At 43.2% G+C, this 72,089-nt stretch overlaps 2 protein-coding genes across 2 annotated transcripts; both read right to left on the bottom strand.

Annotated features, from left to right (window-relative positions):
* Window positions 1-1,185: 1,185 nt before the first annotated feature.
* On the bottom strand, window positions 1,186-12,697 carry LOC110536563 (gamma-aminobutyric acid receptor subunit rho-3-like). The gene is made up of 10 exons (XM_036936612.1): window positions 12,485-12,697; window positions 11,735-11,847; window positions 9,530-9,597; window positions 9,208-9,431; window positions 9,032-9,114; window positions 8,713-8,850; window positions 3,116-3,268; window positions 2,640-2,701; window positions 2,323-2,454; window positions 1,186-2,004 (listed from the first exon to the last, which is right to left on the bottom strand). Exons 1-10 carry the CDS (start codon window positions 12,631-12,633, stop codon window positions 1,699-1,701), a joined length of 1,428 nt encoding a protein of 475 aa, XP_036792507.1. The 5' UTR covers window positions 12,634-12,697; the 3' UTR covers window positions 1,186-1,698.
* Window positions 12,698-52,098: 39,401 nt separating this feature from the next.
* Window positions 52,099-63,573, bottom strand: chrnd (cholinergic receptor, nicotinic, delta (muscle)). The gene is made up of 12 exons (XM_021620366.2): window positions 63,420-63,573; window positions 62,559-62,704; window positions 55,471-55,515; window positions 55,235-55,344; window positions 54,792-54,947; window positions 54,562-54,671; window positions 54,240-54,440; window positions 54,022-54,133; window positions 53,742-53,856; window positions 53,355-53,565; window positions 53,117-53,235; window positions 52,099-52,860 (listed from the first exon to the last, which is right to left on the bottom strand). The coding sequence occupies exons 1-12, from the start codon at window positions 63,475-63,477 to the stop codon at window positions 52,678-52,680; spliced, it is 1,566 nt and encodes a 521-aa protein (XP_021476041.1). The 5' UTR covers window positions 63,478-63,573; the 3' UTR covers window positions 52,099-52,677.
* Between the last annotated feature and the right edge of the window lie 8,516 nt (window positions 63,574-72,089).

Here is a 72,089-nt window from a genome sequence, read left to right as displayed (position 1 = left end):
AAGGTCACAGTTATGAAAACTTAGGTCACTAAAGAGGCCTTTCTACTGACTCTGAAAAACATCAAAAGAAAGATGGCCAGGGTCCCTGCTCATCTGCGTGAATGTCCCTTAGGCATGCTGAAAGTATGCATGAGGACTGCAGATGTGGCCAGGGCAATAAATTGCAATGTCCGTACTGTGAGACACCTAAGACAACAGTGCAAAAGGGAGACAGGACGGACAGCTGATCGTCCTCGCAGCGGCAGATCACGTGTAACAATACCTGCACAGGATCGGTACATCCGAACATCACACCTGCGGGACAGGTACAGGATGGCAACAACAACTGCCCGAGTTACACCAGGAACGCACAATCCCTCTATCAGTGCTCAGACTGTCTGCAATAGGCTGAGAGAGGCTGGACTGAGGGCTTGCAGGCCTGTTGTAGGCAGGTCCTCACCAGACATCACCGGCAACAACTTTGCCTATAGGCACAAACCCACTGTTGCTGGAACAGACAGGACTGGCAAATAGTGCTCTTCACTGACGAGTCGCAGTTTTGTCTCACCAGGAGTGATGGTCGGATTCACGTTTATCTTCGAAGGAATAAGCATTACACCGAGGCCTGTACTCTGGAGCGGGATCGATTTGGAGATGAAGGGTCCGTCATGGTCTGGGGCGGTGTGTCACAGCATCATCGGACTGAGCTTGTTGTCATTGCAGGCAATCTCAACGCTGTGAGTTACAGGGAAGATATCCTCCTCCCTCATGTGGTACCCTTTCTGCAGGCTCATTCTGACATGACCCTCCAGCATGACAACGCCACCAGCCATACTGATTGTTCTGTGCGTGATTTCCTGCAAGACAGGAATGTCAGTGTTCTGCCATGGCCAGCGAAGAGCCCGGATCTCAATCGCATTGAGCACGTCTGGGGCCAGTTGGATCGGAGGGTGAGGTCTAGGGCTATTCCCCCCAGAAATGTCTGGGAACTTGCAGGTGCCTTGGTGGAAGAGTGGGGTAACATCTCACAGCAAGAACTGGCAAATCTGGTGCAGTCCATGAGGAGGAGATGCACTGCAGTACTTAATGCAGCTGGTGGTCACACCAGATACTGACTGTTACTTTTTATTTTGACCCCTCCCCCCCCTTTGTTCAGGGACACATTATTAAATGTATGTTAGTCACATGTCTGTGGAACTTGTTCAGTTTATGTCTCAGTTGTTGAATCTTGTTATGTTCATACAAATGTTTACACATGTTAAGTTTATATGACTGGATATGTGGATAAAGGACATAAGAAGAAAATCATAAATCACTCAACAATTAGCTATAGTAAAGGTTCCCCTCTGTTAATATTCCTTAATTGGCAGTGACCACCATTTATTGTTTTAGTCTGGGCAGATTAAGGGCTACATACATTATTATTGGATTACACACAGAAAAGTGCCCTTTAGAATTTGGTAGGGTTCCAGTATTATACACTTCCCCAGAGTAGGAGTCCATACTCCATAGGGTGCCAATAGTACCCTCAGTAGATTCCGACAGGAGAAGTCCATGTAAGGTCCCTCCCTCAGGTGGTCAATACTCTGTAAGGTCCCTATACTTAGCAGGGTCCCTCAGGAGGAGTACATACTCAGTAGGGTCCCAGTACTCAGTAGGACCGTCCCTCGGAAGGAGTTATAGTCAGTAGGGTCCCAGCACTATACTCAGTAGGGTCCCTCAGGAGGAGTACATACTCCAGTAGATGGTATTGAATAGGAGGTAGGACAGAGGGAAGGCCATGCGGGAGTACGAGTCGATCAAGTAGCTGTTGCTAAGTAGCAGATCCACGTTCTCCTGCACCGACCGTTGCCGGCGGAGACGTGTCCCCTCGATGGGTGGGTCCTCAGGGTTCTGGAGTGGAGTTCTGTGATGGCTGGAGGTCATGGAGGTTGGCAGACGGGGGAACGGGGTCAGCTCAATGTCACTGTCATGGAAACAGCCGTCAAAGGCCATGGCTTTGCTGGTGTTGTACGAGGTTGGGAGCTGAATGGGGGGACAGACAGACACACATACAGATATACATCTCCATATACACATACAGATACATCTCCATATAGATATACTGTGTATCTATAGATGTATACACATAGACTATGGAGACTAGGAGATAAACTAATATCGTCTCCAACCTGGGGACAAAGTTAGAGAGAAACTTGTGATGATTTCTGGGAGTGATGATTTCTTGGCGTCCTTTCTCTATCTAACCAGTAGAGAGCAGTGTTGTGCAGAGAGAATACTCCACAAATATCCTGTCAGGGACAGGCTCTCTCTGCTCCAGGTATAATATGGATGACCTCTGACCTTTCCTCTCTTCAGTCGTCTCATCTCCTCCAGCGTAGAGCAGTAGTTGACAGCAGCATATTCTATCACTGACAGGAACACAAACAGGAAGCTGGTCCACAGGTAGATGTCCACTGCCTTCACATAGGACACCTGGAAAACACACACACACACACACACACACACACACACACACACACACACACACACACACACACACACACACACACACACACACACACACACACACACACACACACACACAGAGTAAGAATTAAAACTCGCTAGTTCCTCACCCACCCACCCACCCACACACACACACACACTCGGTCACTTACCTGTGGCATGGAGGAGGACACACCAGTGATGATGGTTGACATGGTCAGTACTGTAGTGATACCTGAAGGGAGAGGACGGCAGGAGTGTTAGGTCTGTAGAGCTCTAAACGGAGAGGACGGCAGGCGTGTTAGGTCTGTAGAGCTCTAAACGGAGAGGACGGCAGGCATGTTAGGGCTGTAGAGCTCTAAACGGAGAGGACGGCAGGCATGTTAGGGCTGTAGAGCTCTAAACGGAGAGAACGGCAGGCGTGTTAGGGCTGTAGAGCTCTAAACGGAGAGGACGGCAGGCGAGTTAGGGCTGTAGAGCTCTAAACGGAGAGGACGGCAGGCGTGTTAGGGCTGTAGAGCTCTGAAGGGAGAGGAGTGTGCGTATAACCTATGGTAGGTATTTTATGTAGAAGTATAATCATGTGAACTTGGGTGTGTAGCCAGGTGTTTTCAGTGGTGTGTTTCCTGGTGTGTGTGTTTGTGCTTACCTAGGGAGACACGTGCAGGCACAGCCCTCCTGTCAATCCAGAAGGAGACCCAGGACAGCAGAACCATCAGCATGGTGGGGAAATATGTCTGTAGCATGAAGAAGAAGATATGTCTCCTCAGGATGAAGTTTATATACAACCTGTTATACCAACCTAGATAGAGAGAGAGAGTGAGAGAGAGAGAGAGAGAGAGAGAAGATAGGTGATGGGGTGAGAGAGGGGGAGAGAAAAAGAGAGAAAGAAAGGGACAGAGTGAGAGATTGAGACAAAGAGACTAAACCCCTTACATACATACCCTTATTCCACATTTTGATGTGTTACAGCCTGAACTCAAAATTGAATAAATATATTGTTTTCTCACCGATCTACACACAATACCCCATAATGACAAAGCAAAAGCCTGTTTTTAGAAATGTTTGCAAATTGATTGAAAATGAAATACAGACATATCTAATTTAGATAAGTATTCACACTCCTGAGTCAATACATGTTAGAATCACCTTTGGCAGCGATTACAGCTTTAAGTCTTTCTGGGTAAGTCTCTAAGAGCTTTACACACCGGGATTGTACAATATTTGCTCATTATACTTTTAAAAATTCTTCAAGCTACGTCGAATTGATTGTTATCATTGTTAGACAGCCATTTTTTAGTCTTGCCATTTTCAAGCCAATTTAAGTCAAAACTCTAACTAGGACACTCAGAAACATTCAATGTCATCTTGGTAAGCAACTCCAGTGTATATTTGCACTACTGTTTTAGGTTGTTGTCCTACTGAAAGGTGAATTCATCTCCCAGTGTCTGTTGGAAAGCAGATTGAACCATGTTTTCCTCTAGGATTCTGCCTGTGCTCAGCTCTATTCCATTTATTTTTATCCACCAAAAAATCCCTAGTCCTTGCCGATGACAAGCATACCCATAACATGATGAAGCCACCACCATGCTTGAAAATATGAAGAGTGGTACTCAGTGATGTGTTCTGTTAAATTTGCCCCAAACATAACGCTTTGTATTCATGACATGAAGTTAAATTCTTTCCACATTTTTGCAATTTTACTTTACTGCCTTATTTCTAAACAGGATGCAGGTTTTGGAATATTATTTATTCTGCACAGGCTTCCTTCTTTTCACTCGGTCATTTAGGTTAGTATTGTGTAGTAACTACAATGTTGTTGATCCATCCTCAGTTTTCTCCTATCACAGCCATTAAACTCTGTAACTGTTTTAAAGTCACCATTGGCCTCATGGTGAAATAAATCCCTGAGCAGTTTCCTTTATCTCCGACAACTAAGTCAAGAAGGACGCCTGTATCTTTGTAGGCTTGATACACCATCCAAAGTGAAATGAATAACTTCACCATACTCAAAGGGATATTCAGTGTATGCTTTTTTTTTATCCATCTACCAATAGGTGCCCGTCTTCACAAGGCATTGGAAAACTTGGTCTTTGTGGTTGAATCTGTGTTTGAAATTGCCTGCTCGACTGAGCGACCTTACAGATAATTTTATGTGTGGGGTACAGATATATTTTTTATTTTTTTATTTTATTTAACCTTTATTTAAACTAGGAAACCAGTTAAGAACAAATTATTATTTACAATGACAGCCTACCAAAAGGCAAAAGACCTCCTGCGGGGACGGGGGCAGGGATACACTTTTTTTTTTAAGAACATTTAAATATAGGACAAAACATCACAATGAGAGACAACACAACATTACATAAAGAGAGACCTAGACAAGAACACAGCAAGGCAGCAATACATGACAGCACAGCATGGTAGCAACACAACATGGTAGCAGCACAAACATTATTGGGCACAACAGCACAAAGGGCAAGTATGTAGAGACAACAATACATCACGCAAAGCAGCCACAACAATACATCACGCAAAGTAGCCACAACAATACATCACGCAAAGCAGCCACAACAATACATCACGCAAAGCAGCCACAACAATACATCACGCAAAGTAGCCACAACAATACATCACGCAAAGCAGCCACAACAATACATCACGCAAAGTAGCCACAACAATACATCACGCAAAGTAGCCACAACAATACATCACGCAAAGCAGCCACAACAATACATCACGCAAAGCAGCCACAACAATACATCACACAAAGTAGCCACAACAATACATCACGCAAAGTAGCCACAACAATACATCACGCAAAGTAGCCACAACAATACATCACGCAAAGTAGCCACAACAATACATCACGCAAAGTAGCCACAACAATACATCACGCAAAGCAGCCACAACAATACATCACGCAAAGCAGCCACAACAATACATCACGCAAAGCAGCCACAACAATACATCACGCAAAGCAGCCACAACAATACATCACGCAAAGCAGCCACAACAATACATCCCGCAAAGCAGCCACAACAATACATCACGCAAAGCAGCCACAACAATACATCACGCAAAGCAGCCACAACAATACATCACGCAAAGTAGCCACAACTGTCAGTACGAGGGTCCATGATTGAGTCTTTGAATGAAGAGATTGAGATAAATACTGTCCAGTTTGAGGGCAGATTTACAAGGCAGTCGTTCAAAAATCAAGTTAAACTACTATTACAATATGTCCATGCAACTTATTATGTGACTTGTTAAGCACATTTTACTCCTAAACTTATTTAGTCTTACCTAAACAAAGGGGTTGAATACTTATTGACTCAATATATTTCAGCTTTTCGTTTTTTATTAATTTGTAAACATCATTCCATTATACATTATGGTGTATTGTGTGTAGGCCAGTGACATAAAATCTCAATGTAATCAATTTTAAACTCAGGCTGTAACACAACAAAATTTGGAAAAAGCCAAGGGGTGTGAACACTTTCTGAGGGCACTGTAATGCCCAAGGTGCAATTTCGAAATTTGGTTGTGCATCAGCAGTTTCCTCTTGTTATGTAATTCACTGGTAGACGTCAGAGAGCTATTTATAACCTGTCAGAAATGTCCAGTTGATCAACTAACCCATGTTAGCTAGATAGCTGGTTAGCCTAATGTACCAATCTAAATCTTGTATTTTTCATGGCCAGATTACGTGCCCAGGGGCCCTGACCCCCAGGTGGCCCCTATTGATTTTGTTGAGTCACTCAGGTATCATATGGCTTTCATCGACTCAGTGGGTTTTGTCCGACATGTCTCTGGACCTACTCACTGTCACAGTCATACTCTGGACCTAGTTTTGTCCCATGGAATAAATGTTGTGGATCTTAATGTTTTTCCTCATAATCCTGGACTATCGGACCACCATTTTATTACGTTTGCAATTGCAACAAATAATCTGCTCAGACCCCAACCAAGGAGCATCAAAGGTCGTGCTATAAATTCACAGACAACACAAAGATTCCTTGATGCCCTTCCAGACTCCCTCTGCCTACCCAAGGACGTCAGAGGACAAAAATCAGTTAACCACCTAACTGAGGAACTCAATTTAACCTTGCGCAATACCCTAGATGCAGTTGCACCCCTAAAAACTAAAAATATTTCTCATAAGAAACTAGCTCCTTGGTATACAGAAAATACCCAAGCTCTGAAGCAAGCTTACAGAAAATTGGAACGGAAATGGCCAAGACCAAAGAGCTGTCAAAGGACACCAGAAACAAAATTGTAGACCTGCACAAGGCTGGGAGGACTGAATCTGCAATAGGTAAGCAGCTTGGTTTGAAGAAATCAACTGTGGGAGCAATCATTAGGAAATGGAAGACATACAAGACCAATGATAATCTCCCTCGATCTGGGGCTGCACGCAAGATCTCACCCCGTGGGGTCAAAATGATCACAAGAACGGTGAGCAAAAATCCCAGAACCACACGGGGGGACCTAGTGAATGACCTGCAGAGAGCTAGGACCAAAGTAACTAAGCCTACCATCAGTAGCACACTACGCTGCCAGGGACTCAAATCCTGCAGTGCCAGATGTGTCCCCCTGCTTAAGCCAGTACATGTCCAGGCCCGTCTGAAGTTTGCTAGAGAGCATTTGGATGATCCAGAAGAAGGTTGGGAGAATGTCGTATGGTCAGATGAAACCAAAATATAACTTTTTGGTAAAAACTCAACTCATCGTGTTTGGAGGACAAAGAATGCTGAGTTGCATCCAAAGAACACCATACCTACTGTGAAGCATAGGGGTGGACACATCATGTTTTGGGGCTGTTTTTCTGCAAAAGGGCCAGGACGACTGATCAATGTAAAGGAAAGAATGAATGGGGCCATGTATCGTGAGATTTTGAGTGAAAACCTCCTTCCATCAGCAAGGGCATTGAAGATGAAACGTGGCTGGGTCTTTCAGCATGACAATGATCCCAAACACACGGCCGGGCAACGAAGGGGTGGCTTCGTAAGAAGCATTTCAAGGTCCTGGAGTGGCCTAGCCAGTCTCCAGATCTCAACCCCATAGAAAATCTTTGGAGGGAGTTGAAAGTCCGTGTTGCCCAGCAACAGTCCCAAAACATCACTGCTCTAGAGGAGATCTGCATGGAGGAATGGGCCAAAATACCAGCAACAGTGTGTGAAAACCTTGTGAAGACTTACAGAAAACGTTTCACCTCTGTCATTGCCAACAAAGGGTATATAACAAAGTACTGAGATAAACTTTTGTTATTGACCAAATACTTATTTTCCACCATAATTTGCAAATAAATTCATTAAAAATCCTACAATGTGATTTTCTGGATTTCTGTTTCTCATTTTGTCTGTCATAGTTGAAGTGTACCTATGATAAAAATTACAGGCCTCTCTCATCTTTTTAAGTGGGAGAACTTGCACAATTGGTGGCTGACTAAATACTTTTTTGCCCCACTGTACCTACACGTACGCTACGGTCACAAGACGCAGGCCTCCTAATTGTCCCTAGAATTTCTAAGCAAACAGCTGGAGGCAGGGCTTTCTCCTATAGAGCTCCATTTTTATGGAATGGTCTGCCTACCCATGTGAGAGACGCAGACTCGGTCTCAACCTTTAACTCTTTACTGAAGACTCATCTATTCAGTGGGTCATATGATTGAGTGTAGTCTGGCCCAGGAGTGTGAAGGTGAACGGAAAGGCTCTGGAGCAACGAACCGCCCTTGATGTCTCTGCCTGGCCGGTTCCCCTCTTTCCACTGGGATTCCCTGCCTCTAACCGTATTACAGGGGCTGAGTCACTGGCTTACTGGTGCTCTTTCATGCCGTCCCTAGGAGGGGTGCGTCACTTGAGTGGGTTGAGTCACTGATGTGATCTTCCTGTCTGGGTTTCTTCCTAGGTTTTGGCCTTTCTAGGGAGTTTTTCCTAGGGGTTTTAGGCTGGGTTTCTGTACAGCACTTTGATATCAGCTGATGTACGAAGGGCTGTATAAATAAATTTGATTTGGTATGAAAACACATAAGACATGGCAAAATGTGTAGTATTGCAAGAAATTTGCTTTAAAACTGGGTGGGGGTTTGTTACTATGCCGATAAATATCTATCCGGACCCTTTGCCACCTAAGAAATTTGTGTGACCGGACCTTCTCAAATAGTAGTTGAGTACCCCTGGTCTAAATGGTTTGAGAGATGAGACACATGGAACACAGCACACATACACAAATATCCAGACAGACCTGTGCTGCTGTAGAAGGCGAGCCCACTGGAAGGGTGGAACTTCTTGATGAAGAACTGAGAGAGAACCATCTCATCTGTCCTCAGAGATTCGTTGCCATTCTTCCAATACAACATCAGATCATTCTCATTATACGCATCTAGAAAGGGGGATGGAGAGAGGGAGAGAGGGAGGCGGGGGAGAGAGAGAGTTTGGTGTGTATTTGTCTAACCAATCAATCAGCAATCAGATTGTTAGTGTGGGTGCAGGTTTATTTTTAGGGAAATATGTGTGTGTGCATGTGTGCTGCTGTGTGATGTGTGTAAGTCAGTGTGACTCACAGCTCTCTAGTTCCAGTGAACAGTTCTGTGTGTCCAGAGGGAAGCTGCTGAAGTCCATGGAGCAGAGAGCAGTCACTGTGATCCTATAACACCCACATAATAATCATATGCCAATAGATAAGATACAGTAAACCTACATATAGTAACACACACACACACACATACTGATGCTCTACCTGACGCTGTAGAGTATGCTTCCGTCAGGATAGACCCTGATCATGATGTTCTCCATGGTGGTGTCATGGATGAAGGACCTCTTGGAGTGGACGAAGAACACGTCAGGAACCCACATCTTCTTCACCAGACGCCCATCAAATGTCCTGCTCACGTTGCTACGAGATGGAAATGCCAGCCGCTCATCCTTCCAGTAGTGGCGCAGGTACAGAGTCATGGTGAAGTCCTGAGCAGAACAAACACTCATAATTAAACACACTCACACGTGTGTGGATTATACACACACGTGTATAGATTATACACAAAGGGTACACAGGCTCATACCATGTTGACCTCTGAAATGCTGTCGATGCTCTCCACCTGAACATCAATGCCTACAGGGATGGCTGCACCTGAGAACAGACACACACACACATCTCGTCAGGACTGGCAGAGCTCCTCACCCAAAACACCAAAAACAGAGAAACAAACACCAACACCCTCATGCATGCTTCAGTGTTTCTTGCCTCGTAGCGAGCATAAAATGCATTTAGCTCGCCTGGGGAGGTCACGGCTGGGTTTCCCTTTGTAGTCCGTAATATTTTTCAAGCCCTGTCACATCTGACAAGCATCAAAGCGTATTGACGCTTTGCCTGTTTGATGGTTTGCCTGAGGGCATAGTGGGATTTCTTATAAGCGTCCGGATTAGTGTCCCGCTCTTTGAAAGCGGCAGCTCTAGCCTTTAGCTCGACTTTTGGTTGGGAAATGTACATAGGGTCAATGTGGTGACGACGTCATTGATGCACTTATTGATGAAGCCGGTGACAGGTGGTAAACCCCTCAAATCCATTGGATGGATCCCGGAACATATTCCAGTCTGTTCTAGCAAAACAGTCCTGTAGTGTAGCATTCGCGTCATCTGAACACTTCCTTATTGCGCGAGTCACTGGTACTTACTGCATTAGTTTTTGCTTGTATGCAGGAATCAGAAGGATAGAGTTATAGTCAGATTTGCCAAATGGAGGGCGAGGGAGAGCATTGTATGCGTATCTGTGTGTGGTGTAAAGGGGATCTTGTATTTTTTTCCTCTGGTTGCACGTGACATGCTGGTCCCCGGCCACTAGGAGTGCCACTTCTGGATGAGCATTTCCTTGTTTGCTTATTGTCTTATACAGCTGGTTGAGTGCAGTCTTAGTGCCAGCATCGGTTTGTGGTGGTAAATAGACGGCTATGAAAAATGTAGATGAGAACTCTCTTGATGTGTGTGGTCTACAGCTTATCATGAGGTATTCTATCTCAGGTGAACAATACCTCTTAAATATTAGACATTGCGCACCAGCAGTTATTGACAAATAGACACACCCTCGTCCTTCTTCTTACCAGACGCAGCAGCTCTGTCCTGCCGATGCACGGAGAAGCCAGCCAGCTCTATATTATCCGTGTCATCGTTCGGCCACGTCTTGTGAAACATAAAATATTACAGATGTTAATGTCCTGTTGGTATGATAGTCTTAATCGTAGATCGTCCAGTTTGTTTTCCAATGATTGCACTTCAGGCCAATAATACGGAGGGTAGTGGTGGTTTACCTACTCATCGGCGAATTCTTACAAGGCACTCCACCCCCTTTTTCTCCGTCTTTTCTTCACGCTGATGACGGGAATTTGGGCCTTGTCTTGATAAACCAGTATATCCTTCACATTAAATAAAAAATCTTAGTCCAGTTTGAGGTCAGTAATCGCTGTTGTGGTGACCAGAAACTATTTTCAGTCATAAGAGACGGTAGCTGCAACATTATGTTTAAAATTAGTTACAAACAATGCAAAAAAATAAACATAATCGCACAGTTGGTTAGGAGCCCGTAAAACAGCAGCCATCAACGGTGGTGCGATTATTTTATGTGTGTGTTTTAATTGATAATTTTTTTATGGTTGTGAAGTATGTTGATGTTCTCTGAATGTTAGCAGCCTTTCAGCCCAATAAACATAGTTTTAAATTAACCTCCCTCACAATTAAACAAACCACACACACACACCACATCTTGTAATTAAGCCTCTGCTTCCTCCAGTTGCACAGAGTGACTCATAAACCAACAGAATAAACATCTCTATGTTACATTTAAAGCCTTATTAACCAGTCAAACCAGTCTCTCTCTCACTGTCAATGACCTGTTTGGGTAGTATGAAGGCCTGTTGTCCACCCTTGGTTGAACTGGGCTGTTTCCAACCCTATTTCCCACCCCTCTATCTGTTTCAACAGTCCTGGATTATAATCCAGATTACTGTTTATGAATCCCCCCCAACACACACACACACACACACACACACACACACACACACACACACACACACACACACACACACACACACACACACACACACAGTGTAATGTGGGTCAGTGTTGGTTTGGGAGCGATATGTCCAGGGAAACCCAGTGGCCTGCAGGTCCTCTCATAGCACGGCCATCGTATGCATCATTAAAGGGGGACAGAGAGTGACTGATTGGATTAGTTTTAGTGTTTCCTGTGTATGGTGGACATGCGTGTTTCTCACCTCCAAAGCCAGGTCTCATAGCGAAGTCGTGTTCCTCGATCCTCAGCAGCTGTTCAGTCTTAATGAGTAGAGACTTGGTGCTGTCCTGCCGCATAAGTTTATGGTCTATACGCCTGGAAAGACAACACACATTATAAACCCACACACCCCAACACCCTGCAATAGTTGAGCAATATGTTTCTTTAATAAGACTAATTGTAAGGTTTGATTGAAGAAACACAGCCTGCTGTTTTCACAACAGCCCTCCCACATACACACACTGCCAAATTTGGTAATTAGCTACTCCCTGGAATCACTCCAGACTTCTTCCGGGCCGGCACTCCGTAACTTGATGAAGACTGATATAGCTGGAAGCCAAGGTGGACCCCAGGTCGGGGAGTAAGAGCAAGGAAAAAATAACAGCAATGGTTCTCAAACCTCTCCTTGGGACTGCCAGACATTTCACAATTTTGTTGTAGCACTGAATAGATCAAATACATGGAACTGTTGTGTGTCCCCAGGAGAGGTTTGAGAACCACTGAATTACAGGATGTATAGGGTTATGGAGGTATGTGGTTTACAGGCTTACGGAGTTATGTGTGTGCATGCCAGGGTTGGGGTCAATTCCAGTCAATTCAGAAAGTAAACCAAATTACAATTCCAAACATTGGAGAGAATTTGAATTTCAGTGTACTTTCTGAATCGACTGGAATTCAAAAGGAATTGACCCCAACCCTGATGCATGTGTGCCTATAGTATGTGTCCTCCTACCCTCTGTGTTTGTTTTTGCTGTGCTCCCCCACGTAAACGTCTTTGTGCCTCCGTCGTCCTGGGTTACGGATCCCTGTCACCATGGTTACAGGCCACGTCACGGCCCAGATCAAGCACAGCCACTTCACGGCCAGAAGGACAGCGTTCATGATGTGGTCAGGGTTGGAGTTAAAGGTCAGGAGTTCAGTTCATCTTTATGTAGCCAGTATAGTCCACAGAGCAATAACATGTGTCACTGTTTTTCCAGGGAAACATTGACCAATAAAAGCATATTATAAAAATAAATGACAGTCACTTAAAGCAGGGACTCCAATAGAACTATGATCGCTCCGATCACAGTCAGGGGTTGGGGTTGATGGTTGTGGCCCTTGTTGCAGTGATGATGGTTGTGGTCCTTGTTGCACTGTTGATGGTTGTGGCCCTTGTTGCAGTGATGATGGTTGTGGTCCTTGTTGCACTGTTGATGGTTGTGGTTGTGGTTGCAGTGTTGATGGTTGTGGTCGATGATCACTTACCACACAGCTGCATTTCTTCAAATACTCCAAGATGTGATGTGATGAGTGTGTTGTTAGCTCTTCCTCCTCATAAAAGTGTCCTGATGTTCCGTTGATCTTTCACTCTCTCGCCAAGTGGAGAAACACCCGGCCAGCGTGTCATGTGTTTTTGTTTTGGAGAACCTCTATATTCTCCAATATTCTCTCTACTCTCATCAGTTGCTTGCTCTCTCTTTCTGTGTTTACCTCTGACACCTTCTCTGCCTCTCTCTATCTCTCCCCATCTATATTATCTGTGGTTCAGTGAATCTGTCTCTCTCTGATTAAAATCAATATAAATCTATTCCTCCGCCGATAGAATGACACAAATTCCACTCAAATCCTCTTATCTGCAGCCCTGGCAATCTCTCACTAACCTACTAACTGAGGGAGGGCACACACACACACACACACACATGCACAAGCACATACACACACATACACATATACACACACACACACTCCCTTCAGTAATCAGGCTGTACTCCACTTGCGAATTAATACAAATATGGCATATACTGTAATTACACAGGATTAACATCTACGTCCAGGTGTGTGCGCATTAGTGTGTGTCTTTGAACGTCCACATATCTATCAGTATTTGAGTTCTCTCTTGTGTGTGTGTGTGTGTGTGTTTGTGTGTGTGTGTGTGTGTGTGTGTGTGTGTGTTTGCGTGTTGTCATACCCAGTGGTATAAAGTACTTAAGTAAAAATACTTAAAAAGTACTACTTTTTGGGGGTATCTGTACTTTACTTTACTACTTATATTTTTGACATCTTTTACTTTTACTTCACTACATTCCTAAAGAAAACAATGTTCTTTTTACTCCATACATTTTCCCTGACACCCAAAAGTACTTGTTACATTTTGAATGCTTAGCAGGACAGGAAAATGGTCTGATTCACATGCTTATCAAGAGAACATCCCTGGTCACCCCCACTGCCTCTGATCTGGAGGACTCACTAGACAGAGAACATCCCTGGTCACCCCCACTGCCTCTGATCTGGAGAACTCACTAGACAGAGAACATCCCTGGTCATCCCTACTGCCTCTGATCTGGCGGACTCACTAAACACATGCTTTGTTTGTAAATTATGAGTGTGGGAGCGTGCCCCTGGTATTCCGTAAATGTAAAAAACAAGAAAACGGTATCATCTTGTTTGCTTAATACAAGGAATTTGAAATTATTTATACTTTAACTTTAACTTTTGAAACGTATGTTTTAGCAATTACATTTACTTTTGATACTTAAGTATATTTGAAACCAAATACTTTTAGACTTATACTCAAGTAGAACTTTACTGGGTGACTTTGACTTTTACTTGAGTCGTTTTCTATGAATGTATCTTTACTTTTATTCAAGTATGACAATTGTGTACTTTTTCCACCACTGGTCATACCCACCCCCGAACTAATTACCCCCCTGACTCTCCCTCAAAGCACAGTGATTTTTCTGTGTGTTTGTTCTCCAAGTAACCAGTTGGTTCAGTCCAGTCAATCTCCTCACTCAAAAGAAGTTGGGAGCAGTTCTCTCTTTGGCCTCCTCTCTCCCCTCTTCCTCCCTAATGGTCTCTTAAAATGGACCAGGGTAGTAACTATCTCACGCAAGTCTGCTTTTCATTCTCTCCTTCTCTCTTTTTTATAGGAAGTGACTTAGTCACTACAGAGCTATACACAATAAAGCACTGAACACACACACACACACTTTATAGACTTAATAATAATATTAAGTCATTTAGTCCATTCCTTCCTAACACTAACCCTAAAAATCCTAACCAGAACACAAACCAACACCAGGGTGTTTTTTACACACCAGAATCCATAAGTTAGCCAGATAACTCTGATCAACATTTTATACTTTGATTGAAGTATTTAATATGTAGAAGTAATTGTGGTTGGTCATGCAGGGTTCCCTTGGTCTCTACCTTGGTCTCTACCTTGGTCTCTACCTTGGTCATACCTTGGTCTCATACCTTGGTCTCATGCAGGGTTCCCTTGGTCTCTACCTTGGTCTCATACCTTGGTCTCTACCTTGGTCTCATGCAGGGTTCCCTTGGTCTCTACCTTGGTCTCAGTGGGACTCTTTGCTAAAATAACGGTGGAATTAAAATAAAAGTTATAAAGAAGTAAAGAACAGCGGAATACTTGTTGGTATCATTAAGTGTGATCATGTTAAGTGTTTCTGCTTTTATAAACTGGGAAACTGTCACGCCCTGACTTTAGAGCTTTTTATGTCTCTATTTTGGTCTGGTCAGGGTGTGAGTGGGGTGTGCATTCTATGTTCTTTTTTCTATGTTTTTGTATTTCTTTGTTTTGGCCGGATATGGTTCTCAATCAGGGACAGCTTTCTATCGTTGTCTCTGATTGGGAACCTGTTAATGTAATTTAATGACGCCAATGTGTTTTCATTAATTGAAACCCTTAATCTATTTTATGAGAATTTGTAAGATTCTTGTTTGCATAAAATAGACGGAGATCAATCTTTTCAATAATAGGTAACAGAATTTATTCTCGGAGCGCGCTGCCACTTCACCACGAGCAACAGTTTATATACAAAACATGACGTCATTTCATTGCTTAACAGAAACTCCTCCTCTCGACAGGGACAAAGTGAGGTGAAAAGTTCATTCTAACTTACTAACACACTCCCAGGTAACTTTTGACCCCTCAATAGTATCAATCACCACTTAGCTGACAGTTCTAATTAACAGAAAACTTAGGAATGCACTCACTGTCTTATCTAAAACACCCCAGAGCTAAGTTTCGTCGGTTCAACCATAGGTTAACGACCTTATCTGTTTACACAGTCCACTTCTTTCTTCCTAGTTGGAATGGTGTTCATTAACTTTAATTACTACTTGTCTGTGTCACACAATCCCATCGTATGAACTCATATTGTTAATCAGATCAAATAAAACAGAGTATAAGTTTACTTAGTTACAGTTCCATTTAAAATGATTTGTTCAGTCATTTAATCATAATTTTACCAACAGAACCATACTTAGGTAGCTTTTCCCCAAAGGGGTTTTGTGGGTAGTTATTTTCTGTTTTGTGTTTCTGCACCTGACAGGAATGTTCTGGTTTTCATGCATTCTCTTTGTTAATTTTGTCATTTAGTGTTCAGTTCAACTAAAAGTATGAACACTTTTACTACGCTGCGCTTTGGTCCACAACTTCTTCAACAGACGATCGTTACAGAAACATTGTTATTTCTGCATGGGTATACACCAGATCATAATTCTGTTCTAGCCCTTCACTAGCACACCTGATTTAGTTAATCAATTAATCATCAAGCACTTGATTAGTTGAATCATGTGCCCGTGTGGGAGGCTAGAACAGAGAAGAGAAACACTGCACCAGAGGGTAATGACTCAACAAGTGTGTGTGATTATCCTGGAGATGTGTTCGATGTCTAACCTGGTTCTGATTCCATGTGTTGCTCCATCCTGTCCTGTGATTTCTCTGCCCTCTTTTCTGATGTATTCCGCTCTCTGTTTATGTTTTGATCTGATTGGATAAATTATATGCCACACTTATCAGGTGGATTGATTATCTTGGCGAAGGAGAAATGCTCACTAACAGGGATGTAAACAAATTTGTGCCCAAATAATCCGGTTTTGTGTGTATCAAAAATTCTGGGATCTTTTATTTCAGCTCATGAAACGTGGGATCAACACTTTACATATTGCGTTTATATTTTTGCTTAGCATACACCCAGTGAAATATCTGTCTCATTGTTCTGTGGTACCACCGTGTGGCTGTCACCTACACTACTGTTCAAAAGGTTGAGGTCACTTAGAAATGGACTTGTTTTTGAAAGAAAATACCTTTTTTTGTCCGTGAAAATAACATCAAATTGATCAGAAATACAATGTAGACATTATTAATGTTGTAAACTACTATTGTAGCTGGAAACGGCAGATTTTTTAAAATGGAATATCTACATAGGCGTACAGAGGCCCACTACCAGCAATCATCACTCCTGTGTTCCAATGGCACATTGTGTTAGCTAATACAAGTTTATCATTTTAAAAGGCTAATTGATCATTAGAAAATCCTTTTGCAATTATGTTTGCACAGCTGAAAACTGTTGTGCTGATTAACTTCTTTGGGACTGGGGGGCAGTATTGAGTAGCTTGGATGAATAAGGTGCCCAGAGTAAACTGCCTGCTATTCAGGCCCAAAAGCTAGAATATGCATATGATTATTGGATTTGGATAGAAAACACTCTGAAGTTTCTAAAAATTTTGAATGATGTCTGTGAGTATAACAGAACTCATATAGCAGGCAAAAACCTGAGAAAAAATCCAACCAGGAAGTGGGGAATCTGAAGTTTGTAGTTTTTCAATTGATTGCCTATCCAATATACAGTGTCTATGGGGTCATAATGCACTTCCTAAGGCTTCCACTAGATGTCAACCGTCTTTAGAATCTTGTTTCAGGCTTCTACTATGAAGGGGGAGCGAATAAGAGCTGTTTGAACCAGGGGTCTGGCAGAACGCCATGAGCTAGGTCACGCGCCCGGCCGTGAGAGCGAGCTCCGTTCCTTTTCATTTCTAAAGACAAAGGAATTGTCCGGTTGGAACATTTTTGAAGATTTACGATAAAAACATCCTAAAGATTGATTATATACATCGTTTGACATGTTTCTACGAACTGTAATGGAACTGTTTTGACTTTTCGTCTGAACTAAGTGCCTGCACCTTGTGAATTTGGATTTGTGAACTAAATGCGCAAACAAAAAGGAGGCATTTGAACATAAATGATGGACTTTATCGAACAAAACAAACATTTATTAAGGAACTGGGATTCCTGGGAATGCATTCCGATGAAGATCATCAAAGGTAAGTGAATATTTATAACGCTATTTCTGAGTTTTGTGACACCTCTCTTGGTTGGAAAATGGCTGTATGTTTTTCTGTGGCTAGGCGCTGACTTAACATAATTGCATGGTGTGCTTTTACCGTAAAACTTTCTTGAAATCTGACACAGTGGTTGCATTAAGGAGAAGTTGATCGTTAATTGTGTGTTTAACACTTGTATCTTTCATCAATGTTTATGATGAGTATTTCTGTAATTTGATGTTGCTCTCTGCATTTTCACCGGATGTTTGTTTGAGACAATGCAATTCTGAACATAACACACCAATTTCAAATTAGATTTTTGGACATAAAGATGAACTTTATCGAACAAAACACACATTTATTGTTTAACATGGAGTCCTGGGAGTGGCATCCGGTGAAGATCATCAAAGGCTTGTGATTCATTTTAACTCTATTTCTGACTTTTGTGACACCTCTCCTTCTTTGGAAAATGGCTGTATGTTTTTCTTTGGCTAGGCGCTGACCTAACATAATCACAAGGTGTGCTTTCACTGTAAAGCCTTTTTGAAATCAGACATATTAACGAGAAGTTTATCTTTAAAATGGTGTATAATACTTGTATGTTTGAGGAATTTTAATTATGAGATTTCTGTTGTTTTGAATTTGGCGCCATGCAATTTCACTGGCTGTTGGCGAGGTAGGACGCCGTCTACCGTCCCACATATCCCAGAGAAGTTAAAGAAAAAATAAAACTTGTTCTGAGAAATTAAGGTTATTCCATGCGAGAAATTGCCAAGAAACTGAAGATCTGGTACAATGCTGTGTACTACTCCCTTCACAGAACACCGCAAACTGGCCCTAACCAGAATAGAAAGAGGAGTGGGAGGCCCCGGTGCACAACTGAGCAAGAGGACAAGTACATTAGAGTGTCTAGTTTGAGAAACAGACGCCTCACAAGTCCTCAACTGGCAGCTTCAATAAATAGTACCTGCAAAACACCAATCTCAATGTCAACAGTGACTCCGGGATGCTGACCTTCTAAGCAGAGTTCCTCTGTCTAGTGTCTCTGTTCTTTGCCCATCTTAATCTTTTATTTTTATTGGCCAGTCTGAGATATGGCTTTTTCTTTGCAACTCTGCCTAGAAAGCCAGCATCCCGGAGTAACCTCTTCACTGTTGACATTGAGAATGGTGTTTTGAGGGTACTATTTAAGGCTGCAATCCCAATATCGGGATAAGTGTCATCAACAACCACTGAATAGCATAGCGCTACATTCAATAAATATTACTACAAATATTTATATTCATGAAATCACAAGTGCAATATAGGAAAACACATCTTAGCCTTTTGTTAATCCACCTGTCGTGTCAGATTTTTTAATTATGCTTTACAGCGAAAGCAATCCAAGCGTTTATGTAAGTTTATCGATCGCACGACAAAACATTAAGTACACTTAGCATCAGGAAGCTTGGTCACGAAAATCAGAAAAGCAATCAAATTAATCGTTTACCTTTGATCTTCGGATGTTTTCACTCACGAGACTCCCAGTTACACAACAAATGTTCCTTTTGTTCCATAAAGATTATTTTTATATCCAAAATACCTCCGTTTGTTTGTCGCGTTATGTTCAGAAATCCACAGGAAAGAGCGGTCACGACAATGCAGACAAATTCCAAATAGTTTCCATAATGTCCACAGAAACATGTCAAACGTTTTTTATAATCAATCCTCAGGTTGTTTTTAAAATATATAATCGATAATATATCAACCGCAAATGTCTTTCACAGTAGGAGAGGGAAAAGCAATACCTATCCAAACTCGCGATCAAAACTCATGTGACCACTTGACGCAATGTTATCGTTCTGGCTCATTTCTCAAAATAAAAGCCTGAAACTATGTCTGAAGACTGTTGACACCTTGAGGAAGCGATAGGAAAAGGAATCTGGTTCATATCCCTTTAAATCCAGCAAAGGGAGGCTATGAAGCATGGAGTTTTCAAAATAGAAGCCACTTCCTGTTTTGATTTTCCTCAGGGTTTTGCCTGCAATATCAGTTCTGTTATACTTAAAGGCAATATTTTGACAGTTTTTGAAACTTTAGTGTTTTCTATCCAATACTACTAATAATATGCATATATTAGCAACTGAGACTGAGGAGCTGGCCATTTACAATGGGCACCTTTTCATCCAAGCTACTCAATACTGCCCCTGCAGCCATATGAAGTTAATGCAACCACTGTGTCAGATTTCAAAAAAACTTTACGAATAAACCACACCATGCAATAATCTGAGTACAGCGCTCAGACACAAAAACAAGCCATACAGATACCCGCCATGTTGTGAAGGTAACAGAAGTCAGAAATAGCATTATAAATATTCACTTACCTTTGATGATCTTCATCAGAATGCACTCCCAGGAATCCCAGTTCCACAATAAATGTTTGTTTTGTTCGATAAAGTCCATCATTTATGTCCAAATAGCTCCTTTTTGTTCGCACGTTTGGTTCACAAATCCAAATTCATGAGGAGCGAGCACTAGGTCCAGACGAAAAGTCAAAAAGTTCCATTACAGTTTGTAGAAACATGTCAAACGATGTATAGAATCAATCTTTAGGATGTTTTTAACATAAATCTTCAATAATGTTCCAACTGGAGAATTCCTTTGTCTTTAGTGGTGTGTGGGCTGTGCTTTGGCAAAGTGGGTGGGGTTATATCCTTCCTGTTTGGCCCTGTTTCTCTGGTTTTTGCCTGCCATATGAGTTATGTTATAGTCACAGACATCATTCAAACAGTTTTAGAAACTTCAGTGTTGTCTATCCAAATTTACTAAGTATATGCATATCTTAGCTTCTGGGCCTGAGTAGCAGGCAGTTTACTCTGGGCACCTTATTCCTCCAAGCTACTCAATACTGCCCCCCAGCCATAAGAAGCTACTGAAGCTGCCAGGTGAGGACTATTTTCAGAAGGAGTCAGATAATTGGTTAAGGGAGGAGAATTAGAGGGAAAGAGAGGAGGTTGAAAAGACTGAGTGAGGCAGAAAATGAGTTTGAATCTTGTGAAGCTAGCAATAACAAAGGAGAGCGTATGTCGAGGAAGATTGCTATCAAGTTCTAACAGAGTGAGCCGGACGCCAGTTCGAGTTATGGAAGTGAAATGGAAGGGGTAGAAGTTGTTGTGAGGAGCCCGGAGCCCGAGCCTTACATTGATGGATATGGTTATGGTAAAAATACATTTGGTTCAATGGGATCGAGATTTTTGAGAGGATGGAACCAGGCCTTTTGGCTGATCCATGAGTGGTTTCAGGTTGGGTGGAAAAGATGGTGGGTGCTGTTGAGCTGGTGAAGGCAACTTGAAGTGGACTTGTAATGTTTGTTTGTGTTTCCTCAGATCAGAGGGAGCAGGCACTCCACTCCGTGTGACGTAACTTGGGGAAAGACCTGTATCTTGCTTTGCTCTTAGGTTTATGGCACCATTGAAGTGAGTCATTTCTGGGGTAGCGTTAAGTGTGGAGGTGGAGCAATTTAAGTAGAAGATTCCTGGTGTTTGTGACGCCCACAGTTTGTGTGAAGCAGTTGGTGTGAAGCAGACCTGGTGGGGAGCATGGTGGAACAGAGGTGACACAGTCTGTTCTTTTGAGCTTTGATGTAGAGTCTTTACCTGACAAACTAATGTTTGTGTATATGAGTTATGCTGTTAGAGCTCTTGTGCTGAATACACTGAGGTGTTATAGGTGTCACGTTTATGGGCATGTTGCAACTGCGTGTGGGAGGGAGAATCCAAGATGTGGAAAGTGTGCAGGAGGACATGGAACAAAAATTTATGTGTGCCAACTGTAGGGTTGCCCATGTTGCTGGGGATCGGAGGTGTCCAGTATGAGAGGGCAGGTTGAGGTGGCCATGGTCAGAGAGGCAGGTTGAGGTGGCCAGGGTCAGAGAGGCAGGTTGAGGTGGCCAGGGTTAGAGTAGTGCAGAAGATGTCATATGCTCAGGTACTAAAGACAGTAGAGGAGGGTGGATCAAGGTTGAGGGATTCTGACAGGTTCTTTGTGAATAGTAGATATGTGAAAGAACAGAGGGATAGGCCAATGAGGGATATACAGTACCGTTCAAAAGTTTGGACACACCTAATTATTCAATGTTTTTTCTTTATTCGTACTACTTTCTAAATTGCAGAATAACAGTGAAGACATCAAAACTATTAAATAACAAATATGGAATCAAGTAGTAACCAAAAAAGTGTTAAACAAATCAAAATATATTTTAGATTCTTCAAAGTAGCCACCCTTTGCCTCAATGAGAGCTTTGCACACTCTTGGCATTCTCTCAACCAGCTTCACCTGAAATGCTTTTCCAAATGTCTTAAATTAGTTCTCACACATGCTGAGCACTTGTTGGCTGCTTTTCCTTCACTCTGCGGTCAAAGTCATCCCAAACCATCTCAATTGGGTTGAAGTCGGGGGATTGTGGAGGCCAGGTCATCTGATGTAGCACTCTCTTTCTTGGTCAAATATCCCTTACACAGCCTGGAGGTGTGTTGGGTCATTGTCCTGTTTAAAACAAATGACAGTCCCACTAAGCACAAAACTAAATGGGATGGCGTATCGCTGCAGAATGCTGTGGTAGCCATGCTGGTTAAGTGTGCCTTGAATTCTACATAAATCACTGAAAGTGTCACCAGCAAAGCACCCCCATATCACACCTCCTCCTCCATGCTTCACGGTGGGAACCACACATGCGGAGATCATCCGTTCACCTACTTTGCCTCTCACAAAGATATTAAAATTTGGACTCATCAGACCAAAGGACTGATTTCCACCGTTCTAATGTCCATTGCTTGTGTTTCTTTGCCAAAGTAAGTCTCTTCATCTTATTGCTGTCCTTTAGTAGTGGTTTCTTTGCAGCAATTCAACCATGAAGGCCTGATTCACGCAGTCTCTTCTGAACAGTTGATGTTGAGATGTGTCTTTTACTTGAACTCTGTGAAGCATTTATTTGGGCTGCATTATTTCTGAGGCTGGTAACTCTAATGAGCTTATCCTCTGTAGCAGAGGTAACTCTGGGTCTTCCTTTCCTGTGGCGGTCCTCATGAGAGCCAGTTTCATCATAGCGCTCGATGGCTTTTGCGAATGCACCTGAAGAGAATGTTTAAGTTCTTGAAATTTCCCACATTGACTGACATTCATGTCTTAAAGTAATGGTGGACTGTTGTTTCTCTTTGCCTATTTGAGCTGTTCTTGCCATAATATGGACTTGGTCTTTTAACAAATAGGGTAAACAGGGTTAACACTTTTTTTGGTTACTACATGATTCCATATGTGTTATTTCATAGTTTGGATGTCTTCACAATTATTCTACGATGTAGACAATAGTGAAAATAAAGAAAAACACCTGAATGTGTAGGTGTGTCCAAACTTTTGACTGGTACTGTGTGTGTGTGTGTGTACGTGTGTACTCACTCTTTAAACTATCACTTTCAGAACATGACTAATTTCCACGCCCAACCTGAACAGGTACTACTGATACTACTGATACAATCTGACTTGATAAGGGAGTGACAGGTGAGATGTTAACATCTGAGTTGCGTTTTGGATTTACAACAATTTAAAACACAGAGACACCGTGCTGGAGTCAGGTCACCATGAAGTCAAAAGGTCTAGTCATGGTGATTCTACTGTCAAGCGTCTGTCTCACAGACGGGGGAGGTGAGTAACAATAACCATCAGTCTGTCTGTTTTTTTAAATTGGTCATTATTACTGCATCGTATCATAGTTTACTTTAGGCAGCTCACCCACAGCACAGAGAACTTAATGTGATCTTCAGGAATAAGTGTTTTATTTGTCAAAGCAAAACCATTTATGCACAGACTTTGTACTGGAAAAAAAGTATGTTAATTCAACTTAGGCAACCAGCTGCAATGGGATTGTGCTCAAACAGAAATGTGGTTGAGCAAACTCACAACAAAAAGTTTGTGTGTAAAAATTCTGTTGAGCCAACTCACAATCCTATTGCAGCTGGTTGCCTTATAATTGTACATTGAATCAACATCATTTTTTTTACAGTGTGGTGGAGACTGCATTATTATGATCATTGTGAAAATGTTTGATGTTCAGAAAAGAAGCATGGTAAAGGAACAAGTTATTATTTTATGAGTGCACAGCCTGAATGGTCACATTCTCTTCATACCCAAGGAACTTGGCACAGCTACTTAGTGGTCACATTCTCTTCATACCCAAGGAACGTGACACAGTTATTTAATATACAGTACAAATAAATCTCTGAGTTTCCTGGAATAGGTGATGCTGTGCTATGAGTAAGAGGGAGGAATAAGGTGCAGTAGTCTTTCTTCAGATCAGAGTGTGGCTGGGCCTGTGTGAGGTGGCAGTGGTTTCTCCTGACTGACCAAACGTACACCAGAATGGAGCATGGTGTGTCTATCTACATGTACTATGCCAAGCCTTTGTCTAAAGAGCCATGTACCCAAATCAAGACAGTTTTGCTGTTGACTGTCAGAGTTTAACTTACAGTATTTAAAAAAATATTTTATTTAACTTTTATTTAACTAGGCAAGTCAGTTAATAACAAATTCTTATTTACAATGACGGCCTACCCAGGCCAAACCCGGAAACCAGGATGACGCTGGGCCAATTGTGCGCTGCCCTATAGGACTCCCAATCACGGCCGTATATGATACAGACTGGATAACTGAGTTTTTGACTAATCTCAGGAGTAAAGGAGTCAGGAGTAAAGGCAGAGTAATGTACAGTATCAAGGATTGCCATGAACAAATACCAATAAAACTAATAAAATAAAATAAAAAATATAATACCAATAAAAAAAAATATTACACTCACATGAAAAAATACAACACTTTTCTATAGAATACTATAATACTATAGAATTTAATATTAAACAGTAGTATACTGTAGAATACTATACTGCACAAGGAAGTATCCCTCGATCATGTGCAGTACTTACTATAGAATGTTGTAGTATACTGTAGAATGATATAGTAAATACTATAGTATTATCTATAACAGAACTCTGTAGTAAATACTGCAGTAATGTCCGCAAAAGCACAAAAGTCATTTTTGTTAACTATAGTAAATACTACAGTATTTAATTAGCATATACCCTGCCTATTCCCCACCCAAGAGTCTTATTAAGTAACTAAATAACGTTCCGATCCCATGGCTTATATGCAACCTTGATTGACTCCACCATATACATTCCTCCAATATAGATAATCCTTAACTTCTCGTGTAGCAACCAGACTGTGGCCCTTCTCATTTCCATAGGATACCTGATGTCTAACAATAATGTGTTCTGACAGAACGCATTCCCCTCGCATTCAACTCTCTCCCTCCGTACCATGAACAAGGATATTTCATATTTCAAGTTTAGAAGTCAGAACACATCACCAAGAGACCATTCTCGAACTGTGAAATAAAACATACCCAGAATGTGGTTACCATGTTCTGAGAACATAAAATATTAATGTTCTAGACACTTTAAATGAGAATGGTGCAGGAACATTCGTGTCCAGTTTTCTATGGTTTAGGAGAATATTCCATCAACGTCCCACCAACAACACACAGAACATGGTTGACATGTTCTCAGAATATAAACTATTAATGTTCTACACACGTTAAATGAGAACGTTGCAGTAATTCTTATTCAACATGTCCTAATCTGGGATTTTTGAAGTCCAACCTCTTGGTTCACGGTACTGCAATCTTCCTGTTTCGCCACCATGTCAGGTATAAGTTCATTTGACTATTCTCTCATCATTGATATTCTTCACCTATTTCAGCAATTTAAGGGCATTCTGTATAGTTGACTAATGTTGGTGGGGCATATTAACCTGTTTTAATGATACTCCTGAATCACCATGAGAGTCTACCTTTAACAGAGCTGAGATTTAGTTCAAATTGCATTCACCCTATACTATACTGGTCCAATAAGCACATGCCCTAGAGATATCCCTTATTGGACAGCGATATGGGAGTTAGTCATTGGTGCTGGTGGTCTGGGATTGAGACCCGATAGGGGAGAGTAGGAATGTGAGAGCATGGTGACTCCACTAGCACGTCTCAAACCCAGACCACCACCAATGACGAACACCCTAACCACTGTCCAAATAAGGGATATCTCTAGTGCCTGTTCTTATTTGACCAGTGTAGTTAGGCTCTGTCCAGAAGAAACCCTAACCCCCTCCTCCCTAGGCACTTGTGTAGATCTAAAACAACTTGATAGGTGTAAGCAATAGGGTCAATGCACTTTGAAGTAACTATCAGCTCTGGTAAAAGTACACACAAGAAAAACTTTATTGATCGTAGTGATTCAGGAGTATCATTAAAAAAGGTTAAATATACCCCACCAACATTAGACAACTATCAAATCAATGATGAGAGAATAGTCAAAGTAACTGATAACTACCACAGACATGGTAATGTAGAATGAATATCTGAATGCAGTGAACCAAAAGGTTGTGAGTTCAAATCCCAGGTGACGACAATAAATTGAATAATAATTTCTGTATAAATTAACATGCCCAATGTAATCACTTGTGTTAAATATGTAAGTTGAAAACATGTTAAAAGCACTGTGTGCGTGTCACCTTGCCAACAGACAAAAAAGAGCTGTGAATGCATCAGTGGTTCACCAGTCATGGGCTTGGCAACTAACAAGGTGTAATTTAAAAAAATGGGGGGCTAACGTTTCTTTAGAATCATCAGGCGACTTCCTGACAACTGATACACAGAAATGTTTCTTGCCTTATGCTGGGCATCATTCACAAGTGATAATATATCATTCACAAGTGATAGGCTAATATTGTGACCCAAATATATGTGTCATTTGTTTTTTGTAGAATGGACCATTATCATGGACCTGTCTCGAAACAGGGGATGGGGGGAATAGCAGAGAATGCTTTTCTCGTGGTTCATTTTCATGTCAGCCAGGTAGGCTATACTCCTGTTGTAAAGCAATGTACTTAATATTAGGAAAGTTGATAGAGACATTTAGTAGGCCTAGCCTATAGAAAGCTGATTGGATCCTCCTCTTTTTAATAGAGGCTATCATTCTGTTTTCTCTCGCAATTGCATAGCCTATAGAAATGTTACGATAACATCAGCTCACATGTTAGGCCTACTCACCTTGAAGGGTCAGTTGTACAACTGAATGCCTTCAACTGAAACGTGTCTTCGGCGTTTAACCCAACCCCTCTGAATCAGAGAGGTGCGGGGGACTGCCTTAATCAACATCCACATCTTCGGCACCCAGGGAACAGTGGGTGAACTACCTTGCTCTGGGACAGAACAACAGATTTTTGTCACGTCCTGAGCTTAGTTCCTTTTTTATGTTTCTATTTTGGTTTGGTCAGGGCGTGAGTTGAGGTGGGCATTCTATGTTTTGTTCTAGGTTTTTTACTTCTGTGTTTGGCCTGGTATGGTTCCCAATCAGAGGCAGCTGTCAATCGTTGTCTCTGATTGAGAACCATACTTAGGTAGCCTGTTCCCACCTGTGTTTGTGAGTAGTTGTTTTGTGTGTTTTCATCTTACAGAACTGTTTCGTTTCGTTCACGCTCTCGCTTTGTTGTTTTTTTGGTTATTGCAGTGTTCCGTTTATTTATTAAAATCAACATGGACACTTACCACGCTGCGTTTTGGTCTGATCCTTCCTATTCCTCATCAGATGAAGAGGAGATTCGTTACAGATTTTTACCTTGTCAGCTCAGAGATTCAATCCAGCAACCTTTCGGTTACTGGCCCAACGCTGTCGCACCTGTGTGTTAGATTAGATTTTCAATTACATTTGCATTGATGTCAGAATGATTAAAGGGACAACAGAGTGCTGAGTACCAGGCAGTTAGCAAGTTTGGTAGGCTACTAGTGATCAAATCAAATGTTATTTGTAACATACGCATGTTTAGCAGATGTTATTGCGGGTGTAGTGAAATGCTTGTGCTTCTAGTTTATTTATTTTACCTTTATTTAACTAGGCAAGTCAGTTAAGAACAAATTCTTATTTTCAATGACGGCCAGGTTCAGGGGCAGAACGACAGATTTTTACCTTGTCAGCTCAGGGATGCAACCTTTCGGTTACTAGTCCAACGCTCTAACCACTAGGCTACCTGCCATCCCTAGTTCTGACAGTGTGTAACGGATGTGAAACGGCTAGCTTAGTTAGCGTGGGCGCTAAATAGTGTTTCAATCAGTGACGTCACTTGCTCTGAGACCCTGAAGTAGTAGTTCCCCTTGCTCTGCAAGGGCCGCGGCTTTTGTGGAGCGATGGGTAACGATGCTTCGAGGGTGACTGTTGATGTGTGCAGAAGGTCCCTAGTTCGCGCCCGGGTATGGGCGAGGGGACGGTCTAAATTTGTACTGTTACATTGATGCTGTTGACCCGGATTACTGGTTGCTGCGGAAAAAAGGAGGAAGGTCAAAAGGGGGGTGAGTGTAACGGATGTGAAACGGCTAGCTTAGTTAGCGTGGGCGCTAAATAGTGTTTCAATCAGTGACGTCACTTGCTCTGAGACCCTGAAGTAGTAGTTCCCCTTGCTCTGCAAGGGCCGCGGCTTTTGTGGCGCGATGGGTAACGATGCTTCGAGGGTGACTGTTGATGTGTGCAGAAGGTCCCTAGTTCGCGCCCGGGTATGGGCGAGGGGACGGTTTAAATTTGTACTGTTACAAGTGCAGCAATAGCTAACAAGTAATATCTAATAATTTCACAACAAATACCTAATACACACAAATCTAAGTAAAGGAATGCAATTAAGAATATATAAATATATGGAGGAGCAATGTCAGAGCGGCATAGACTAAAGATACAGTAGATAGGATAGAATACAGTATATAATTATGAGATGAGTAATTATTAAAGTGACAAGTGTTTCATTTATTAAAGTCTCGATTTCAAGTCTGTGTATGTAGGCTGCAGCCTCTCTGTTCTATTGATTGCTATTTAACAGTCTGATGGCTTTGAGATAGAAGCAGTTTTTCAGTCTCTCGGTCCCAGCTTTGATGCACCTGTACTGACCTCGCCTTCTGGATGATAGTGGGGTGAACAGGCCGTGGCTCAGGTGGTTGATGTCCTTGAAGATCTTTTTGGCCTTCCTGTGACATTGGGTGCTGTAGGTGTCCTGGAGGGCAGGTAGTATGCCCCCAGTGATGTGTTGTGCAGACCGCACCACCCTCTAGATAGCCCTGCGGTTGTGTGCGGTGCAATTGCAGTACCAGGCGGTGATACAGCCCGACAGGATGCTCTCAATTGTGCATCTGCAAAAGCCACATTTCTTCCACCTCCCTGAGGTTGGACCTTCTTCACCACACTGTCTGTGTGGGTGGACCATTTCAGTTTGTTGGTGATATGTACGCCGAGGAGCTTAAAACTTTCAACCTTCTCCACTGGTGTCCCGTCAATGTGGATCGGGGAGTGCTCCCTCTGCTGTTTCCTTAAGTCCACGATCATCTCCTTTGATTTGTTGACGTTGACTGAGATGATATTTTCCTGACACCACACTCCCAGAGCCCTCACCTCCTCCCTGTAGGCCGTCTTGTCGTTGTTGGTAATCAAAGCCTACTACTGTTGTGTCATCTGCAAACTTGATGATTGAGTTGGAGACATGCATGGCCAGACAGTCATGGGTGAACAGGGAATACAGGAGGGGGCTGAGCACGCACCCTTGCGGGGCCCTAGTGTTGAGGGTCAACAAAGTGGAGGTGTTGTTTCCTACCTTCACCACCTGGGGCGGCCCGTCAGGATGTCCAGGACCCAGTTGCACAGGGCGGGGTTCAGACCCAGGGCCCCGAGCTTAATGAGCTTGGAGGGTACTATGGTGTTGAATGCTGAGCTATAGTCAATGAACAGCATTCTTACATAGGAATTCTTCTTGTCCAGATGGGATAGGGCAGTGTGCAGTGTGATGGTGATGGCGATTGCATCGTCTGTGGACCTATTGGGGTGGTAAGCAAATTGGAGTTGGCCTAGGGTGACAGGTAAGGTGGAGGTGATATGATCCTTGACAAGTCTCTCAAAGCACTTCATGATGACAGAAGCGAGTGCTACTGGGCGATAGTCATTTAGTTTACTTACCTTTGCATTCTTGTGAACAGGAACAATGGTGGCCATCTTGAATCATGTGGGGACAGCAGACTGGGATAGGGAGAGATTGAATATGTCCTTAAACACACCAGTCAGCTGGTCTGCGCATGCTCTGAGGATGCGGCTAGGGATGCCGTCTGGGCCGGCAGCCTTGCAAGGATTAACACGTAACACGTTCATTTTGTAGTCCGTGACCATCAGCAGCATCAGAGCTTGGAGGGTCACGTGGAATTTGACTGCCTTCGTGACTCGTGACCGCAGGTGTGGCGGTAATACGGTCACCGCGACAGCCCTAGCACATGCACACTAGGCTAATTCAGGACACAGATTGTAGTTTTAATGCCCTGATATAAGGAGCTGGTGGTGAAAAGTTAGATTGAAATTAATATATCAGATGTCAAATATTTAAGGACAGTGAATTGATTTACAATCCAGAAGTGTCAACAGTAAAACAAAGCTTAAAATGGACGTTTGCGTGAACCTGAATCCAGAAAATGAACGGTGAAGTAGTTTCCGGACAAGGTAGACTCCTCTCCCTCACCACTCTATAGTATATACTACAGTTTTCTTTTACTACAGTGTTTATACTATAGTTAATATTACTACAGCTCTTATACTATAGTAAATATCACTGCACACTACAGTGAATACTACAGTAAAGTCAACAAATACACTACAGTATACATGTGGGTCTGCTTGTTCCACTCTGCTTCAGATGCCCATTTAACTTGTGTGTGTATGTTTCTGTTTACAGACGTCTATGTAACCTGTGTGTTCTCTGAGGATTGTGTCATGCCCTGCAGCTTTATGCCTGGGAGTGAGGAAGTCATCCACTGGCTGAAACCAGTTGCGGACCTGACTGTCCACTCCTACTACTACAGTACAGATCAGCTCCAACAGCAGAGCCTGCATTACAGAAGGAGAACAGCCCTGTTCAATGACCAGATCCACAAAGGAAACGCATCACTACTGCTGAACGCGATCACTCTCCAGGACCAGGGTAGATACAAGTGTTACACCAGCACTGTTAAAGGCAACAAGGAGTCCTTCATTAACATATCAGTGGAGGGTAAGGAATGTCTATCTGTCTGTCTGTCTGTGATGATCACTTTATGGCTGCTCCATGTGTAATGTCTACTTTGTTGCAGCTCCAGTCCACTTGGTGAACATACAGTTATCAGATGACATCATCACCTGCAGTTCCAAAGATATCTACCCCGAGCCTAAACTCACCTGGTCCACTAACCTTCCCTCTGATATGCCCTTGGACCCCGGAACCATCCAGACCAGCACCAAGGTAGATGACCGGGGCCTTTATGACATCACAAGTACGAAACAGTTTAGCAGAGACCGAACCAACATCTGTACCGTGACCTCTGGGACACGAGGGGAGACAGGAACCCTGAGACAGCAAGGTAATCAATCAATCAATCAACGAATTAATCAAACAATTTATCAATCAACAAAATAATTCCATAAATGTATCTGTCTGCAAACTGTACAAAAACCAGTGGTGGAAAAAGTACCCAACTGTCATACTTGAGTAAAAGTAAAGATACCTTATTAGAAAAATGTTCAAGTAAAAGTGAAAGTCACCCAATAAAATACTACTTGAGTAAAAGTCTAAAAGTATTTGGATTTAAATATACTTAAGTATCAAAAGTAAAGTATAAATCAATTAAAAAACCTTATATTAAGTAAACCAGACGATACCATTTTCTTGATTTTTTTAAATTAACAGATAGCCAGGGACACACTCCAACACTCAGACATATTTACAAATGAAGCATTTGTGCTTAGATTGTCCGTCAGATCAGAGGCAGTAGGGATGACCAGGGTCGTTCTCTTGACAAGTGTGTGAATTTAACCCTTTTTTTGTCCTGCTAAGCAACGAGCACTTTAGGGTGTCATGGAAAATGTATGGAGTAAAAAGTACATTATTTTCTTTAGGAATGTAGTGAAGTAAAAGTTGTCAAAAATAGAAATAGTAAAGTAAAGTATGGATACCACAAAAATGACTTAAGTAATTCTTTAAAGTATTTTTTACTTAAGTACTTTAGACCACTGACAAAAACACAGTGAGACAGTATACACAAAGAAAATGCTAAAAAGGTACTTTCTCATGACATCATTTCAGATCCGGTCCAGTGTTCTCCTAGCAGTGAGGTGTCTATCCCCTGCAGGATCCCTCAGTCTGACCTCCTGACCTTCAACCTCACCTGGAGGTTTAACCAGATAGTCAATATCCTCACCGCTACCTACACCAAGGGCACACCTCAGATGTACATTAATGACCAGTGGAAGGAGCAGGTTCAAGACATGTCAGAGTCCGGCAGCCTTCAGCTCCACAGGCTAACCGTGATTCACCAGGGGAGCTACAGCTGTGAACTCTATACTTCTAGAGACACACACCTGTTCCTCACTTACCTAGAGATCACACCGGATAAACTATCTGCTGGTAATATACTGTAAACATAACATTCATTTGGACCAGATTCCTGCTTACAGTTCCACCCTGATATCATCCTGATTTAACTAAGGGCTAGATTCCAACCAGACCACAGAAGACTTGCATTATAGTTTTTATTTATTTTTATTTTACCTTTATTTAACTAGCAAGTCAGTTAAGAACAAATTCTTATTTTCAATGACAGCCTAGGAACAGTGGGTTAACTAGTTTGATTGGCATTTAAAGGCAATTTCCGATTGAGCCGACATATGCAGCATTTACTGTGAATGTGGTCTCTGCGAATGCAGGAACATTGCTTTTAAAAGGTGCATAGCCGAAAAGGGCCGATTGGATTGAATCTAGCTCTAAATACTCATGCTTATGGTTGTCATCGGTATACATTGGCACTGACAGTATCTTTGGTAATAAAGTGATAGACTTTCTCTCTCCTGTCACTGTCTCAGGCACCATCGTTGCTGTAGTGTTTGTAGTCACTATAGCAGCAGTAGCAACAGCAGCAGGGGTATACATGTATCTTAAAAAAAGAGGTAAGATGGACATCATAATCAGCCTCTACTGAACCATTTAACACCATAATGTCGTGTTTGTACTAGTCAAGGAGATGACAGTGATTGTTGAATTTGATTGTATTATGCAGGCCGGGAAGATACTTTAGAAGGAGAGGGCATTTCAGGTACAGTAAGATTGACTATTATGTGTATTTGCATCAAGTGATAGTTTAAAGTGGCAATGTGTAACTTTTTGGGCGACCCGACCAAATTCACATAGTAATGTGAGTTATAGATTTATCATTCTACTTGAAAGCAAGTCTAAGAACAAGTATATATGTTCTACGTGGGCTATTTCTATGCTTCCCAATCTTAAGTTTAGTTTTTGCTTCTTTAACTTTCAGTTTTGTACACCAGCTTCAAACAGCTTAAACAAAAATATTTTGGGTTATGAAAGATATATTTCATAGCAGTTTGGGTGATCTATTAGTTTTAGAAACCATATATATATATATATATATATATATATATATATATATATATATATATATATATATATATATATATATATATATATATTAGACCATGTTATTAGACCATGTCCATGTAACTGACTAACAATCCCTCTTGTGTAGATAATGAAGTTAATCATCTCAACAAGCCCCTGAATAAACGAGGGGAGGAGAGGAAGACAGAAGGCCAACAAGTAGCGCAGGGTGATGCAGTGACAGAAAATGGAGAATGACTGGGGAGGAAGTGTCTCAGTGTTCTACAGGAAGCGGTTACACTAATTTACTTGGCTTATAACCTTTTGCTCTTTGGGCAGCATATGTCATTCACCAACTTCTTCCATCAGATTTGGTGTTGAGAAGACGCAGGAGGTGAGGAAATCTAATTGATAATACACTGTGATAGCGAGTTTATCTACTGTACCATCACATCTTGATGAACACACGTCATCTCTAGGCCTGCCTAAAGATACCGGTATGTAACATGATCCATCTGGAACTCCCAGACAGGCTCTCTCTGGGGAAGACAACGAGAGAGTCAGAGAGAGAGAGAGAGTCAGAGAGAGAGAGTCAGAGAGAGAGAGTCAGAGAGAGTCAGAGGCTGGAGTAGGGCTGTTATGGTGACCATATTTCCGGCACACCAGCGGTCCCGAGTCATGACCGCAGTCAAATTCCACGTGGCCGTTTAGCCATCTCCAAGCTCTGATGCTGTTGGTCATTAGTAGCCTACCAAACTTGCTAACTACCTGGTACTCAGCACTCTATTGTCCCTCTAATCACTCTGACATCAATGCAAACATTTTTGAAAATCCAAAATCCACTTCATGAGAGCCCATGTTGCACAACCTTTCTAAAAGCTATGCAACTTCGTGAGGATCCCATCAGCTTCCTATAAATATATATATATATATGTTTTTAACTGTTGATGCAATATGAAAAAAATGGTTGGAGGAGATTAATCATAAACCCAAATTGAGAACCTTTTGTTTAAGGGTGAATTTGTGTGTGAGATATGTATTATGTATAACCTACCTAAAAGCAAGAGATCGCTATGTGCACAGGTAAGATCAGGGATATTGTCTCTGCATATTAAAACAGGTAAGATCAGGGATATTGCCCCTTCATATTAAAACAGGTAAGATCAGGGATATTGCCCCTGCATATTGAAACAGGTAAGATCAGGGATATTGCCCCTGCATATTAAAACAGGTAAGATCAGGGATATTGCCCCTGCATATTGAAACAGATAAGATCAGGGATATTGTCTCTGCATAATAAAACAGGTTAGATCAGGGATATTGCCCCTGCATATTAAAACAGGTAAGATCAGGGATATTGCCTCTGCATATTGAAAGACAATGTAACTATTGTGACCTCGAAGAAATAGAGAATGAAACTAATTGTATTCTCTATTGCCCTTTGTACCACGATATACGCTTGATCTTATTCCAGAAAGCACACTAGATTTACCCTGGCATTATGTGGCTGAGCCATGAGGAGAAACTGCATTTTTTTTTTTGTCCATTGTATATTTCCCTTTGCAGAATATTTAGACAAAGCCTGGAATAAAAGGAAAAATGGCTGTCTATAATTAAATTATACAAATATTTAGCTTCTATGTGGTAAATGGCACGTGTGAATATAGATTGTGTATAGGCTTGTCTCCCACATGAATCTTCTCTTCATGCCTGACTGCATTCAAATGCCTTCGGTTTCCTTTTTCTGTATTTGTTATGTATGTATGTATGTATGTATGTATGTATGTATGTATGTGTCTATATACAGTGTGTAAGTATGTATATGTATATATGTATGTATGTACAATATATTTATTACTGCTCTAGGGATATAATTATTGTTTGGATAACCTATTATGTATTGATTTCTATCTTCAATTTTTTCACTCTTTATGCAATGACCACTGATTATCACTGAATTATCTCAGTGAATTATTGTAATGTTTGTTTGTGTCAATTAATCCAATAAGGGATGGGTTGCCAACTGACGATTTGACACAAAAATAAAATGTAATCCATTCATGTCCTTAATTCCTGTCATTCATTCATTCAGTATTCAGACCCTTTGCTATGAGACTCTAAATTGAGCTCAGGTGCATGCTGTTTCCATTGATCATCCTTGAGATGTTTCTACATGTCACGGTTTTCTAGGTGTGAAGGAGAGTCGGACCAAAATGCGGCGTGTCTATTGCAATCCATGTTTAATGAAGAAAACACACTAAACACAAACACTACCAAAACAATAAACTTAAACGAAAACCGAAACAGCCTATACTTGTGTATCCTAACACAGAAACAATGACATCAGGACACTAAGGACAATCACCCACGACAAACTCAAAGAATATGGCTGCCTAAATATGGTTCCCAATCAGAGACAACGATAAACACCTGCCTCTGATTGAGAACCACTTCAGACAGCCATAGACTTAGCTAGAACACCCCACTAGCTACAATCCCCATACACACCACATACAAAAACCCCATGCCACACCCTGGCCTGACCAAATAAATAAAGATAAACACAAAATACTTTGACCAGGGTGTGACAGAACCCCCCCCCTAAGGTGCGGACTCCCGAACGCACCTCAAAACAATAGGGAGGGTCCGGGTGGGCGTCTGTCCATGGTGGCGGCTCCGGCGCGGGACGTGGACCCCACTCAATCAATGTCTTAGTCCCTTCTCCTCGCGTCCCTGGATAGTCCACCCTCGCCGCCGACCATGGCCTAGTAGTCCTCACCCAGAACCCCACTGGACTGAGGAGCAGATCGGGACTGAGGGGCAGCTCGGGACTGAGGCAGCTCGGAACTGAGGGGAAGCTCAGGAGTGAGAGGAAGCTCAGGAGTGAGAGGAAGCTCAGGAGTGAGAGGAAGCTCAGGCAGGTTGATGAATCTACCAGATCCTGGCTGGCTGGCAGATCTGGAAGAGTCTGGTCGACTGGCAGATCTGGAAGAGTCTGGTCGACTGGCAGATCTGGGAGAGTCTGGTCGACCGGCAGATCTGGGAGAGTCTGGTCGACCGGCAGATCTGGGAGAGTCTGGTCGACCGGCAGATCTGGGAGAGTCTGGTCGACCGGCAGATCTGGGAGAGTCTGGTCGACCGGCAGATCTGGGAGAGTCTGGTCGACCGGCAGATCTGGGAGAGTCTGGTCGACCGGCAGATCTGGGAGAGTCTGGTCGACCGGCAGATCTGGGAGAGTCTGGTCGACCGGCAGATCTGGGAGAGTCTGGTCGACCGGCAGATCTGGGAGAGTCTGGTCGACCGGCAGATCTGGGAGAGTCTGGTCGACCGGCAGATCTGGGAGAGTCTGGTCGACCGGCAGATCTGGGAGAGTCTGGTCGACCGGCAGCTCTGGCTGCTCCATGCTGACTGGCTGCTCCATGCTGACTGGCAGCTCTATGCAGACTGGCAGCTCTTTGCAGACTGGCAGCTCCTTGCAGACTGGCAGCTCCTTGCAGACTGGCAGCTCCTTGCAGACTGGCAGCTCTGGCTGCTTCATGTAGACTGACAGCTCTGGCTGCTCCTTGCAAACTGACAGCTCGGGCTGCTTCATGCAGACGGACAGCTCAGGCTGCTCCATGCAGACTGACAGCTCAGGCTGCTCCATGCAGACTGACAGCTCAGGCTGCTCCATGCAGACTGACAGCTCAGGCTGCTCCATGCAGGCTGGCAGCTCCTTGCAGGCTGGCAGCTCCTTGCAGGCTGGCAGCTCCTTGCAGACTGGCAGCTCCTTGCAGACTGGCAGCTCCTTGCAGGCTGGCAGCTCCTTGCAGGCTGGCAGCTTTAGCGGCATCCTGCAGACAGGCAGCTCTGGCGGCTCCTTGCAGACTGGCAGCTCCATGCAGACTGACAGCTCCTTGCAGGCTGGCAGCTCCTTGCAGACTGGCAGCTCCTTGCAGACTGGCAGCTCCTTGCAGACTGGCAGCTCCTTGCAGACTGGCAGCTCTGGCTGCTTCATGTAGACTGACAGTTCTGGCTGCTCCTTGCAAACTGACAGCTCGGGCTGCTTCATGCAGACGGACAGCTCGGGCTGCTCCATGCAGACTGACAGCACAGGCTGCTCCATGCAGGCTGGCAGCTCCTTGCAGACTGGCAGCTCCTTGCAGACTGGCAGCTCCTTGCAGACTGGCAGCTCCTTGCAGACTGGCAGCTCATTGCAGACTGGCAGCTCGGGCTGCTTCATGCAGACTGGCAGTTCTGGCTGCGCTGAACAGGCGGGAGACTCCGACAGCGCAGGAGAGGAGAGAAGCTCTGGCTGTGCTGAACAGTCGGGAGACTCCGATAGCGCAGTAGAGAAGAGAGGCTCTGGCTGCGCTGAACAGGCGGGAGACTCCGGCAGCGCAGGAGAGGAGAAAAGCTCTGGCTGCGCTGAACAGGCAGGAGACTCCGATAGCGCAGGAGAGAAAAGAGGCTCTAGCTGCGCTGAACAGGCGGAAGACTCCGATAGCGCATGAGATGAGAGAGGCTCTGGCTGCGCTGAACAGGCGAGGCGCACTGTAGGCCTGATGCATAGTGCTGGCACAGGACGTGCAAGGCTAGGGATGGGCACAGGAGGCCTGATGCGTGAGACTGGAACCAACTTCACCAGCCGACTAAAACGGACCTCAGGACGAGTATGGAGCGCTAACCCAGGTGCCATCAAATCCCTGACACGTTCCGTCAGGCGAATTCTATGCAAAATGCACCAACACAGCAACTCCCTCATTTCTCTCTCCTCCAATTTCCCCATTAACTCCTTCACAGTCTCTGTTTCACTCACCTCCAACACCGGCTCTGGTTCTGGTCTCCTCCTTGGCTCCTCACGATAAACAGGGAGAGTTGGCTCAGGTCTGGCTCCTGACTCTGCCACACTCTCCCTGAGCCCCCCCCCAATAAATTTTTGGGGCTGACTATGGGGCCTCCGTCCGTGCCGCCTTGCTTGCTTCGCAAACTCCATTCTCCTATATCCTTCCGCGCACTGCTCCATCGAATCCCAGGCGGGCTCCGGCACTCTCCCTGGGTCGGCCGCCCACCTGTCGATCTCCTCCCAAGTCGTATACTCCATACTGTACTCCTCTTTGGGCTGCTCCTGTTGTTTCTTCTCCCGCTGCACCTTTGGGCGGCTACACTCCCCTGGTTTAGCCCAGGGTCCTCTCCCGTCGAGGATTTCCTCCCATGTCCAGAAATCCTTATTGCGCATCTCCTCGCGCTGCTCCTGCCTGTTGACACGCTGCTTGGTCCTTTTGTGGTGGGTGATTCTGTCACGGTTTTCTAGGTGTGAAGGAGAGTCGGACCAAAATGCGGCGTGTCTATTGCAATCCATGTTTAATGAAGAAAACACACTAAACACAAACACTACCAAAACAATAAACTTAAACGAAAACCGAAACAGCCTATACTTGTGTATCCTAACACAGAAACAATGACATCAGGACACTAAGGACAATCACCCACGACAAACTCAAAGAATATGGCTGCCTAAATATGGTTCCCAATCAGAGACAACGATAAACACCTGCCTCTGATTGAGAACCACTTCAGACAGCCATAGACTTAGCTAGAACACCCCACTAGCTACAATCCCCATACACACCACATACAAAAACCCCATGCCACACCCTGGCCTGACCAAATAAATAAAGATAAACACAAAATACTTTGACCAGGGTGTGACACTACAACTTGATTGGAGTCCACCTGAGGTAAATTCAATTGATTGGACATGATTTGGAAAGGCACACACCTGTCTATATAAGGTCCCAGAGTTGACAGTGCATGTCAGAGCCAAAACCAAGCCATGAGATCAAAGGAATTGTCTGTAGAGCTCCGAGACAGGATTGTGTCAAGGCACAGATCTGGGGAAGGGTACCAAAAAATGTCTGCCGCATTGAAGGTTCCCAAGAACACAGTGGCCTCCATCATTCTTAAATGGAAGAAGTTTGGAACCACCAAGACTCTTCCTAGAGCTGGCCGCCCGGCCAAACTGAGCAATCGGGGGAGAAGGGTAGATCTCCAGAGTACCTCTGTGGAGATGGGAGAAGCTTCCAACAGAACAGCCATCTCTGCAACACTCTAGCAATCAGGCCTTTATGGTAGTGGCCAAACAGAATCCACTCCTCAGTAAAAGGCACATGACCGCCTGCTTAGAGTTTGCCAAAAGGCACTTAAAGGACTCTCAGACCATGAGAAACAAGATTCTCTGGTCTGATGAAACCAAGATTGAAGCATCAGGTCTGACGGAAAACTGGCGTCATCCCTACGACGAAGCATTGTGGTGGCAGGGACTGGGATACTAGTCAGGATCGAGGGAAAGATGAACGGAGCGATCCTTGATGAAAACCTATCTGGCCGGCTGGACCTACTAAATTAACTACTGCATAAGGACAACTCAGAGTATGCTATTCTGTTCTTCTGAAATAGACTAAATTTTCTTCATATCATGATTCTTTCCTGTTTAAAATAAATAATTGATTTGTCATGGTGCAGCCTATATTAAATGGATTCATTAGACTTTTTAAAATGTAGATGTTCCAAAGGTTTGCATCAGTGCCTTGTAGGCTATGTACAGTTGAAGTCGGAAGTTTACATGCACTTAGGTTGGAGTCAATAAAACTAGTTTTTCAACCACTCCACAAATGTCTTGTTAGCACACTATATATATATTTCTTTTGTATTTTTTTTTATTTATTACAAAAAACACAAGGAAGGGGTAACATTAAAGTATTAGAACATGAAGGATAAACAATACAGCATCAAGACACAATCAAACATGTATCAGTCTTTCCGCAACAGAGCCATCATTATGTGTGAGGGTGCATGTGCATGGTAGTGATATAAAATGTCATAGTTTCCTTTTTCATGATCACAATCTTGTGAAACCCGAACCCCCCAAGATCCCCCCCACAGTTCCCCAATAGCTGTCCCTCAACCATTCGAGATCCCTCCCACAGCCCCGGAAAAAAGACATACAGTTCATTCCAATCCCCCAAGAACCCCCCAATGCACCAACAACCAAGAGAATGAACTAAAGAGAAAAAAGGAAAAGACAGAAGAAAACAGCAAACAACAATGCAAAAAAATAAAAATAATAATAATACATTTAAAACAAAGGACATCAAGGACAACTGAAATCATAACAGCAATGCCAACTGTATATGTTTGTGTGTATGTCTGGCACTATTACATGTATGTGTGTGTTCTTGTATGTGTTTATTTGAATGAGAGTGTGTGTATATGCATGTGTACAAACACCTGCATGACATCAGCCTCAGGCAAACCGGCATTAGTTGTAAAAACAGTGCCACTTAGTGTCATTCAAATGTACTTTTATTCTGTTTAATTTTGACTTCCCCCCCCCCTTTATCTTAGACTCTGTGTCATGTACCATATGAGTACAAGGTACAAGGAGTGGAATGCAGCTGAACTGAGGGTAGCAAACAAGCTATCAGTTCTTGTCCAAGAGTTTGAAATGACTCCTGGCATGACTCTTGACACACTGGATGGGCAACATTCTTTTACTTGGTAAACACCCAGATGAAAAAATACTATAGTATACTATGGTATAAATACAATAGTGTTCACTGTAGTGTTTTTGCGAACTTTACTGTCGTATTCAATGTGGTGTTTTTACGCACTAAATTCGGACAGGACTCACCCTGGCCCAGCCACTCTGAGCTGAAGAAAGACTACTGCACCATATTCCTCCCTCTTACTCACTCCCCTACTCACAGCACCACCTATTCCAGGAAACTCAAGCTGTATTTACTTATACTGGATAGTAAATTTCCAGTTTCCAGTTCCCTGGCTATGATGTGAATGTGACCATTAAGACTGTGCACTCACTCAGTATAACTTCCTTTACCATGGTCCTTTTCCGAAAGTCACAAACATTTTCACAATAATTAGAATAATGCAGTCTCCACCACACTGATTCAACTTACAATTGTAAGGATACACACATACACACCTAATCCTACTGTATAAAGGTCATGTTACAGCCAATCAAAAACACTTGTTTTTCCTATGAAGATCAGTCACTCTGGGTGGATGGTCTGGCTTTGATATGTGTGATGTTCAGTCTCTTGATAATTTAGACTAACTACTGATTTCTGACATCTATACGTTTGTGTTTTTCATGATGAGAAAGATGGGGCCACTAGAGGGTGATGTTCAATTGTCTTTGACCAGCGACATCTTTGGGTAGGAGTTCCCTTTAGACACAGATCTAGGGTCAGCACTGGTTTCCTTACCTAAAGTCTAATCTAAACCATGAAGGAGATACAAAACTGACCTCAGATTATTGTCTAGCAGAACCTTCATCCTACTCTAACGCCAAATTTAGTACACATGGCCCATAAGGATGCAAGCCCCCTCCCAGAATTCAGGTTTCACTGACCAGTCTCAAGCAGGACAAATGGTATTAGATTAGACTCAAGACAACACCAGTGGTTACTGGTTACTGGCAGGTTGCTATGGACCCAAGAGATCAGGAGAAGACTGCATTCACCTTGCCCCGTGGGCTCTGTAGGCTGGTGCAGTGGTCAATTGATTGTTTCAAGGACAACATTACATGATATTTAACTGTCATTGTTAGTATTCTCAAAAAAGTATACTTTAGGAAAATGTTTTAATATATTTTTATGTTCAGTTCACGTACTATAATTTAATACTATGCATTAAGGTGTCTGTAATATAACATTTCTCTATAGCTTTACAATGGTGTAGGAGTATAAAAAAGGCTTCACAACAGCGCCTCTTATCTGTCATCTAGGGTATAGTATACACATCACATTTGAGTTATTTAGAAGACGACATCTTTTCACTCCAATATAAGAAAATCCTTTAAAAACATCCTGTAAACATCCACAAATAATAAATACATCTAGAAAGTAAAACACAAGCGTTTAATATAGATCAGTTAAAATGAAGGCTATTAAAATACCTATATCTTTTACTTATATTTGTATTTGTTTTCAAGCATAGGTTTATAGTTCAGTAATTCATCATAGAGGTAGTGGAAAAATCCTTATCAACATCGTCATTATGATTGTCCAGCTCCCCTACCCATTCCCAACCACTGCGGAATGAATGTCAATACTATGTGTCTGTGCTACGTGCGGTCAACAAACCGGTATACAATAAACCAGAAACTATACAATTAAGCAACAAAAGGAAATAAAATAATTTGAAAAAATAAATATGTTGCAAGTGGATGAACGTGCCCAGGTAGCCTACTAAAGGAGCACATTGAAGTGATTGTTTGAAAATCAGATGAAAACATCATGACTGGTAGTGTATATGCCACAATAAAAGGTCATACATTTTTTAAGTTAAAATGAGAAATCTCTATGACTAGGCCCACACAGACGCTATTGAATTAAATATAATTATATGATTAGGCCCCACAGCCGGCCCCACAGCCGGCCCAGCCATCAGGATAACATGCTGATCACACTGCCCACTTGAGCCCACAAGCGTTGCAAAATAAATGTATGCAAACATGTTATTCAAATAATTTCATCCAAACTGCTTGCGCTAGTCAATGAGCGTCTGTGTAGCCAGGCACTAAAATAGAACATGGATCAGAACATGCAGGTTGAAATATAAAAACGAACCTGGAGGGCGGGCTGGCCGCACCTAGCTGGTCGCGTCGGCCGTCTGGCCAGATAGGCAGGTCTGGCTGGCCTGCCAGATAGCTAGGTCCGGCCTGCCACATAGCTAGGCTGGAACTACCTGTCTGTCCAGCCAGACAAGACCAATCTGGCCAGCCGGACAAGACCTATCTGGCCGCCCGAACCGGACAAGACCTATCTGAACAAGACCTTTTCTCCCCCCCCCCTATCTGAACAAGACCTATCTGGCCGCCCATAACCACCTATCTGGCCAGGCCGGCTGGATCTACCTATCTGGCTAGATAGCTAGGTCCGGTTGGCCAGCCGGCCAGATAGCTTGGCTTGGCATGCCAGATGGGTCTGGCCGACCGGACCAAGCTATCTGGCCAGACCTACCTATCTGGCCGGCTGGGCCTACCTATCTGGCCGGCCAGACCTACTTTTCTGACCAGCCGGCCGCACCTACCTGGTCTGGTCGGCCAGGTAGGTCTGACAGGCCAGATAAGTAGATCCGGCCAGACAGCTGGGTCCAGAATTAGCTATCTGGCCGGCCAGTCAGCCGGACAATACCAATCTGTCTCTGTGCAGGCAAGTCAAGTTCTTTCAAACCGATCTCGTTAAACCATTTCTGTATAGACCTTGTTTTGTGCACAGGGGCATTGTCATGCTGAAACAGGAAAGGACCGACCTATCTGGCCGGCCAGACCGGACCTATCTGGCCACTGGGCCCACTGGTGTAACTACTAAACTGCTTGCTAACAGTACACTGTACTGCATGATTGTAGCAGGTTTACTAACGCATCGGTTCTAGTAGCTATTTTGCCTTGACGTTAGCTAATATGGTGACAATGATGTAGGCTGTGTGTAGCAGTTAGCTGTTATATGATATTAAAGTTTGGCTTGGAAAGGTTTTTTTTACCTGGTCACTGACAGCAGATGTGTTGTACACTGAAGTCCACTAGCGAAGGGAAAAGGTGAGAGAAAGAGGGCGCGTAGATATGAGAAGGAATTATCCAACAATCAAAGGGATCATGCTGTTTTTATGTGGCTGCTATGCAAGTGAACTGTGCTTGCGTGTGATCAGGGGTGTATTTATTGAATGTGTCACTGTCTGTCACCTTGACTACTCAAATGTCTCTCTACCCGTGCACCTACGTTGTAAAAATTCAGTCATTCATGACAGGTATAGGGAAAATTCTAGTATCATGTAGTAGCCTAAACCTATCAATGTTACATTGAGCTGGGTGAATGAAATATGAATGACAGTCATCCAATATGCTGTGATAGAAAGAAGGCCATGCTCATAATAAAACGGCTCATCTTAAACGGCACCGACCGCCACTGACATGTGCTTTGCGGAGACTAGTACATCCAGGAGGGTATTACTATGAAATGCACAAGATTGCCTATTTAACTTTTTTTCTGTGTCATCTCCGCCCAGACTTAAACCGAAATCAAATCAAATGTTATTGGTCACACACACATGGTTAGCAGATGTTAATGCGAGTGTAGCGAAATGCTTGTGCTTCTAGTTCCGACCATGCAGTAATATCTAACAAGTAATCTAACAATTTCACAACAACTACCAACTACAAGTGTAAAAGAATGAATAAGAATATGTACATATAAATATATGGATGAGCGATGGACGAACGGCATAGGCAAGATGCAGTAGATGGTATAGAGTACAGTATATACATATGAGATGAGTAATGTAGGGTATGTAAACATTATATGAAGTGGCGTTGTTTAAAGTGACTAGTAATACATTTATTACATCCAATTTTTAATTATTAAAGTGGCTGGAGTTGAGTCAGTGTGCTGGCAGCAGCCACTCAATGTTAGTGATGGCTGTTTAACAGTCTGATGGCCTTGAGATGGAAGCTGTTTTTCAGTCTCTCGGTCCAAGCTTTGATGCACCTGTACTGACCTTGTCTTCTGGATGATAGCGGGGTGAACCGGCCGTGGCTCGGGTGGTTGATGCCCTTGATGATCTTTTTGGCCTTCCTGTGACATCGGGTGGTGTAGGTGTCTTGGAGGGCAGGTAGTTTGCCCCTGATGATGCGTTGTGCAGACCTCACTACCCTCTGGAGAGCCTTGCGGTTGTGGGCGGAGCAGTTGCCGTACCAGGTGGTGATACAGCCCGACATGATGCTCTCAATTGTACATCTGTAAAAGTTTGTGAGGGTTTTAGGGGTCAATCCAAATTTCTTCAGCCTCCTGAGGTTGGGTGGACCATTTCAGATCGTCAGCGATGTGTATACTGAGGAACTTGAAGCATTCCACCTTCTCCACTGCGGTCCCGTTGATGTGGATAGGGGCGTGCTCCCTCTGCTGTTTCCTGAAGTCCACGATCAGCTTTTTTGTTTTGTTGACGTTGAGTGAGATTATCTTCCTGGCAAAACTCTCCCAGGGCCCTCATCTCCTCCCTGTAGACTGTCTCGTCATTATTGGTAATCAGGCCTACTACTGTTGTGTCATCTACAAACTTGATGATTGAGTTGGAGGCATGCATGGCCACGCAGTCATGGGTGAACAGGGAGTACAGGAGGGGGCTGGGCACGCACTCTTGTGGAGCCCCTGTGTTGAGGATCAGAGAAGTGGAGGTGTTGTTTCCTACCTTCACCACCTGGGGGCGGCCAGTCAAAGTCCAGGACCCAGTTGCACAGGGCGGGGTTCAGACCGAGGGCACCGAGCTGAATGATCGTGGAGGGTTCTGTGGTGTTGAATGTTTAGCTATAGTCAATGACCAGCATTCTTACGTAGGTATTCCTCTTATCCAGATGGGATAGGGCCGTGTGCAATGTGATGATGATTGCATCGTCTGTGCATCTTTTGGGGCGGTAAGCAAATTTAAATGGGTCTAGGGTGTCAGGTAGAGTAGAGTTGATATGATCCTTAACTAGCCTTTCAAAGCACTTCATGATGACAGAAGTGAGTGCTCAGGGGTGATAGTCATTTAGTTCACTTACCTTTGCTTTATACGGGAACAATGGTGGACATCTTGAAGCAAGTGGGGACAGCAGACTGGGAAAGGGAGAGATTGAATATGTCTGTAAACACCCCAGCCTGCTGGTCTGCGCATGCAGAGGAAACAGCTAGGGATATCCTTTGGGCTGGCAGCCCTGCGAAGGTTAGCACTCTTAAATGTCTTACGTCAGTCATGGAGGAGAGCTCACAGTTCTTGGTAGAGGGCTGCACTGGTGGCAGGCACTGTGTTATCCCTAAAGCGGGAGAAAGAAGGTGTTTAGCTTGTCCGGAAGCAAGACTTCGGTGTACGTGTGGCTGTAGACCCTGCCACATACGTCTCGTGTGTTGAGGAGTTCAATTGCGACTCCACATTGTCTTTGTACTAACGTTTTAACTGTTTGATTGCCTTACGGAGGGAATATTTGTTGGTATTTGGCCATATTCCCAGTCTCCTTGCCATGGTTAAATGCGGTGGTTCGCGTTTTCAGTTTTGTGCGGATGCTGCCATCTATCCACAGTTTCTGGTTTGGGTAAGATGAATAGTCACAGTGGGTACAACATCTCCTATACACTTCCTGATGAACTCAGTCACCGTATCCGTGTATTCTTCGATGTTATTCTCAGAGGCTACCCGGAACATATCCCAGTCCGCGTGATCAAAATCTTGAAGCATGGACTCCAATTGGTCAGACCAGCATTGAATAAACCTTAGCATGGGTACTTCCTGTTTGAGTTTCTGCCTATAGGAAGAGAGGAGCAAAATGGAGTTCTAATCAGATTTGCCGAAGGGAGGGCGGGGGAGGGCCTTGTAGGTATTTTGAAAAGTTGAGTAGCAGTGGACCAATGTTTTACCAGCGTGAGTATTACAGTCAATGTGTTGATAGAACTTTGGTAACATTTTCCTCAAATTTGCTTTGTTAAAATGCCCAGCTATAATAAATGTGTCCTCAGGATATGTGATTTCTAGTTTGCACAAAGTCCAGTGTAGTTCCTTCAGGGTTGTCATGGTATCAGCTTGAGGAGGAATATACACGGCTGTGGCTATAACCGAAGAGAATTCTCTTGGGAGGTAATATGGTCGGCATTTGATTGTGAGGTATTCTAGGTCAGGTGAACAAAAGGACTTGAATTTATGTGTTATCACAATCACACCATGAGGGGTTAATAATGAAACATACACCCCCGCCTTTCTTCTTCTTCCCGGAGAGTTCTTTATTCCTGTCTGCATGATGTACCGAGAACCCAGATGGCTGTATGGACGGGGACAGTATGTTTCCGTGAAATAGAGCATGTTACAATCCCCAATGTCTTTCTGGAAGGAGATCCTCGTCCTGACCTCGTCTACTTTATTATCCAGAGACTGAACATTAACGAGTAATATACTCGGAAGCGGTGGATGGTGTGCATGCCTCCTGAGTCGGACTAGAAGTCCACTCTGAATACCTCTTCTCCACCGGTGGTATTTAGGAGCTGCCTCTGGAATGAGTTCAATTGCTCTGGGGGTACGAACAAAGGATCCAATTTGGGAAAGTCGTATTCCTTGTCGTAATGCTGGTAAGTTACTGCCACTCTGATATCCCAAAGTAATTTCTGTCTGTATGTAATAACATAAAACAATTATTGGCTAATAATGTAAGAAATAACACACAAAAAACTAAATACCGCAAAGTTGCTTAGGGGCTAGAAGCAGAGCTGCCATATCTGTCGACGCCATCTCTGAGACCCGTCTTTCACCTGTCTTTTTACAACCTCTTCATATGATAATACCACACTGAACACAGACACAATAGGCAAATAGCTTTTTTAAACACACCTGTTGTAAATATTTATTAAAAACGCACACATATATTAGTCATAAACAGTCAAGTTAATCCAAACTGCCAAGACACTACCCAGGGGAAGTTTTAAGTAAAAAAAAAAGTCTAGGCACCTAGGCAGTTAAAGATTACACATTGAAACCAGGCCGTCAACCCAGAGTGACTGAGCCTTATAGGAAAGACAACAAATGTTTTTGATTGGCTGTAGCATGGCCTTTAAGTGTCTTGCGTGTGTGTGTGTGTGTGTGTGTGTGTGTGTGTGTGTGTGTGTGTGTGTGTGTGTGTGTGTGTGTGTGTGTGTGTGTGTGTGTTTGCGTGTTAGCGTGCGTGTGTTAGTGATGCGCGGTTGACTCAACCTGTATATATATATATATACGCGGATCAGGTGGGATTAGGGTCATGAAATATTGTGTGGATGGCGGGTTGAATGAAGAGGAAACAATGCATTAACATTCATATCTATATGCCACATTGTTTTCTATTTCAGAATTTGTATCTGCTGTTAGTGTGTAGCATCCCCTGTATACAGTGCCTTGCGAAAGTATTCGGCCCCCTTGAACTTTGCGTGGGCGTGCAAAATTGTTCAGCCCCTTTACTTTCAGTGCAGCAAACTCTCTCCAGAAGTTCAGTGAGGATCTCTGAATGATCCAATGTTGACCTAAATGACTAATGATGATATTTACAATCCACCTGTGTGTAATCAAGTCTCCGTATAAATGCACCTGCACTGTGATAGTCTCAGAGGTCCGTTAAAAGCGCAGAGAGCATCATGAAGAACAAGGAACACACCAGGCAGGTCCGAGATACTGTTGTGAAGAAGTTTAAAGCCGGATTTGGATACAAAAATATTTCCCAAGCTTTAAACATCCCAAGGAGCACTGTGCAAGCGATAATATTGAAATGGAAGGAGTATCAGACCACTGCAAATCTAATCTAACCTGGCCGTCCCTCTAAACTTTCAGCTCATACAAGGAGAAGACTGATCAGAGATGCAGCCAAGAGGCCCATGATCACTCTGGATGAACTGCAGAGATCTACAGCTGAGGTGGGAGACTCTGTCCATAGGACAACAATCAGTCGTATATTGCACAAATCTGGCCTTTATGGAAGAGTGGCAAGAAGAAAGACATTTCTTAAAGATATCCATAAAAAGTGCCATTTAAAGTTTGCCACAAGCCACCTGGGAGACACACCAAACGTGTGGAAGAAGGTGCTCTGGTCACACAACTTTTTGGCAACAATGCAAAACGTTATGTTTGGCGTAAAAGCAACACAGCTCATCACCCTGAACACACCATGCCCACTGTCAAACATGGTGGTGGCAGCATCATGGTTTGGGCCTGCTTTTCTTCAGCAGGGACAGGGAAGATGGTTAAAATTGATGGGAAGATGGATGGAGCCAAATACAGGACCATTCTGGAAGAAAACCTGATGGAGTCTGCAAAAGACCTGAGACTGGGACGGAGATTTGTCTTCCAACAAGACAATGATCCAAAACATAAAGCAAAATCTACAATGGAATGGTTCAAAAATAAACATATCCAGGTGTTAGAATGGCCAAGTCAAAGTACAGACCTGAATCCAATCGAGAATCTGTGGAAAGAACTGAAAACTGCTGTTCACAAATGCTCTCCATCCAACCTCACTGAGCTCGAGCTGTTTTGCAAGGAGGAATGGGAAAAAATGTCAGTCTCTCGATGTGCAAAACTGATAGAGACATACCCCAAGCGACTTACAGCTGTAATCGCAGCAAAAGGTGGCGCTACAAAGTATTAACTTAAGGGGGCTGAATAATTTTGCACGCCCAATTTTTCAGTTTTTGATTTGTTAAAAAGGTTTGAAATATCCAATAAATGTCGTTCCACTTCATGATTGTGTCCCACTTGTTGTTGATTCTTCACAAAAAAATACAGTTTTATATCTTTATGTTTGAAGCCTGAAATGTGGCAAAAGGTCGCAAAGTTCAAGGGGGCCGAATACTTTCGCAAGGCACTGTTTTTTCCTTATTGTCATGTAATTTTGTAGAGTTACTTTTTTATTTTATTTTTTTACTTTAGTTTAGTTTAGTTTCTTAACTCTATTTCTTGAACTGAATTGTTGGTTAAGGGTTTGTAAGTAGGCATTTCACAGTAAGGTAATACCTGTTGTATTTGGCGCATGTGACAAATAAAATTTGATTTGAAGCCTAAACATTAGGGCCCAACTGTAGCGCTCCAAATTGTCCAACACGCCAATTGCGAACTTCTTTTAAAAAGTTAACGCCAATCCACTGAGGCAAAAAGGACAATGTCAGAGTTAATTCAATAAGAGAAAAGCTGCGAAATAGAGAGTTGAAAATAAATAAAAGGAGGGCCAGAACAGTAGTCTAATGTTTGGGAAAGATTAGGCGAAGTGGTAAAAGAAGATGATAGCAGTGGTAACTATGTTATGTGTGATGATTGTGAGGCGCTATACAAATTCAACAGTCACAGGACGGGGACTTCAAAATGGCACGTCAAGAGAATTGTACTGTTCAGATGGGTTCAATGGAATAGTAGCCTGACTGAAATCTGGACACTGACTGTAGGTCTATAACCTCCCACTTAGCCTAATATAATATTAACTCCTGCAGAATAAAGAATTGCATGCAGTAAAATGATACACAACATTTTGACTCAGGAACAGAATTAGAAAAATGGTATTTACAGTGCATTCGGAAAGTATTCAGACTTTAGATTTTTTTCCACATTTTGTTACGTTACAGCCTTATTCTAAAATTGATAAAATAATTATTTTCTGTCAACAATCTACACACAATACCTCATAATTACAAAGTGAAAATATTGTTTTTGAAATGTTCGCTAACTAAAAAAACATACCTTATTTATATAATATTCTGACCCTTTGCTATGAGACTCGATTAGAGTCCACCTATGGCAAATTCAATTGATTGGACATGATTTGGAAAGGCACACACATCAATATAAGGTCCCACAGTTGACAGTGCATGTCAGAGTAAAAACCAAGCCATGAGGAATTCGAAGGAATTGTCCGTAGAGCTCAGAGACAGGATTGTGTTGAGGCACAGATCTGGGGAAGGGTACCAAACATTTCTGCAACATTGAAAGTCCCAAAGAACACAGTGGCCTCCATCATTCTTAAATGGAAGAAGCTATGAACCACCAAGACTCTTCCTAGAGCTGGCCGCCCAGCCAAACTGAGCAATAGGGGGAGAAGGGCCTTGGTCAGGTAGGTGACCAAGAACCCGATGGTCACTCTGACAGAGCTCCAGAGTTCCTCTGTGGAGATGGGAGAACCTTACAGAAGGACAAACATCTCTGCAGTACTCCACCAATCAGGACTTTATCGTAGAGTGGCCAGATGGAAGCCACACCTCAGTGAATGGCACATGACAGCTCACTTGGAGTTTGCCAAAAGGCACCTAAAGGACTCTCAGACCATGAGAAACAAGATTCTCTGGTCTGATGAAACCAAGATTGAAATCTTTGGCCTGAATGCCAAGCGTCACATCTGTAGGAAACTTGGCACCACCCCTACGGTGTGTGAAGCATGGCGGTGGCATTATCATGCTGTGGGATTGTTTTTCAGGGGCAGGGTTTGGGAGACTAGTCAGGATCGAGGCAAAGATGTACGGAGCAAAGTACAGACAGATCCTTGATGAAAACCTGCTCCAGAGCTCTCAGGATCTCAGACTGGGGTGAAGGTTCACCTTCCAACAGGACCACGACCCTAAGCACATAGCCATGACAATGCAGGAGTGGCTTTGGGACAAGTCTCTGAATGTCTTTGAGTGGCTTATCCGAGCCCGGACCTGAACCTCTGGAGAGACCCATCCAACCTGACAGAGCTTGAGAGGATCTGCAGAGAATAATGGGAGAAACTCTCCAAATACAGGTGTGACAAGCTTATACCGTCATACCCAAGAAGACTCGAGGCTGTAATTGCTGCCAAAGGTGCTTCAACAAAGTACTGAGTAAAGGGTCTGTATACTTATGTAAATGTAATCTTTCATAATCATTTTTTTCTGTTTTTGCTTTGTCATTATGGAGTATTGTGTGTGTAGATTGATGAGGGAAAAAACTATTTAAGCAATTTTAGAATAAGGCTGTAATGTAACAAAATGTGGAAAAAGTGAAGGGGTCAGAATACTTTCTGAATGTACTGTATTTCTTTCAGGATCTTGAGAGAATGAATGCACGGTTAGGGAACGTCTGTGAAGGTGGCGGTGCTATCTTTATCAGCATCATAAAAGCTGATAGCATTTCAATCACATAAAATATGCATCCAAGCCGAACTTAAATCTTATCAAAAACATGTTGGGTCTTTTTAATAGCTTTTACATTTCTAAAAACCGGTCAAACTGATGTCATTTGGAAATTTTGCAAAAAAATCTTTCCCAGTTTTTTTTTTGTTATAGAATTTTTGCCCGGGCCCTACATGTCTTTGCTGCAAAAGAAGCAGAGATGAAAGAGAAAACAAACTTTACCGATGTCAAGTTGACTGAAACATTAATTCTATGGATTAATTACATTTTGGTTAAGGGATTACTTAGTGTTCTAGGTCAACTAGTAATGACAGTAGAGGAGCTACATTTAGGCCTATCTAATTACAAACAAGTTGACTAACAAATAACCTACCAAAATGTTGGAAATGATAAGCAGAAACATAGGCCTATATACAAAGGCCTGTCCAAAAATAGTTCTGCCATCTGACTGTAGGCCCACAGTGCATTTTCTATATTTGTGGGTTAGGGTCGGGGGCAGGCCTCATATTTTATATTTGGGCGGTTGCGGATGTGTTAGTGAAGGTGAAGGTGAACAAACAGCAGAACCACACTTCACATGTGTGCGAACGTGTGTAAGCGTTGGTGTGTATCAGACGTAGCGCTTGTTCTCCTCCAGGTAGTTGTAGGGGTCTCCCTCGAAGGGCAGGGGCGGAGGGTGGTTGTAGATACCCATGAGGAAGATGACGATGGTGCCTGCTGTCATGACTGGGGTGACCAGGAACAGACACAGACGGTCCACCGTACGAGCTATACCACTCCAGTTATCCTTCTCCTACGGGGGGAGCAGAGAGAAGACGAGAGGAGGGGGGGTCAGCAAGCATTGCATTGATGTATGTCATGATCACCATTGTTGAGCCGTAATGACACACTAACACACTAGTGACTGAAGCCTTTGTTACAGACCCAAGTCCCACTGGGGAGTTTGACATGAATAGGATAATGTATTGTATTATATCTAATGTTCTGTTCCTCCCTCCTTTCCCCCTGCCCCTCCCCCTCTTTCTCTCCATCTCCCCCTCTTCTCTTACCTCGTTGTAGTCATTCTTGTCATGCATGTGTTTGACAATGTAGTTGGCTCCATCCACACCAGGCTTCATCTCAGAGTACAGCTGCTCTGTCACCTCTCCATCTGACTGGGGCTTCACAGCTACACGCACACAAAGTAAGGAATCATATACCTTCCCGTACATAACATTCACTATAGAAGATTGTGCATGTTCATGTGTCTGTTCTCTGTGCCTATATATGTGTGTCTGCTCTGTGTACCTGCCGCAGGTGTAGCCCGTGTGGCCAGCCCATGTCTCTCAGACTGTTTCTCAAACATCAGCTCGCTGCGTGACTTCACACTGTAGTACTCTTCCGCCTTAGCAATGTAACCAACCGAGCTAGATCGCCTTGGCAACGCCCCCTCCCAGCTAGACTCTGACTCTGCAGGGCGGGACATCCGCAGCAGGCGGGGCAACCTCTCCAGGAAGAACTAGTGGAGGAGAGGACACAGACACACACAGAGACACAAACACAGAGAGACACACACACACAGAGACACACACACAGACACACAAAACCATGTCACATTTTAGTTTAAATTGCAGTTGCAGGTATCCATGGAGTAACAATTAGGCCTGCTCTACTCCTTGTGTAGTCTGTGTGTACCTCTCTAGTCCACTCTGTCATGATGTGTGTACTGGGGCTCCTGAAGTGCAGGTTGAGGACCACCACACAGTGCAACACCACCACCGTAACCAGAACCATGATGAACATCAGATACCTACATGCATGTATGCACACACAGACAAAAGACACACACACAAACACCATGATCATCATGGGGATTCTTCTCAAAATCAAACAACTGGTAACTGTCTGCAACACAAACACACAAACAGTGTGTCTATGAAACACAAACACATACAAAAGGGTGTGTGTGTCCTACTTGACAATAAGTGGTATAGCCATGGAGGTCTCTGGCAGTCTCTGTGAGATCAGCAGCAGGAACACAGACTGAGCCAGCAGCACCGAGATGGACAGAGTCATCTTCTCCCCACCTAGACACACACACACAGTAATCACTGTGGACGTAGTGTGGTAGTTAGGTAGTAAGGTCAGCGTTCATGGTAGAGGTAAGGGATAAGAGATTAAGGGTATACTTACTGTCAGCTGGTAAGTAGTAGACCAGTGTAGCCATGAAGGAGATGAGGACAGAGGGGATTATGATGTTGACGATATAGAACAGAGGTTTGCGTTTGATGATGAGATAGAAGGTGATGTCCTGGTGCTTGTTGCTCTCTATAGGGATATTCTTATAGGTGTTCCTACGGGCCGGTTTATGAATGATTTCCCACTCTCCATTCTCTATAGGGGGAGGAAGAGATGAAAGTGAGCGATGAGTGAAAGAGTGGTTTATATACTGGCATTTCTATGGGCTGGCTTATGGATGATTCAGCAGAGAGAGAGAGTGTGTGTGTGTGTGTACCTGTGAACCCTGCAGGGTCTATGATGATCCACTCCACCTTGTAGGACTTGTCATCTTCCAGCTCCTCTTTCAGCTGCATGGTGATCTCCTTAGCATTGTAGGTCAGGGAGCTGCATCATGGGAAACAGCGTTTTACGTGTGTGTGTGTGTGTGTGTGTGTGTGTGTGTGTGCGTGCATGCCTGCGTTTGTGTGTATGTGTGGGGGGTGGGGGTATCAGACCCTTCCTTACGTGAACTTGAGAGTGCAGTTCTGCCAGTCGAAGGGGAAGTAGTTGACGTTGATGGCACAGGAGGATCTGAAGATGGCTGGCGGCAGCCAGTACACATAGCCTTCCGGATTGATCAATACGTTACAGTAGTACGCCACCTGGAACTGGGCATCGTTACTGACACACACCCACAGCAATATATTAGAGTAGGAAACAGTCTGGAACTGGGCATCGTTACTGACACACCCACAGCAATATATTAGAGTAGGAAACAGTCTGGAACTGGGCATCGTTACTGACACACACCCACAGCAATATATTAGAGTAGGAAACAGTCTGGAACTGGGCATCATTACTGACACACCCACAGCAATATATTAGAGTAGGAAACAGTCTGGAACTGGGCATCGTAAGACAGAGGAGAAAAGGATAACAGGCCCAGAGAAGGTGAGGGTGTGTGTTACTTGTTCTCTAGGACGATCTCCGGCAGCCACACCATGCTGGGCGGGAGGCGCAGGACATCGATATCGTCAAACTCAGCGGTGTTCCATGACAGCCTGGTGTCATACCAGCCCTGGACACACACAGTGAATGACGTGAGCGTGTATGTGAATAGGAAACTGTTATAGATGTATTATATTTATAAAGATACACAGTGATAAGACCAACTGGTTGAAATAAAGCAGAAGAATATACTCACATGTTCCATCCACACATTGGTCAGCAGAGTCTCGGTTACCTCTTTCTACGGAGAGAGAGAGAGAGAGAGAGAGAGAGAGAGAGAGAGAGAGAGAGAGAGAGAGAGAGAGAGACAAGGCAGTGTCTGTTTTTCTACATTCTCCAGGTTGTTCAGGCTGACTGGATCGTGGTCCTCTTTGTGACATACAGTACCAGTCAAAAGTTTGGACACACACAGGGTTTTTCTTTATTTTCACTATTTTCAAAATTGTAGAATAATAGTGAAGACATCAAAACTATGAAATAACACATATGGAATCATGTAGTAACCAAGAAAGTGTTAAACAAATCAAAATATATTTTATATTTGAGATTCCTCAAAGTAGCCACCCTTTGCCTTGATGACAGCTTTGGCATTCGCTCAACCAGCTTCAACCAGCTTCTCAACCAGTCACCTGGAATGTATTTCAAATAACAGATGTGCCTTGCTAAAAGTTCATTTGTGGAATTTATTTCCTTCTCAATGCGTTCGAGCCAATCAATTGTGTTGTGACAAGGTAGGGGTAGTATACAGAAGATAGACCAAGTCCATATTATGGCAAGAACAGCTCAAATAGGCAAAGAGAAACGACAGTCTATCATTACTTTAAGACATAATGGTTAGTCACTCCGGAAAATGTCAAGAACTTTGAAAGTTTCTTCAAGTGCAGTCGCAAAAACCATCAAGCGCTATGATGAAACTGGCTCTCATGAAGACCGCCACAGGAAAGTAAGACCTAGAGTTATCTCTGCTGCAGAGGATACATTCATTAGAGATACCAGCCTCAGAAACTGCAGCCAAAATAAAAGTAACAGACATCTCAACATCAACTGTCCAGAGAAGACTGTGTGAATCAGGCCTTCATGGTCAAATTTCTGCAAAGAAACCACTACTAAAGGACACCAAGAAACACGAGCAATGGACATTAGACAGGTGGAAATCTCTCCTTTGGTCTGATGAGTCCAAATTTGAGATTTTTGGTTCCAACCGCTGTGTCTTTGTGAGGCGCAGAGTAGGTGAACGGATTATCTCCGTACTTGTGGTTCCCACCGTGAAGCATGGAGGAGGTGGTGTGATGGTGTGGGGGTACTTTGCTGGTGACACTGTGTGTGGTTTATTTAGAATTCAAGGCATACTGAACTAGCATGGCGACCACAGCATTCTGCAGTGATAGGCCATCCCATCTTTTATTTATTTATTTATTTATTTTTATTTCACCTTTTATTTAACCAGGTAGGCTAGTTGAGAACAAGTTCTCATTTGCAACTGCGACCTGGCCAAGATAAAGCGTAGCAATTCGACACATACACAACACCGAGTTACACATGGAATAAACAAAACATGCAGTCAATAATACAGTAGAACAAAAGAAAACAAAAAGTCTATATACAGTGAGTGCAAATGAGGTAAGTTAAGGAAATAAACAGGCCATGGTGGCGAAGTAATTACAACATAGCAATTAAACACTGGAATGGTAGATCAGGAGAAGATTAATGTGCAGGTAGAGATACTGGGGTGCAAAGGAGCAAAATAAATAAAGAAATACCAGTATGGGGATGAGGTAGGTAGATGGGCTGTTTACAGATAGGTGTAGTACAGGTGCAGTGATCTGTAAACTGCTCTGACAGCTGGTGCTTAAAGCTAGTGAGGGAGATGTGAGTCTCCAGCTTCAGAGATTTTTGCAATTCATTCCAGTCATGGGCAGCAGAGAACTGGAAGGAAAGACGACTAAAGGAGGAATTGGCTTTGGGGGTGACCAGTGAGATATACCTGCTGGAGCGTGTGCTACGAGTGGGTGCTGCTATGGTGACCAGTGAGCTGAGATAAGGCGGGGCTTTACCTAGCAGAGACTTGTAGATAACCTGTAGCCAGTGGGTTTGGCGACGAGTATGAAGCGAGGGCCAACCAACGAGAGCGTACAGGTCGCAATGGTGGGTAGTGTATGGGGCTTTGGCGACAAAACGGATGGCACTGTGATAGACTGCATCCAGTTTGTTGAGTAGAGTGTTGAAGGCTATTTTATAGATGACATCACCGAAGTTGAGGATCGGTAGGATGGTCAGTTTTACGAGGGTATGTTTGGCAGCATGAGTGAAGGATGCTTTGTTGCGATATAGGAAGCTGATTCTAGATTTAATTTTGGATTTGAGATGTGAGTCTGGAAGGAGAGTTTACAGTCTAACCAGACACCCAGGTATTTGTAGTTGTCCACGTATTCTAAGTCAGAGCCGTCCAGAGTAGTGATGCTGGACGGGCGAGCAGGTGCGGGCAGCGATCGATTGAAAAGCATGCATTTAGTTTTACTTGCGTTTAAGAGCAGTTGGAGGCCACAGAAGGAGAGTTGTATGGCATTGAAGCTCGTCTGGAGGTTAGTTAACACAGTGTTCAAGGAGGGGCCAGAAGTATACAGAATGGTGTCGTCTGCATAGAGGTGGATCAGAGAATCACCTGCAGCAAGAGCAACATCATTGATGTATACATAAAAGAGTCGGCCCGAGAATTGAACCCTGTGGCACACCCATAGAGACTGTCAGAGGCAGTCAGGCCCTCCGATTTGACACACTGAACTCTATCAGAGAAGTAGTTGGTAAACCAGGCGAGGCAATCATTTGAGAAACCAAGGCTGTCGAGTCTGCCAATAAGAATGTTGTGATTGACAGAGTCGAAAGCCTTGGCCAGGTCGATGAATACGGCTGGACAGTAATGTTTCTTATCGATGGCGGTTATGATGTCGTTTAGAACCTTGAGCGTGGCTGAGGTGCACCCATGACCAGCTCTGAAACCAGATTGCATAGCGGAGAAGGTATGGTGGGATTCAAAATGGTCAGTAATCTGTTTGTTAACTTGGCTTTCGAAGACCTTAGAAAGACAGGGTAGGATAGATATAGGTCTGTAGCAGTTTGGGTCTAGAGTGTCACCCGCTTTGAAGAGGGGGATGACCGCGGCAGCTTTCCAATCTTTGGGAATCTCAGACGATACGAAAGAGAGGTTGAACAGGCTAGTAATAGGGGTTGCAACAATTTCGGCAGATCATTTTAGAAAGACAGGGTCCAGATTGTCTAGCCCGGCTGATTTGTAGGGGTCCTGATTTTGCAGCTCTTTCAGAACATCGGCTATCTGAATTTGGGTAAAGGAGAAATGGTGGGGACTTTGGCGGGTTGCTGTGGAGGGTGCCGGGCAGTTGACCGGGGTAGGGGTAGCCATGTGGAAAGCATGGCCAGCCGTAGAGAAATGCTTATTGAAATTCTCAATTATAGTGGATTTATCGGTGGTGACATTGTCTCCTAGCCTCAGAGCAGTGGGCAGCTGGGAGAAGGTGCTCTTATTGTCCATGGACTTTACAGTGTCCCAGAACTTTTTTGAGTTAGTACTACAGGATGCAAATTTCTGTTTGAAAAAGCTTGCCTTAGCTTTTCTAACTGCCTGTGTATATTTGTTCCTAACTTCCCTGAAAAGTTGCATATCACGGGGACTATTCGATGCTAATGCAGAACGCCACAGGATGTTTTTGTGCTGGTCAAGGGCAGACAGGTCTGGCGTGAACCAAGGACTATGTCTATTCCTGTTCTAAATTTTTTGAGAGGGGCATGCTTATTTAAGATGGTGAGGAAGGCACTTTTAAAGAATAGCCAGGCATCATCTACTGACGGGATGAGGTCAATGTCATTCCAGGATACCCCGGCCAGGTCGATTAGAAAGGCCTGCTCACAGAAGTGTTTCAGGGAGCGTTTGACAGTGATGAGGGGTGTTCGTTTCGTCGCAGACCCATTACGGATGCAGGCAATGAGGCGGGTGTATTTGGAGAGAGGTGTATTTGGAGGACGAATTAGTTAGGATGACATCTATGAGGGTGCCCCTGTTTACTGATTTTGGGTTGTAACTGGTAGGTTCATTGATAGTTTGTGTGAGATTGAGGGCATCAAGCTTAGTTTGTAGGATGGCCGGGGTGTTAAACATGTCCCAGTTTAGGTCATCTAGTAGCACGAGCTCAGAAGATAGATGGGGGGCAATCAGTTCACATATAGTATCGAGGGCACAGCTGGGGGCAGAGGGAGGTCTATAGTAAGCAGCAACAGTGAGAGACTTGTTTCTGGAAAGGAACATTTTTAGTAGAAGCTCAAATTGTTTGGGTACAGACTTAGAAAGTAATACAGAACTCTGCAGGCTATCTTTGAAGTAGATTGCAACACCGCCCCCTTTGGCAGTTCTATCTTGGCGGAAAAACGTTATAGTCAGAAATGGAGATTTCAGGGTTTTTGGTGGTTTTCCTAAGCCAGGATTCAGACAAGGCTAAGACATCTGGGTTGGCAGAGTGTGCAAAAGCAGTGAGTAAAACAAACTTAGGGAGTAAGCTTCTAATGTTAACATGCATGAAACCAAGGCTTTTACGTTTACAGAAGTCAACAAATGAGAGCACCTGGGGGGTGGGAGTGGAGCTAGGCACTGCAGGACCTGGATTAACCTCCACATCACCAGAGGAACAGAGGAGAAGTAGGATAAGGGTACGGCTAAAGACTATACGAACTGGCCGTCTAGCACGTTCAGAACAGAGAGTAAAAGGAGCAGGTTTCTGGGCACGATAGCATAGATTCAAGGCATAGTGTACAGACAAAGGTAAGGTAGGATGTAAGTACATTGGAGGTAAACCTAGGCATTGAGTAATGAAGAGAGAGATATAGTCTCTAGAGATGTTTAAACCAGGTGATGTCATTGCATATGTAGGAGGTGGAACAACATGGTTGGTTAAGGCATATTGAGCAGGGCTAGAGGCTCTACAGTGAAATAAGACAGTAATCACTAACCAGGACAGTTCCAAGTAGCTCTAGGTAGCTAGCAGGCCGATATTGTAGCCCAGGAGTATGCTTCGGTGGTAGCACAGGAGCCCTGGCCGGGCTAGCTTCAAGCTAAATTGGTGCTTGCTCTGGGATGGAAACGCTAGCCAGGAGTAGTCATCCGGGATTGCGGTTAGCTAGTTGTGAAGATCCAGATGATAATGTTCAGTTTGCGGTAGGAATCCGTGGATAAAAATAACAGGTCCGTTTTGCTCTGGTTAGAGTCACGTTGTTCGAACTGGCGAGAGCTTTCCGAGCTGAAGGTTAGCTGATGACCGCTAGCAATGGTTTGCTGACTGATATCTGGTAGTTAGCTGGCTAGCTTCAGTTAAGAGATTCCAGATCCGAAGTAAATATAAATACTTTAGGAATAAAAAGCAGATCCACGCCACATTGGGTGAGGCGGGTTGCAGGAGAGTATTTAGATGATGAGGTTTAGCAAAATATTTTAAACCTGTTAAGGATGCTATCGAATACAGATCGCCCCGTGATCAATTTGATCGATTATTAACGTTTATTAATACCTAAAGTTGGTTTACAAAAGTCGTTTGAATTTGATTTGTAAAAGTTTATAGGCAACTTTTTTAATTTTAAAAAGTGACGTTGCGTCTCGTAAAGGTGACTTTTCCTTGGATCAGATGGCCTTCATAAATGGACATTTTGGACATACTTTGACGGATTTAATCGGGAAAAAGACCCAATTGTGATGTTTATGGGACATATAGTAGTGCCAACAGAGAAGCTCGTCAAAGGTAATGAATGTTTTATATTTTATTTCTGCGTTTTGTGTAGCGCCGGCTACCGCAAAATCTATTGTTTAGGTGACGTTTTGGTATTTTGGGGGGGTGCATGCTATCAGATAATAGCTTCTCATGCTTTCGCCAAAAAGCATTTTACAAATCTGACTTGGTGGCTAGATTCACAACGAGTGTAGCTTTAATTCAGTACCTTGCATGTGTGTTTTAATGAAAGTTTGAGATTTATCGAGTACTATACTATAGTACTATAGGTGGCGCTCTGAAATTTCCGCTGAGGTGTTCCTGTGCAGGAACCACGTCGGTAAGAGATATGTGACGAAAAATATGTAAAACAATATATACAAGGGACACGACAGGACAAGGACGTCTGACTGCTACGCCATCTTGGATCATAAGTTGGGTTGCACTTAGTGGTGTAATGAATGTCTTTGGGAGAAGGAGAGGAGGACCAAAGTGCAGCGTGGTACGTATCCATTATACTTTTAATCCAGAATGAATACACAAACAAAAACAACAAAACGATAAACGAACAGTTCTGAAAGTTGCAACAAACACTAACCAGAAAATAACTACCCACCACCCATAGTGGGAAAACAGGCTGCCTAAGTATGGTTCTCATTCAGAGACAACGATCGACAGCTGCCTCTGATTGGGAACCATACCAGGCCAAACACAGAAATACAAAACCTAGACTACACAACATAGAATGCCCACCCCAACTCACGCCCTGACCAAACTCAAATAGAGACATACAAAAGGAACTAAGGTCAGGACGTGACAAGCCGGACTAGCATTTGTTTTTCAACAGGACAATGACCCAACACACCTCCAGGCCGTGTAAGGGCTATTTGACCAAGAAAGAGAGTGATGGAGTGCGGAGGCAGATGACCTGGCGTCCGCAATCCCCCAAGCTCAACCCAATTGAGATGGTTGGGATGAGTTGGGCCGCAGAGTGAAGGAAAAGCAACCAACAAGTGCTCAGCATAAGTGGAACTCCTTCAAGACTGTTGGAAAAGCATTCTGGGTGTAGCTGGTTGAGAGAATGCCAAGAGTGTGCAAAGCTGTCATCAAGTCAAAGGGGGGCTATTAGAAAATATATTTAGATTTGTTTAACACTTTTTTGGTTACTACATGATTCCATATGTGTTATTTCATAGTTGTGATGTCTTCACTATTATTCTACAATGTAGAAAATAGTAAAAATAAAGAAAAAACCCTTGAATGAGTAGGTGTGTCCAAACTTTTGACTGGTACTGTACATTCATGAGGATCAGACTGGGCTATAAATAACACACACACACACACACACACACCAAAACACGCACACACACACACACCACACACACACACACACACACACACACACACACACACACACACACACACACACAGAGAGAGGAGCAGAGGACCCAGAAACACCACAGAAACGCATACCAGTCACAAACACATCGACACACACACACACACAGAGTGGTCATACCAGAGAGATGAGGTTAGAGAGTGTGAGGGCGATGTACACAACGACAGCTTCGTCCTGTTTTTCTACGGGCCGGAGGTCCTTGTTGTAAGCCTTCTCCTTGAACAGATGTTGAATCAACCGCTCTTCCTCATTCCTGGCCAAACACTCTGACACACACACACAGAAGTCAATGCACAGATACATCCATTATAGGCTTCGAACAGCAATGTTCATAGGATTGAATAATAGGGTACTTGTATTAAATAGCCCAGATAGCAGCCTCAATCCAATGGAGAGTAGCCCTTTGCTGCAGTCAAATGACCTAGTGGCCTCATGGGTCGAATATTATTCATACTTTTCATATTTAATAAACATAAATAAATCAAATAAACAATGAAAATCCAGTGTTTCTATGTCAGTTTTGTTATATTTCAGTCTTATGTGACATATACTATATAAAGTGTAATATTGGGATGCAAACTCAAAATGTAATACATTTCAACTTTGTATGTGACATGGTACAGGCGTCCTCTTTTTTTAAGCCCATAACCATGTGTTTGAGGTATATACTTTTGTTTCATGGTAGATTTGTTTAAGACTACCAAGAAACACTGTGACTCTGATTTAGCCCACTGCAGTAAAAGGTTTTAAGAAGTCTTGGACATTGAACCAGTGTGTGTAGTGAATCACAGGCCTAATACTGGTCATAACTCACTTTTAGGCTACAATTAGGCATCAGCTACAGAAAATATAGTCCACTTTCAATAGAACATGTTGAAAGATAAACGTTATTTTGGGAATAAATAGCCCTAATTGAACAAAAACAATATATCCAAAATGCTCACAAGGAAAAAATTAAACGTTACACGTCAACGGACTTACCTGTTACAAGGACTGCGAACAGAACCAGGGCTCCCGGTCCCAATAAACGGTGGTTCATGGCTGTTCGACACCGGACAGACTCTGGAACTTAAAAAAAGTTATCCATTCTCTCCTTGTGCTCGTGACGTGACCCCCGGAGCCGTGAGTGGCGGGAACAGGCGGAGACAGGCCGGGGTAGGCATGCAATCCCCCACTTCCGCCACAGAGATACAGGATAGGGGGTAGGGTGTGTGAGAGACAGAAAGTATGTAAGGGGACACAGTACACGTATGAGCTTTGCTTCACTAATGTGTGGCCTTCCAGGCAATGAATTTACAGAAATGGTTCCTGCATTACAGATACATTCATTGAGGACTGCAGAATATAAAGAGCAATTACAGGCCTACTGGGTCCCTCTATACAGTACTGTAGGTTTTGGATGGGTAAGTTGGATGTGTATAAAACTCCTTCATTTTAATGTACCTCCCTGTGTAGCTTTGTCTACTACAGAGGTCTGGACTTGTATAACAGGTCAGGTTCTGGTTGCTGGTTCAAACCCCACTCCAGTTGTTCCCACTACAGGAGAAATGTAGGAGTTTTGATCAAACAATGAATACACTGATCATCTGACCAGTCAATATTTATTTCAATATCAATACAGTGGACAGTAAAACAGCGACAGCCCACTGGACACACACTGGTTGAATCAATGTTATTTCCACGTAATTCCAATGCAATTACATTGAACCAAAGTGGACTAGACATAGAATTTATGTCCGTGCCCAGTGGGAGGACTTGACATTAACTTCTTTAGACGCTTGTCCCTCTGACATGCAGAACAGATTTTTTAGTCACTTGTCCCAACAAGAAGAAAATGTATGTAACACCATTGGCTAAAAGGGTGACTGTAAATGAGTGAAGTACATAGGAGGGATCTGAAAACAAATCTGTGCTTGCCCATAGACAATGTTAAAAAAGTTTTAAATAAATAAATAAAAATACAGCTACACATTTGGGGAGGGATGAGAGGAATCATGACATTGAACAAAGATATTCAGGGAGTGGTTGAAATTTACACAATTGTTACCCAGAGGAAAATGTATGTTTTTTAAATTTCAGTCAGGGGAGGGTTTAGTATTTTTTATTTAGTCCACAGGAGGGTCATGCAATTTGTAATCGATTGACAAACCTAACGCAATGGTAAATCTAAGCTCTGGCAGTAGCACTAGGGGTGTGTTAGAAATATGTTTATCTATTTTCACAACCAATAATGATCAGCGCAGTGCTGGTGTAACCAGCTGGTTGCTGGTTGTTGGTTGCTGGTTGCACCGCGGGAGCTCCTGTTTGTGCGTGATTGATACCAAAAGACGTGGACTTTGGAGATCAGGTTGTTTTAACGTATCAGAGTTCTCTCTAAAGCCTCCAAATGAAATGACGAAACATTTGCAGAGCACAAATATATTCTGCCAATATCATCCTAAAAAGTACAATAACAATTGAATCTTGACAATACCATCCCATGAAATTCACAAAGTATTTTAAAAACTGTTACTCTGGGTGGCACGAAAGGACTGGGTTTTGATGAAGAAGCAAGTTGTGGGTGTGTCGAGGGTTGGTCCCTCACATGCCAATCAGAACGTGCTCCATAGCTATACAGTACATGTGGATGCTTGAAGTTGTGTATTTATGGTCTTTTATTATTGCCTTGGAAAAAACTCAAATTCCAATGTTATTCTATTATAGTTTTTAAAATATCTAGACCCATCCCATCTTTGCTAAATATGTTCTAAGCAATTCCCCTGGCTTCAGTGTAGAAATATATACATAGCATTAGCACTGATATAGGGGATATGCCTACTGTAAATTACATTATGGCTGAGCATGGACATGCCAAACATTGTCAATATGCAACATTAAAGAGATAATAATTCTAATCCAATTCTAAACAACACAACTTGTTTTAAATAGGCTATGCCTAAATACACTTACAGGTCATCATGGAGGATTTTAAACACATCTAAACTTTTCACAGTAGCTGGACAGATCCAATATAAAGCGAAAGGGAGAATGTCCACTCACCTTTATACTGCTCCCAAATAAAAACAATTATATATTGGAACCAGAGATCGCATTGCCACTTCTCCAGAAGTTGCATTGCATGTGTACCGTGGACGTTCTCACCATAAAACCAGGACAGTGTGGATCATTCTAATTAGTTTGGTTTTATTTTTATTAATAGACGAAAAACATCTGTTATTTTTTTCCATCAGCAACAACAATAAATAAATACATGTAAAATGTAATGATATAATAAAATCGCCAGGATAAAAAGACATGACGTATTGCTGTTGAACTAGAATTCATTATAGTTTGCCGAGTGTAAGGGAAGCCTAAGGAGGCATTTGGGTTTTAAAAATGTGAAAGGTGAAACAAGCAATTGTTACAGGGAAAATAACTTCTAAATAAGAGGTTTACCGGTATTCACCGAGGTTCTCATCTGATGTCATCTTCTTTTTTTTGATGGGCATATGTAGACTACAGGAGTATACCACATCAGTCACTGGCTTCATCAAAAAGTGCATTGATGACGTCGTCACCGCAGTGACACTACGTACCCCCACCAGAAGCCATGGATTACAGGCAACATCTGCAATGAGCTAAAGGGTAGAGCTGCCACTTTCAATGAGCGGGACCCAGAAGCTTAAAAGAAATCCGGCTATGCCCGCCCGACGAACCATCAAGCTTGGCATCCAACCGCAAGGCGCTACAGAGGGTAGTGGACGGACGGACCACTACATCACTGGGACTGAGCTCCTTGCCTTCTAGGAGTTATATACCAGGTGGTGTCAGAGGAAGAACCTCAAAATTGTCAGACTCCTGCCATCCAAGTTATACCCTGTTCTCTCTGCTACTGCACAGCAAGTAATACCGATGGACCAAATCTGGAACCAACAGGACCCTGAACAGCTTCTACCCCCAAGCCCTAAGACTGCTAAATAGTTAGTTTAATAGTTAGCAAAATAACTACCAGGACAATCTGCATGGATCCTTTTTGCACAAACTTTGACTCATCACATACACTGCTGCTACTGTTTACTTTCTGTCACTTTATTCCTAGGTTTATGTACATATCTACTTCAATTACCTCGTACCCCTGCACATCGACTAGGTACAGTGTGAAAACGGCACACTTCCGCATTTTTGTGCTGCTTGGTGCGACTTGGCTACCTACCAAACTTTTCATTTTTTAAACTTTAAATAACCTTTTAAATCAAAACTCTGCATTTTACACATCTTCCAACATCTTAGTTTTTTCCTCACTTAACCGAGCCAGGCTACCAAGAGCTCAACATACAACGCTCTCTATAGAACTACTAAAGGAAATAGCTTTTTTCCAGTGTGTGAGTGTGACTCCAGTTGTTGGACAGTACATGCTGTAACTGTATGTTGTGTATTCCCCACGACTACAGACACTGGGGATACGCCCGACACAGCTCTGAAGCTACACCAAACGTTAACACGCAGCCGAGCAGGTGCGTAGCAAGGAACAGCCGGCAACCTGCCGCTGACAACTGACCCAGCCATCACCCGCCTCCCTTCTCTCTCACTCTTCACATTCAACGAGACAGACAACACAATTGTGCGAGGCGCTGGTAGGGGCGGCCATGGAGGGTGCATCTAAGTCCCCGGCGGCGTGGCAAATGTTTGTTCCCTTGGACTGTCAGCTTTCAGCAGTGAAAACTCCTTTGAATCTGATGGGCACTCGCGGACTATTAAGTGTATAATCTGCGACATGTTCGCTGTAGTCACCGGGAAAGGTCAGATGGGTACCTTAATTTGTGAAAAAATGAATTGAACTTGATGCAGCTAAAGAAAGGATTATTATTCTTCATGAAGAAACACCTGGTTGTGCTGCTGCTCCAGTTTCAACTGTTCTGCCTCGGCTATGGAATCCTGACCTGTTAGCACCGGACGTGCTACCTGTCCCAGACTTGCTGTTTTCAGCTCTCTAGAGACAGCAGGAGTGGTAGAGATACTCTTAAGGATCGGCTATGAAAAGCCAACTGACATTTACTCCTGAGGTGCTGACTTGCTGCACCCTCGACAACTACTGTGATTATTATTATTTGACCATGCTGGTCATTTATTAACATTTGAACATCTTGGCCATGTTCTGTTATAATCTCCACCCGGCACAGCCAGAAGAGGCCACCCCTCATAGCCTGGTTCCTCTCTAGGTTTCTTCCTAGGTTTTGGCCTTTCTAGGGAGTTTTTCCTAGCCACCGTGCGTCTACACCTGCATTGCTTGCTGTTTGGGGTTTTAGGCTGGGTTTCTGTACAGCACTTTGAGTTATCAGCTGATGTACGAAGGGCTAAATAAATACATTAGATTTGATTTGAAATACAAACATTGACCAAGCGCCTTGTACTGAATAAGGATCGGGATCTTTAAATGATTCCTATCAAAAGGATCATAACGGGGCTTTCCTGGACTATTATCAGTTTCTGCCACTGCACCCCTCTACTAGCTTGAACCAGAAAATGGATGCTCATTGTTGGACTCCAGGTGAGCGTAAATGGCTGCTCATTGTTGGACTCCAGGTGAGCGTAAATGGCTGCTCATTGTTGGACTCCAGGTGAGCGTAAATGGCTGCTCATTGTTGGACTCCAGGTGAGCGTAAATGGCTGCTCATTGTTGGACTCCAGGTGAGCGTAAATGGCTGCTCATTGTTGGACTCCAGGTGAGCGTAAATGGCTGCTCATTGTTGGACTCCAGGTGAGCGTAAATGGCTGCTCATTGTTGGACTCCAGGTGAGCGTAAATGGCTGCTCATTGTTGGACTCCAGGTGAGCGTAAATGGCTGCTCATTGTTGGACTCCAGGTCAGCGTAAATCAATGTGTGTCGGAACCAGAAAGAAGAAGAATCATTCTCGGCCCATCTGCCTTCTTCCCCCGATTCATGAAATCCATAATTTGCTAGATGACAGATGACATTCCTATTCTGACAATTTCTGAAACTCACTTAGATAATACCTTTGATGATACAGTGGTAGCAATACATGGTTATAAGATCTACAGTGAAGACAGAAATGCCCAAGGTGGAGGTGTGGCTGTTTATATCCAGAACCACATTTCTGTAAAGCTTAAGAGGATCTCGTGTTAAATGCTATTGAAGTAATATGGCTCCAGGTTAATCTGCCTCACCTAAAGCCCATTTTTGTGGGAAGCTACTATAGATCACCAAGTGCTAACAGTCAGTATCTGGATAAAGTGTGAAAATCTTGATAATGTATGTGATATAAACAGAGAGGTACATTTTCTGGGTGATTAAAATTGACTTGCTTTCATCAGGCTGCCCACTCAAGAGAAAGCTTCAAACTCTAACTAATGCCTGCAAGCTGGTTCAGGTTATCAATCAACCTACCAGGGTAGTTACAAACAGCACAGGAATGAAATCATCAATTGATCACATCTTTACTAATGCTGCAGATATTTGTTTGAAAGCAGTATCCAGATCCATCAGATGTAGTGATCACAATATAGTAGCCATATCTAGGAAAACCAAAGATCCGAAGGATGGGCCTAATATTGTGTATAAGAGGTCATACAAGAAGTTTTGCAGTGATTCCCATTATTGATATAAAGAATTGTTGGTCTGTGGTGTGTAATGAGGAGCAACCAGACGCTGTACTTACCACATTTATGGAATTGCTTACCCCAGTTACTAATAAGCAGGCACACATTGAGAAAATTATTGTAGAAACTTAAATCCCTGTGGATTGATGAGGATGGTTGAGAGGGATGACGCGAAATAAATGGCAAATAGGTCTGGCAGTACAGCCGATTGGCAAACGTACTGCAAATTCAGAAATCATGTGACTAAACTGAATAAAAAGAAGAAGAAACTACACTATGAAACAAAGATAAATGACAAAGAATGATAGTAAAAAGCTTTGGAGCACCTTCAATGAAATTATGGGCAAAAAGGCAAACTCCGCTCCATCATTCATTGAATCAGATTGCTCATTCATCACAAAACCCACTGATATTGCCAACTACTTTAATGATTCTTTGGCAAGATTAGCAAACTTAGGCATGACATGCCAGCAACAAACGCTGACACTACACATCCAAGTATATCTGACCAAATTATGAAAGACAGGCATTGTAATTTTGAATTCCGTAAAGTAGGTGTGGAAGAGGTGAGAAAATGGTTGTCTATTAACAATGACAAACCACCGGAGTCTGACAACTTGGATGGAAAATTAATGAGGACGATATTGTCAATCCTATTTGCCACATCTTCAATTTAAATCTACTAGAAAGAATGTGCCCTCAGGCCTGGAGGGAAGCAAAAGTTATTCCCCTCTTTACTGGCTCAAATAGCCAACCAATCAGCCTGTTACCAACCCTTTGTAAACTTTTGGAAAGAATTGTGTTTTACCAAATACAATGCTATTTTACAGTAAACAAGTTGACAACAGACTTTCAGCATGCTTATAGGGAAGGACATTCAACAAGCACAGCACTTACATTTTGTTAGACTTCAGTGCGGCTTTTGACATTATCGATCATAGTCTTGAGTAAAGCCAGTGTGTCTCTGTATGCAGATGACTCAACTCTATACACGTCAGCTACCACAGCGACTGAAATGACTGCAACACTTGAGAACACTGAAATGACTGCAACAAAGAGCTGTAGTTAGTTTCAGAATGGGTGGCAAGGAATAAGTTAGTACGTACACATGGATTTAGTGTTGTAGATATGTGGTAGTAGAGTAGGGGCCTTGGCAGCAGCTAATGGGGATCCATAATAAATACAAATAGCCAAGTTATTTATTATTACTTTTATCATTACATGTTATTACTTTTCTATATTTTCTTTCTCTCTACATTGTTGGGAAGGGCCCGTAAGTAAGCATTTCACTGTTAGTCTACACCTGTTGTTTACAAAGCATGTGACAAATAACATTTGATTTAATTGTGCTTGTTTATGTTTGTGTTCAGTCCCTCACGCTAGTGAAGGAAAGTCTGGGAGAGGCGTGGCCTCAAACAGTAGACGAAGCCCGGTCTGAACATGTTCTTAGTGATTGAACGTGAGAGCCAGAGAGAGGAATGTGACCCTCCTCTGGTCCTACAGGGAGAGAGATTTAACGTGTCAATCATTTAGCTCAGCTCCACAGGTGTGTGTGTACCTGTAGTATTCTGTAGAAGCTGGTCTCCATGTCTTTCACCTTCTGTCTCAGTTTACTCATAACTCCAGAGGCTTCAAAACCGCCTCACCACACACTTGACTGAAACACACACACACATAATTTTGAGTCCATCTCTTTGGTATGAGAATGCTTGATGCCTGTGTTGATGCATTTGCAGTCGTGGCTGGTGAGGGGGTCATTGTTATGGCAACAGGAGAGCAGTATTTGAACCTGAGAGAGACAGACCTGGGAGCTCACCTGACGAGACACCATGCTACACACAATCCTCATTACACAGCAGTGGAAGAATTAAGGCTGATCACGCACACACACACACACACACACACACACACACACACAGACCAACACACAGACCAGTCCCCCCTTGTAATTTATATTTAGTAGCAAGCTGGTGGTGTGTGTGGTGCGGCTGGGTCCCGTCCCTGTTGTAGACCCAACACCATTGGAACCAACAACTCAACAAAGCCCAACACACGCACACAACCTCAACCCAACCCCTCCTGAAGAGAAACACATAAGAAAGGACAAAGAAAAATCACTTTGGATGTACATACAGGAGTTATCACCGATTTAGACTGGATGATGAAGCTATGTAGATACAGGCTTCCACTTTTAGTTCTGTACGTCCACGTTGGGTTGCCGTGCCTCCAGTAGTTCAGTCAGCAGCTGCAGCGCCTGTAGACAGCATGACTCCTCCCCGTCAGCCAGAGAGCTGTAGCCATTGGATGAGAGCTAAGCCCGGCTCTGTTTTCTGGCCTGCATCTAGGCCCGCCCCCTGTCTGCGACTTGCAGCTCGGAGCCGGATAACACACACACACCGGTAGAACGATATCAAACCAAAGTAAAGGGTTGTTTAAAAATAATTTAGATAACAATTTAAGTAATTGCTGTAAAAAAGAAACCAGCCTTAGAACTATCATCACCCCCTAGTTTAGCACACACTTTCAAGATTGTAAGTATTACGTAGGCAGGTGCCATGCAAGACATGACCGAAATGCGCAAACAAGGCAAGTCGGTGCCACGCTGTGCTGTTCGGTTTCCTTAATTAACTATAATAAGGATAAATCTAATTGTGGTAATGGAAAAATTCAGTAATAAAAAAACACTTCCGTGTTTTCTATAAGGAATTTGAGCAGTACATTCTTTGACACGTTCTGACCTTAGTTCTTTTATTATGTCTTTGTTTTAGTATGGTCAGGGCGTGAGTTGGGTGGGTTGTCTACGTTCCTTTTTCTATGTTTTGGGATTTCTGTGTTTGGCCTGGTATGGTTCTCAATCACAGGCAGCTGTTTATCGTTGTCCCTGATTGAGAACCATATCGGTTGTTTCTCTTTGTTATTTTGTTATCTCCGTGTTCATTTGAATAAATATGGACACGTACCACGCTGCACCTTGGTCCTCACCTTCTTCCACCAATAACGGCGGTTACATTCTTCTAATAAGAAAGCTGTTAAAACAATCAATATGTGTGTATC

The sequence above is a fragment of the Oncorhynchus mykiss genome, chromosome 11, assembly GCF_013265735.2.
Source record: "Oncorhynchus mykiss isolate Arlee chromosome 11, USDA_OmykA_1.1, whole genome shotgun sequence".
NCBI lineage: Eukaryota > Metazoa > Chordata > Actinopteri > Salmoniformes > Salmonidae > Oncorhynchus > Oncorhynchus mykiss.
This window is presented reverse-complemented; position numbering and strand designations above follow the sequence as displayed.

What these genes read in the sequence shown, in the direction of transcription:
- LOC110536563 (XM_036936612.1), bottom strand. Translation starts at nt 12,633, where the DNA reads ATGAACGCTGTCCTTCTGGCCGTGAAGTGGCTGTGCTTGATCTGGGCC. An exon ending in TATGAGACCTGGCTTTGGAG is followed by an intron (nt 9,598 to 11,734) that starts GTGAGAAACACG and finishes GTCTGTTCTCAG; the next exon opens with GTGCAGCCATCCCTGTAGGC. An exon ending in GCCTGCACGTGTCTCCCTAG is followed by an intron (nt 2,702 to 3,115) that starts GTAAGCACAAAC and finishes CTCTCCCTTCAG; the next exon opens with GTATCACTACAGTACTGACC.
- chrnd (XM_021620366.2), bottom strand. Translation starts at nt 63,477, where the DNA reads ATGAACCACCGTTTATTGGGACCGGGAGCCCTGGTTCTGTTCGCAGTC. An exon ending in CTACTACTTACCAGCTGACA is followed by an intron (nt 54,134 to 54,239) that starts GTAAGTATACCC and finishes GTGTGTGTCTAG; the next exon opens with GTGGGGAGAAGATGACTCTG. An exon ending in GCTATACCACTTATTGTCAA is followed by an intron (nt 53,857 to 54,021) that starts GTAGGACACACA and finishes ACATGCATGTAG; the next exon opens with GTATCTGATGTTCATCATGG.